This window comes from Xiphophorus couchianus, chromosome 18, assembly GCF_001444195.1.
Source record: "Xiphophorus couchianus chromosome 18, X_couchianus-1.0, whole genome shotgun sequence".
Lineage (NCBI taxonomy): Eukaryota > Metazoa > Chordata > Actinopteri > Cyprinodontiformes > Poeciliidae > Xiphophorus > Xiphophorus couchianus.
In genome coordinates, this window is record NC_040245.1 from 22268214 (window position 1) to 22340302 (window position 72089).

General features: G+C 39.1%; 1 protein-coding gene and 1 long non-coding RNA gene across 2 annotated transcripts; one reads left to right on the forward strand and one right to left on the reverse strand.

Moving 5' to 3' along the window:
- The first annotated feature begins 2340 nt into the window (after window positions 1–2340).
- Window positions 2341–3671, forward strand: LOC114161414 (uncharacterized). The gene is made up of 2 exons (XR_003599019.1): window positions 2341–3041; window positions 3156–3671. It is a non-coding gene; the product is annotated as an uncharacterized LOC114161414 (long non-coding RNA).
- A 19348-nt stretch (window positions 3672–23019) lies between these two features.
- Window positions 23020–33043, reverse strand: LOC114133568 (galaxin-like). The gene is made up of 11 exons (XM_027999585.1): window positions 32909–33043; window positions 31939–32061; window positions 30818–31000; window positions 30075–30114; window positions 29692–29783; window positions 27876–27964; window positions 27084–27310; window positions 25103–25259; window positions 24844–25012; window positions 24689–24742; window positions 23020–24067 (listed from the first exon to the last, which is right to left on the reverse strand). The coding sequence occupies exons 1-11, from the start codon at window positions 32982–32984 to the stop codon at window positions 23880–23882; spliced, it is 1398 nt and encodes a 465-aa protein (XP_027855386.1). The 5' UTR covers window positions 32985–33043; the 3' UTR covers window positions 23020–23879.
- Window positions 33044–72089: the final 39046 nt, after the last annotated feature.

Consider the following 72089-nt stretch of genomic DNA (forward strand, 5'->3'; position numbering starts at 1 on the left):
AGACAGAATATTATGAATTGCATGAAGTTTTGTTTTTGTGGTCAAAATATAGAGGAAGGCTGGCTCTGCAGTCTGGACTGCTGTGAAATACTTGGAGATTATTGTGCAAGAAAGGATATTTCAGTCCAGTTTTACTTTTCATAAACTAGTTTGAAATAGTTCATATAAACATGAAATTTAACACATAATTTGAAGGATAAAATATTTGCCAATGTTCCATTAAAATGGTTTATGTTTCAGAGGAGACCACAATGAAGATTAGTTAAAGTGAGATGCTTTAACTGAGCTTGTACGATAAGTTACTGAAACTGTATTGATCAGGAGGTCAACATGACATGGATTATTATCTTGATTTCCTGAACAATGATAAAATAGTAAACTTTTAGTTTGCATCAGAAGCTAAAAGCTTAGATCGTGGGTCTTCAAATCCAGCCCTGACAGGCTGGTGTTCTGCAACTTTTAGATGCCTCTCTGCTTCAACACACCCAAGTCAAATAATGAGGTCATGAGCAATAAATACTCTGTGGAACTTGATTGCAAATTCAGGAGGTAATCAAGCCTTTTGATACAGGTGTTCTGGGGGAGGAACACAACTAAAATTTGACTAACGTAGCAAAAAGTACAGTAACTACATCGCTATTACAGCAGCGTTTCCTCAGGACTGGAAATGAGAAACACAGATTTACAGTCATGTTTGAATAACCCGAAAAAGGAAGGAAAGACGATAGTGTTATAATATCCAAAGTGAGTGAAAATCAGAAGAAACAAGTGAAATTGAGCTTTTGACAAATGGGCATTTTATCATCTTGTTCCCTGCTTTTTAGCTTAAATAAGCAGAAAAAGCTGTAAGTTTTGTTTAGACTTGTGTCATCACATCAGTTTTATGACTAAGCCAGTAGGTGTTCAGTCAGATATGAACTCTTCTATTGGTAGCAACGACTTTAAGAGTAGATCTGGAGAGAGCTTATATCCTTTTTCTTACAGAAACAGCAGGGGGTTGTTTAGCTATACAATTTTGATACAATTAGCTCTTGTTGAAAATAAGTGGGATATAGTTTTGTGCATATTTTCTTTGCATTTTTTTCTGTTGCATATATTTGCAAACATTACACTGAACTCATCCTCTTGTGAACTTTATCCCTGTTGTCAGCTCATGTTAATTAAAAATTTTAAAAAATACCCAGTTGGTGCTGCAATAGGCTCCGGTGTTTATGCTGCATATCAAGTTGCTGCACATGGATGCCACTGGTGTTTCCTCAATTATCATTGATCCATCGACTTCCTAACTCAACCTTTGTTTAAAATTCTGCTTGAACATATTCAGATGATATGAAAAGAGGTTTATTTAGTACCAATTGAGCGCTCTAGTCTTCAAAGCATCATTGTAAAAATGTTGTTTTGTTGTAAATCTGGTTTCCAGGTGTCACAAAATTGGGACACTCTGTTTACACAACTGCAACTCCTTTGCTTTTTTTTTTTACCAGTCAAGCAGAGATTTTCACAGTCCATCAGAGGGCAGTAAAAGATAAGACACAAGTTTCAAAGGTTTATTCAGAGACTGTTTCCTTCCTTTTCTCAGACAAAATGTTTTACTTTATGTCTGTCGATATCTTTAACTACATGTCTATATATAGATATCATATAGCTATATCTATATATCTATATCTATATATACTGTACATATCTATATATACGGTATATATCTATATAAGGAAATATCTAAATATATATATACTGTATATACTGTATATATATATTGATTATCTATCTATCCATCTGTATATATGTATATATGTGTGTGGGCGTGTGTGACCGTGCACGCGCGTGTGTGTGTGTGTGTCTTTGAAGTTGCAAAACTAACATTAAAATCCAGAACCTTTTAATTCATGACCTCATGCCAATGAAAGTAACACAAGGTGCCATGCTGTTTGTCGCTCCTCTCTCTTGAAAAGGCAAATTAACCTATGGTACCAGTGAGGTTGCTGTCGATACACATAAGTAAGGCTATCATCACAAGATAATGACTTCTCAACTGAATTAACCCTTATCAGGGTAGTAATGAAAATTTAAAAAACTAGAACTGTCATAAATGAGGCTGGAAGAGGATCCATGTTTTACTTTGCCAGAGCAGGATAGTATGAGGTACAGAAATCTCAAAAATACACTGCCACTCTTACACACCTTTTGGCCTAAGCACATGCTAAATAAAATAAAATGATTATTTTTTAAGGATTTTAAAACATTTTCACAAGGTGTACAGATAACTGTGTCCACATATACATTACCTGTCACTTAACAGAAAGGCATAATCTTCCGTTCTCTCTATCTAATACCATCTTCTTCTCTGGTTTGATGGACAGTCAGGCCTTGAGCTTTCATTTCTTCTGGGCATGTCTGTGATAGCCAGAGCATCTTCTGATGGACTAGGTTTAAATCCTTGAATCCTGTTAGATCGTACTGTTGAGAATATTTTCTAAGAAGTCCCAAGATGGCTAATTTACAACATCAAGAACGGCCAATGTAGAACTAAGGCACCCAGACGTTACATTGAATGGTAGCAAACAGCCTCTCCCTTTATTTGAACATCTGGTAGACCTCCAAACCTCACCTAAATCCCTTTCACAGCTTTCTGTCAGAGTTGTAACCTTTTTACCCTTTATTGACCTTCCCGACCTCCTGTTTAGGTCTAAATGCTTCATCTGCTGTGTACTACCCAATCTGCTATGATGGCTGTTTTGACAAGACTGAAGCCATGGATCATGCATCGTGTAACATGCTCACGTTGCTGTTATTGCTTATTTTTTTTATATATTGATCCGATCAGCTCCCTCTGTCTGTGACTTTTGTTTTTATGTGAGGAAATAACTTCTAAATATGACCACTGGGAGACACACAAATCCCACTTTAAGAAAAAAAGATAAATGTTCTGCTGCTTCATCCCAAGCTCGAAGCTCCTCCTTTTCATTTACCAAAGGCGTTCCGCAAATGATGGATAAAATCAAACGAGAGGCTGCATTGACGCTAACCGCTTACGCAAAACGGTAACGTTCGTCTCGTCAGACATTAAAAGTTCATTTCACAAGTTATTTGTGAAGTGTAGCATTCACCTGTTCAGTTACTAGGTTTTCATTTTGGCTGGATTACTACTCTTTCAGTGCTGTGGAGAAGGGAGCTGTCTGCTGTAAAAACAGCCTGCACAAGGACAAGTGAGGATGGAGAGGAGTGTTTGACAAGCAGAGTGCCTTACACGCGCTTCAGAGAGAGTGTGTGTGCTTCTGAGTGGGATAAATCACTGGAAGGAATTCTACCAGCCCCACGAAACTATCTGCTTAAAAGGACAAAGGTGAACTATCAAGCTGCTTTTTGTGATAATCAATGGATCAGTATTTTTTGTAGGGTTCAGCACTGGAGTAGATTGTTTTCTGCAGACCAGGAATCTGGGTGTGGACCAACAAGTTTGGGGATAAAAGGGAAAAAACATTAACAGGAGTGGTGAGAAAAATTCCTTGGTGGACCATTTTCCACAATGTCTGGGAGCCAGGAGCCATTCTGGGTCTCTGTCTTGTTTTCATTACAACTTTATTTAAACATAAGCAGCTGCCTATGCATGTGAATTTTTTATCTGCGTCAATTTCTTAAATTCTTTCCATATTAAAACATGTTCATGTGCACGTCTTTGCCTGGTGTCTGTGCGGTTGGGTGTGTTGATTTCATAGATCAATGTCTCTTGGAGTTTTACACCCACAAAAGTGAATGAGGAACATATTCATGTGACATATTATTGTGAATTCCTAAATTAGTGAACCTTGACAAACCCATGTCCTTTGTTCAATTCCAAGGAAAATCTCACACAGATGACTTGGATAAGTTTCAAATTTGATCTGAAACACAGACGGTGGCAGAGAGAGAAAGAGGTTCACAGATGTATAGTTGTCAAACATTAAGTTACATGGGCATTTCTAGGATCGTTCCACAACGGTCAATTTTAGGACCCATGCTGCTTACCATTTATATTAACAAGTTGTGCCATGGTCTTACAAGTGCAGTTGTGGCAACAATTCAGTAATTGATTGTTGGCCAAAATCAGTTGCCCGTACTTTTGAGCATCTGCGGTTCTTTTTTGACAGCTTTCAGTCTCAACTATTACAACTACTGGATGCAAGTAAGACGAAGGGCATGTTGTTTTCCAATAAGAAGAAAGTGCCCGCATTTCTCCCTGCTGTCACTACCAGACAAGGTGTACTCCAGGGATTTTGTACCATCTTAAAAATATGCTGGAATCACGCTAGATGCCATCATAAGAGACACAAGAGTTGTTTCTTTGTCACTACTAGCACAGCCCTCACTCACAATTACACCTTATAATCTTTAAACACTTGCAGATTCTCACACTGGTACACTTTCATAAACTGCATCAATTTCATGCTACATTTAGTGCAAAAAAAAAAAAGTACCACAGTCTCCACTATCAGGACTTTATTATCTTCAGTGTTCCTCCAGTAGGAACTGAGCTTGGCAAAAAAAAAGCATTTTCCTTTTATGATCCCTCCACCTGGAACATGCTGGAGCAGGACCTGAAGATCTCCAATCTGGTCACACCTGGGGAATTCAACATTTTATTAAAGGTATTTGAAAATATGCCTGTAGCTTCTTGCATTTGCTGATACAAGGTTGATACAACAATAGCAGATCTTTAATCTGCTATTCAGTGATTCACTGCGTTCGGTGATTTATAAACCAACAACAGTATTTCAAAGTCTATTTTCTGAGCTAGACTTTAGTGTAGGGACTTTAAAACCGGGGTGATGTGCTCTAACTTCCTGGTGAGCAGCAGCGTTCTGGATCAGCTGCAGCTGGAGGACTGATTTTTTAGGCAGACCTGTGAAGACACTGTTGTAGTAATCAATGTGACTAAAGAGAAACGCATGGATGAGTTTCATCCATGCGTTGTAACTTGGGACATTAGTCCTTTAATCCTGGAAATGTTCTTCAGGTGATAGAAGGCCGACTTTGTAACTGTCTTTATGTGGCTCTGAAGGTTCAGGTCAGAGTTCATCAGTACACCCAGATTTCGGGCCTGATCGCTGGTTTCTTGTTGTAATAACTGAAGGTTTGCATTAACTTTAGATCTTTCCTCTTTAGGTCAAAGATGATAACTTTGGGCATGCCGTGGTGGCATAGGGGTTAGCGCAACCCATATTTGGAGGCCTTGAGTCCTCGATGCGGCCGTCGCGGATTCGACTCCCGGACCTGGCAATATTTGCCGCATGTCTTCCCCCCTGTCCTTCCCCGTTTCCTGTCAGCCCACTGTCATATAAGGGACAGTAGAGCCCACAAAAGACCCCCTGGAGGGGTAAAAAAAGATGATAACTTCAGTGTTGTTTCTGTTCAGCTGGAGAAAGTTTTGGCACATCCACACATTCATCTGTTCTAAGCATCTGCTCAGTGCCTGGTTGGGTTCGGAGTCACCTGGTGACATCGTGTTTTCTCTTTGTCCCATATTGATTCAGGATCATGGGTCGCTGGTGTCAACGGTGCACTGTGGACTGGTCACCAGTCCATCATAAGGCAACAGAGGGACACATGACAAACAACCGTACATACAGAGGCTCAGCTTGAAGAGCAATTAAAGGGACAATGTTATGTAAAATCCACTTATTGGAGCTTTACATCATGTTATAATTTTATTCTCTCATCAGAGGATGCGGGCGGTTTCTGGCAAAGTGGTTTTCCCAGGGCACCAACAGGCTAGGACCGCCTCTGGTATGTGAGCCACTCAAGAACTGGTGGGCACCATTTAATGTGTGCTCAGGAAGTTCACCAGCTGGATAGTCTGTGACTCCAGGCCCATTGGGAATACTTAGGAATGTATTCTTTGGCCTTTGGTTGTTTGACTCTCAGTAAATACCTGGGCTCCGTTTCATGTTTGTCTACATGCCCAATTAGTCAGTGTCAACCTCCACCCAACCATTACTGTCTGTCTTATAAAAATAACTAATGAGATCCTCCAGGCTTTAACTTTTTTGGCCTTGTGTTTAGATATCTGCCCAGACAACATTGACTGCGTATGACAGGATAAAACCAGTCATTTTATCTCCCCAAAATCCTGTAAAGCTGCATTATTCACAAACTCCACTCTTATAATTAATGCCAGTGTTTTGTCTGTTTCCAAAGTTCAGCAGTGGGTAAGCTTTTCTTCAACCTGAAACCAGCACATTTCAGTTAGAGCGCTGTGCAACATTTGTATTTCATTCATTGAATAAACTTTGAAAAGTTTACTTTTCAAATCAGATTTGAAAAGTAAACCTCAGTTCTAAAGATTTATCACTCATGAAACATTTAAAAAGTCCAAATTGAGTTTGTGAAAATTGAAACATTACGAATTCAAGAGCTGTTGGAGAAGTTGCTTTGCAGCAAGAAGGTCATGGGTTCAAATCACAACCTGGGGTCTTTCTGCATGAACTTTATACATTCACATAGTCACTTTCAACAAGTCTGTACTTGTTGAAAATGGACCCCTGAAGACCTCTGGAGATTGGAACAAGCCCCCTTTCACCCAGTGGGTATAGATGATGGATGGATTTTTCCAAAATGTGATGAAATGGCTCACACAGACGTGAAGAAGACAACATTGACTGTGTGTCAACTTCACAGTTGTCCAGTGGTCAAGACACTGAAAGTAGGGAAAGCTGCAAAATACCAAAAGAAAAAAATGTCAGGGCTTTCAGAATGCTGTATTCATGCACGTTGCTAGAAAGTTGAGTAGAAGGTAGAAATTTAGTAGTAAAAAAAAAGTGTAGCAACACAACAGCTAAGGGCAGTCTTGGGGGATTGAAGCAAAAGAGCCACCACCAGATATATCAATATCAATTCAGTTCTACTGAATTTTGTTTTCTGATCAGCAGCCAAGAGAAGCTATTGGCCCAATGAGAAGGGTCAAAGGTCATTGGAGTGACTGCTCAAGGAGAGGATGTGAGATGACATCAAGAAAGCTTAAACTCAGGAAGGAAGGAGGAAACCGGAACACTATGACACAATAATGTCATGTTCCGAGTTTTTCTGTGTATTTATTTATTATTTTCTGTGTCTCTGAGTCCCCATGCTGTCCTGTCCTCCCCTTGATTGTTCCCTGGTGTGTCTTGTTTCCTTGATTACCCTCTGTGTATTTAACTCCACCTGTGTTCCTTGCTCCTCGTCGGGTCCTCGTCTAATGTCCTCAGCCAGTAGCAGCAGTCCATTCGTTTGCTCCGTTGCTACCTGTGTTGAGCCATTGTTTCCGCCTCAGCAGTGCTGCCGGGCTTTTGGACTTTGGATTTCTGTTTGCTTATTCTCAAGATTAAAATCATCATTTTCATTTCTACCTGGGTCTACAGCGTCTGCCTCACCACCCTCCATGACAAATAATATTTCACTATTGGACTGCAGATTAATGAAAAATGACTCTACAAGATTTATAACTGTTGCTTGAGATCACTGAGCCACAGTATCTTTTTTCCAGACATTGTTTGGTCAAAACACATGTTTGTGCTGCACAGAATCATATATCTATAACACACACCCACAAACCAGGAAGACTGTTGTTGAATAAATAATTCCACATAAAAAAAAAGGAATGCATTGTTTAGAAACGCGGGGTTGTTCTCCAACTTTTCCTTATTGGCTCCAAAACGTGGGATTAATTGTAACCAGTCTGTTGTATGTAGCCATGGGCTAAATTGTTTGGTTGTGATGTGAGAGTGTGCTCTGTGGCAGCCATGTTGTGTTGCAGCTACAGAGAAAGGCTGCCTCAGAAGCAGATCTTTGTTAGTAACTTTATTAGTTGCTAAAATGACTGTAATTAAGATAATAACACGACTAATAAATTGTGTATGTGAATACTTGTCATGTTTGCTTGATATTTCATCATTGATAAATGTTAATGTTGGCATTTATGTGAGAACTTTTGTGCATGTTTTTTTTTCTTCTCAGGAAAGCTAAGATAATTGTGTAATTTGAAGCCAGGGTTCAAAAGCTACAGACCAAAAGTTTGGACACACCTTTTAATTCAATGAGTTTCCTTTATTTTCATGACTATTGACATTGTAGATTCACACTGTAGGCATCAAAACTATGAATAACACATGTGGAAATATGCACTAAACAAAAAAGTGTAAAACAACTGAAAATACTCCTTATATTCTAGTTTCTTCAAAGTAGCAACCTTTTGCTGTGATTACTGCTTTGCACACACTCTGCATTTTCTTGATGAGCTTCAAGAGGTCGTCACCTGAAATGGTTTTCACTTCATAGGTCAACCTGCCCTGTCAGGTTAATAAGTGGGATTTCTTGCCTTATAAATAGTCATGAAAATAAAGAAAACCCATTGAATTAGAAGGTGTGTCCAAACTTTTGGTCTGTACTGTATGTATATATATATATATATATATGTTTCTCTGCTACATTCAGCAGTCACCTGCTGAATGTCAGCGTTGTCAATGTTGGAACCTCTGGCAACACTTCCAAGCATTTCCCCTTTGAATACAGTAGCTGCTTTTTTTGGCTCTACACCCAATAGTGACAACATCTCTTTCCCACGCCACACGGCTCAGTATAAGACGTACAGTATATCGGTTGCTTAGTATTTCCATTTAATGTACAAGTCGTCCAGTAGGGGGAAGCAGTGAGCAGAGATCTCGTACCCTGCAGCCCCTCAGCCATATTCAACAACAGCATTGTTTCCCAATAGATGCATTAATTAGAGAAACGTTTCTAGGACCAGCAATGGGTAATCTATGTTGAATATTAACAATCCAAATCCCTCAAAATTATTTTATTTATATCATTTATTAAGTGTATCAAAATCCCACTCACATTTTTGTTAGCATTTGATCTTTTCCATTGACAAATAAGATTTGATCAACTAAAGTTCTTTGTTTTCAGGAATTACACAAATATCCTAGTAGATGACACAATTATTTATAGTTTCAAGAAAATAAAAGCACTGCACTAGTTGTTTTATTCTATTTTACCATGTCAGTAAAGGCATCTTTTAAATAGTTTTCCACCTTCATTAAAATTTCTATGTAAAGGTCAATCTAGAGCCAAGACCATCATTAATCAAATTTAGTTGTTTATTTCCCTGGAACAATATTTTCAACAGCCAAAAATATGTGGGTCTCCTTCTGGCATCACTTATGGTTAACACTAGAGGGAGTCTCTGCTGATGCAACTTAAGTAGTTTTAGAGAAACTGTAGACATATTTTCTTCTTTAAGAGAGGACGTCATTTCAAGTAACATTATATTGGACTTTGGGTTTGTCTGAGGTTCATCTGGAAGTGCTTCTGATTATTGGGGAAACACCACTGAACTTGCTGAAACATGAAATAAGATAAACCTCTTTGGCTGTTTCTTGTCTCCTTTGGGCTATGAAAGATAGGTGCTCACTCCAAGTCTGCTTCTGATGCAGTTTTTTTCCCACTAAAGTTGAGTTTTATTTTCATTGTCCCCACATGTTTGCTCAGGAGGAGAGCTTAAAGAGACTACCTCTAATGAAATGCTCAGTGAGAAAGTGATCACAGGAAGTGCAGGAAGCCCTAAAGCATTGTTTGGAGTCCACGAACTGGATTTCTCTTTGCCAACCAGATGGAGATGACATCACTCTCGTGACTGAGTTTGTGACCGACATGATAAACTTCTGTGTGGGCTTTTTTTTTTTTAGAGAAAAAAAAAGTTAAGTTTAAGACAAAAATTTGCTTTAAAACCTCAAAAATCTTTTGAATTATTTTGTGCATATTATTTTGTAAGAAAATCGGATTTATTAAAGAAAAAAACGTTCTTGACAATGTCATGATTTGAGGTTTTGTTAGTTCAGACTCAGAAGCAGAGAGATGAGGCAGCAGCTTAGTATGATGATTTAATGAAGAAAAAAAAACAACAACACAAACCCAGGCAGCACAGGTGAGCAGAGGCAAGAAGTCTCACACTGGTAGCGACTGGCTTGAGACTGACAACAGACACGACCTTCGACAAACAGAAGAGACAAGGACCCAACAAGGAGCAAGAGACTCAGGTGAGTTTCAATACACAGAGGGTCATCAGGGGAACGAGACACAGCTGAGAGCAATCAAGTGGTAGTGGAGACAACACTGAGACTGAACTGAACACAGAAACCTGAAATAAACACACAGAAAACTCAAATCCTCACAGAGAAGTGGAAAATTTGCTTGAAAAGAAATGAAGTTTTGTCAAAAAAGTTTTAAAAGTCCTAAAATTTTTTAAATTAGAATTTATTTTCAACATTTTTTTTAAGTGTCTGAATTCTTTCGAGCAAGAGCCAGACTGTCCAAATGTAGAAATTATTTTTCTTAAGAATTAGGGTTTATAGCAAGTTATTGACTTTTAAAACTTAGTTCAATGTTTAATAAAGTGATTTAAAGCTGAGAATTTCCTGGTTTATTTTTTGTGTATTACTTGGTTCAATAATTAAACATAATCTAAGACAACTAAACATAGTTTTCTTTTCCTCCATCCTCTCCCTATCTAGACCAGACCCCCTGTTCTGCAGGATAGTGTCCCAGTCCTGGACTGATTCCTTAAGTGGAAGGACACCAGACCTGAGCAGCTTTGCTGTTTGATCTACTCAACCAAGATCTGTGACATGGATGGTGTGCTACAACTGAGACCTTTCTTTTTTCTCTTTTATTTTTCTGCACTGACATTAAAATCAGCAAGACCAAGCAACTCTACCGATGCATGGTACAACAGCAGGAATAGATTAAACCATACCTCAAGAGCAAATAACACAGCTTTGGCAACAATACTGTCAAGGTTCTGGACAAAGACGTCCAGAAATAGCGGTGATGGATGCTTTGTCAAAAGAGAACGACAAACATTTAACCAAGTGGGAGGGTTGTGGTATTGACTTTGGTCTTTCTTCTGATAACTAACAGAAGATTGGCCATATCTGTAGGTCTATCAAGCATATATAACTCTGATTTGAAACTCATTCTATAGAAATTACTTTAGCAGTCGCATAATGATTCACTAAGCTCACAATCCACTCCAAACAAATGAGCCAGATGAGGGTCAAGCAGGTTGGTAAGCAGGTTGGCTCTAAGGCCCTCCCTATACATCTTATCATCTTCCAACTCCAAGTTGTTCACCTGCCAGCTTCCAGAAGTTGCAAACAATTCTGGACAGGTGTTGAAACGTCTTCGGGTAAAACTGGTCAAAAATCCAGTTGCCTTTGATTCAATCCTGTTGTATTAGACATGATTGATGACCAGTGTTGGGTAGTAACGGATTACATGTAACGATGTTACGTAATTTAATTACAAAAAAAGAGTAACTGTAATTCGTTACAGTTACAATGAGAAAATATGTAATTCAGTTACAGTTACTTCCGAAAATATTAAGAATTACAAATTTAGTTACATTTTAAAAAAAGTATGAACAAAAACCTTTGCGAAATATGTAATGATATTTTTATTGCTTTGCGCCCTATATCGCCGTTTCCCGCTACGGCTCCTTGTCTCTATCATATTTGCCAGCCGCGATGCCACTGATGCTCCATCCTGTGCTGGCGGAGCCTCCTGGAGGAACAGCGAGCGAGCGGACGGCTCCATTTCAGCTCAAGCAGCGCATCAAAAATGACAGCCTTCCAGCACTGAAAATATAAGGAGCATTTCATTTACATATGTGAAAATGGCTCAAATTTAACTGTGCAGTGCAAGAAGTGTTTGCCGGCTATCAAGAACTTGTCCACGTCGAAGCAATCTATGTCAAACCTGAGGAAACATTTAAAGTGCAACTCACTGATAGACGAAGCGTATTGTTTTACCAATATTTGACTGTTTGGTGTTGATGCACGACAAACGTCGGAATCTATTCTTTCCCATGAGACATTGTATGCAATGTGCTAGTGTTATGGTTTTCATGATGAACATAAAGTAAACTAGAAAATTCCTGAACAAATTTAACTGGGGCCCGCCAAAGTGTGCCCGTCGGTTTGGACCCAGGGTTCTGATGCTAAAAATTAGCATCAATGCTAAGCTTAGCTAAATAGTAGTCATTAGCTTGTGGAATTTTATAACTTGCTTCGCAAGTCAGTCACTACTCTCCTTATGCATTGCTATGGGCAGGTCCCAATTAATGCTACTTTGAACATATAATTATTAATTATAGTATATTTTTCTTCTATCTTTTTCTCTCTCTCTCTTTTCAGAGGAAGCATCCAGGCGTTCTTCTGAAAGGCACGTTTAGTCCATCTGATACTCGGGAAGATGACCTGGCAGGCAGTTCTACCCCAGCAGCTACTCAACCCCCCTTGAAGCAAGCAAGGATCACACCAGCGTTCAATGTGTCACAGGAACGTGTAAACAAGCTGGTATTCAATTTTGTGGTTGATGATGTGCAGTGCTTTTCAGTGGTGGAGCAGCCATCATTCCGCAAGCTGGTTCAAGGTCTCAGTGGTAGAAAAAAAACAATGTTTCGAAAGACTTTAATGCAGCGGATTGATGAAGAGTTTGCCATAATGAAGCAGTCTGTTATGTCTAAACTCATTGATGTGGAGAGTGTCTGCACCACAGCAGACATCTGGTCAGCCCAAAACCGTAGCTACTTTGGAGTTACATGTTACTGGATAGACAAACACACATTAGAGAGGTGTTCTGCTGCTTTGGCCTGCACCCGCCTTAAAGGTCGACACACATATGAATCATATGTGTGTCATCAGTTATTCACAGCTAGGGTAAGGAAAGATGGTTGATAGATATGTGCAGCAGAATAAATAAATTACCCCTAGGGAAATGCATGTATGTGCAGAGCCACTGTAGATAGGGCTATACAGATGCGAATTGAAGAGGAACACTGTACAAATGTTGGGATGGTACAGTAAGGTATGGATAGAGGGGAAGGAAAGACTGGTCTTTGGGAAGAGTTCAATAAGGTGACCGCTGTAGGAAAGAAGTGGTTTCTGAACCTGCTTGTGTTAGTCTGCAAACTGCGTAAATGGTAGAGCCTGGGGGAGGAGCAGAAAAGAGTATGGCCCGATGAGAGGAGTCTGAGAAAATCTTACATGCCTGGTGCTGGCATCTCTTCTTGTGGACCTCCTGTGATTGCCTGTCAGCAATTCCCTCTCAGCTTAGTGCTCTTTTAAGGTTCCCACTCAGTTCTCAAAAATGAAATGTTGAACATGGGTCAATACTCATTAAAACCTCAAAGTAATCAAAAGTAATTAGTTACATTACTTTTTAAAAGTAATCGAAAAAGTTACACTACAATTACATTTTAAACAAGGTAACTTGTAACTGTAACGGATTACATTTTTAAAGTAACTTACCCAACACTGTTGATGACATAAATGAATGAATAAACTGAATGGATAAAAAAGAACAAGCTGTAGCCATGAATCTTTTATGACTACACAATGTAAAATGTCCAAATGAGTTTTAAACTGATTAGGCAACTTTGTTTTGCACTTTCTCCAGGATATAACACAGGGGAACGTGATGCACGGCTTGCTGTATTTTGATAACTAACAGAAGAAAGACCAAATTTGGAGAGTCACAAAATTCTGAAATGAAAATTAAAATGAAAAATATTCAGCTCCTGTAAGAAAATATAGAATCCTGCACATTATGTGCTTTTCTGGAGAGTACAGAATCAGGGACAGCTGCAGAATCGACATGAAAAGATATGAAAATGAATTAATACTTGTCTTATTGTATTATTTCACAGTAAAGGAAAAATGTTTGCTATGTTAAAGACACATTATATCTCATCTGCTATGTGTAACTCAGCAGGGCGCAGGTTCATGTCAGCCAATTCAGGCACAGCTGTGGAACCAGAATCACATGAAAAATACAAAGTCAGCACTGATAAGGAATCGTTTGGCTCACACAGTGGTTATTTATTCTGATATTTGGAGTTCTGTAATGTATAACATTTTTGATTGTTGTGGAACCATATGTTGTTGATGGCTTTGAGCACTTCATCAAATCAGGCAATGAAACTCAACTGTATTGTTGTGATAATTCTTCGCATAAAATTCTTCCCATAAAATATGACTGGGTTTTGTGACTGTTTTCCACTGTAGACAAGCATTGAGCAAATGTACAGACCCATTCCACAAAACAGAATATGACTGAAAAGTTCAATTTTTAGTAATTCCATCACCAAGTGAACGATATTATGTAGATTGATTAGATGACTGATGTTTTACCATCTTTATGACTCTAAGTATGTTTAACACCTGCTAAAAGGTTATTATACTATTAATCATTGGAGCCTCATCAGGACTCGTATCCTAATTTATTGAATAAGACTGCGGGGCATTTACATTTAAGTTTAAGTTTAGATTTACGTAAGAAGGTCTTCCATTTGCATAACTGTGGATGCATCTGCTAACCCCATAAATACTGCTTTTCTCCTCCAACTTTCAACACAAAGATACACCCTGGCCTGCAAACTACGTGCAGAAACTCATGTGGCTCCAAGTGTTTCAGTGTGTGGCATGGAATTATTCCCAGTTGATGGGAAATTGGACTGGATCTGAGAAAACGGGAGTTCCTCTTTTGGCAGGGACAACTGTGGGGAAAGCATTGAAAATTCTTCTGATGCTGTTTTTTTGTTTGTTTTTGTTTTTTTTAACCCCTCCAGGGGGCCTTTTTGAGTCCCTTTTCATGAAGTGGACTGACGGGAAAAGGGGAAGGAGAGGGGAAGACATGCGGTAAACGTCGCCGGGTCCGGGAGTCGAACCCGCGACAGCCGCTTTGAGGACTTGAGGCCTCCAAATGTGGGTTGCGCTAACCACTACGCCACCACGGCACGCCCCGTGATGCTGTTTTTGAGTTTATTATTGTTGGATCAGAAAAACTGTCTTCTGTGGGGAAAGCGTGACCTCTGTGGGTGCTGTTCATCTGTTCTCCAGGTGTGGAGAGCTGACGGTGAGACGGGACCAACCTCCATCATTTCCGACCGTGACACCTGCCGCGCTCTGTTTGAGCGTTGAGCTAGGACTGCGGGAGGGTTTGATATCAATAACTTCATGTGCTCTTGAATTAAGTCAGGTCAGTGCACCAACTTTCAACACAAAGTTACACCCCTTGCCTGCAAGCTACGTGCAGAAACCCATGTAGCTCCAATTGTTTCAGTGTGTGTGGAATCAAATTCTTCACAGACGGCTGAAATTTGACAGGTTTAAGCCAAATGCCAGAGATAACAGGAGCTCCTCCTTTGACAAGACATCTGCTGCATCCTGTCTGAATGTTGAGCTAGAACTGTGGCAGGATTTGATATCAGTAACTGTATCTTATCTTGAATTAATTTAGATCACTGGATGACAAGTTGCAATTGAAAAGTTCCCTGTGTTTCTGTGGACACAGCAGAGCAGCAATGTAAGCACCAGAGTTTAAAATTACAACATAACTACAGAGTATCTATATCTGCTGTATGCTTGAAGAGCTAACAACGTAAGGAGGAAACACTTTGTTTTGTTCACATGTTTTTTCCTCTTTTAAACCTTTAAAAAATGAAGATAAGCATGAGAAATGCTTCTATTGCTCGCTGTTGCATCACTTTACTAACTTGGCACCCAGCTGTCCAAACACTGAAGTATTGAAAGATGAGACAAATCCTGTAGCTGAGCTGTTTTTCCATCCATTCTCTCATATTCAACCTTCAGCCTTCCTGTGTCTCATCTCCCACATTACCACAAAAGTCAAACTCCTCAGGGAACATATAATAACAGAAAACGAATAAAATTGTCTGGCCACTTTCCTTCTTTCCTTTGGCTGTTTGCCTTTATTGTTCTTTCTCCTGAGTTTTTGAGCAACTGATGAAAGCTGGTAAAAATAATGTTGCCTGTTAACTAAAAATACATTTAATCCTGAAAGATAAGAATCAGCTCCAGTTCATTTAAAGTTAACAGGTAGATTTAAAGTTAACAATTTTCCCTGTGGTTTGGTAGAGGAAACTTCTGGTCATGTTTTGGAGTCCAAATGCGGTCAAATGAAATCCTTAACTTAGTACTAACAGTCTATTTGTTGATGCTCAAACACTAGCTGGTCATTTTTATTACTTCACGGATAATAAAATGGCTGATTCAATGTACACATACATTTATTTCTACTCTCATCACAAATGTGCAAGAGTACAACTTTAATAAAGTCATTTAAACCAGCAGCATTCCTGTTTTAAGATACAGTGATAAAGTACAACATTTCCTCATGACGATTTGATCGTCTGGCTTCTTTTCAGTATTATTACTTGCTTTGATCTCTTAAAGATAACTAAAGTGGCCGCTTTCCCTCTTGGCTCATAGAAAAACTAGCATCAAGTTCCCATTTCTTCTTATTGCATTTTTGCCAACCTAAGATCCAACAGCGCAAACTGTAAATTCAGCCAATTTTTCAACTTAACATTTTGAGGTGTGTTTTAATGTACAGATGTAGTCTTATAATACACTTCATATATTTATACAACAAGCCATCACAGACCTCATTTACAAAAATAGGGTGTGTTATCAGCTTTGTCAAACACACAACAAATGTAGCAAATTTTTTCATCAACGATTTTTACCTATGGAGCAGTTCAAGAGTGTCGTTGCAGTTACAGCGTATTTACCTAGCAGACATGGACAGCATGAGGCCAGACTCCAGATTCAGGTCCTAATGTCCTTTCGGTGCTTCATTAAAGCCCCTCCATGGCTCCACAGCTTCTGAGGTTTGGTAGGAGAAGATTAAATCCTCCACATGGTGTCGATGACCACCCGCTTGTTGAAATGTTCCTTCGTGAGTTGCTTGAGAATGAAATGGGAGACAAAGTCGGCGAGCATTCCTTTCTTTTCTTGCTCTCAGCAATGCCAACTACTTTGCTGGTGTTGGTTTTCCACTCTTTCTGCACATATGGACATAAAACTGAAAAGGAAAAGCAACACTTTCTCAAAAGCAGGAGGAGATAGGCTTAGTCACCTGAGGCCAAGCCTTCCTCATCTGGTTTTCTTTGAGTCATTAGGAAATACCCAAAGAGACTTTATTTGTTATCTGCCAACCATATAGCAGAAAACTGGGAGGGAGCAACATAAGCAACCCACAACAGTAGCATCAAGAAGAATGACTGTAATTTACTCTCAGTTTCATTTCTGTGTGCTCTTGTCCAGGAAGAAATTAAAGAAAACTCACCATGAATTGCAATATAAAGTGATGCAATCATTAGTGTTCAAAGTTTGTTAGATGTGTGGATTATACTCATGTACCAGCTGTAGCTTGTTGTTTTATTCTGCCAGTTTCTGTCTGTATTTTCCAACATATAAAACCATGTGATCTGGTCGCAGGCCAACATACAGGATGATTCATTTGTTGTGAAGGGAAAGTCCTGTATCAAAACCAATGAAGGACATTCCTCTGACCTCATTGTTTGGCACAACTGGTGTCTCTTCATCATTTTTATGTTGACCCTTGTGTCTTCTAATAAGCACATGCACCGGCTTGTCGCAAACATTGTCACTTCCACCTCCTTCCTCTTGAGTTTATTTATTTTGCTTGTTAACGACCAGATAATAGATAGCTTTTTTCTGGGAAAGGGAAACATCATCACATACAACTTAGGCATTTACGTCTTTGTTTATCTTTTGTAAATATCTCCACCTATTACACCCACAGCCTTCCTGTCATTTTATATCCTGTCCAAAGGTTAATGTTCTGGAGTTTGTCTGGATGGATCAGTAACTCCTTAAGCTTATATCACAGAAGAGACTGAAAGTTCAGACTGAAGGTAAAGTGCTCTGATTTAACAGGATGACGTTACTTTTGTTTGTTTATTCAGTTAATATTTTTTTTATGAAATCGTTTTAACACTGGCTCTGAGCTTCGAGACTGGCTTCAATTTCTCCTCCAGATTAAGCCACAAAGGAAACATAGTGCTACTACTTACTCTGCGCTTTTTCTTAAAAATAGATAAATGTTTAAGAAAAACAACATTCTTAAACAGAGATAAAGATAAACGCATCCATGCGTTATTGGGACATTTGTCCTTTGATCTGAAACCTGAAATGTTCTTCAGGTGATAGAAGGCCGACTTTGTAACTGTCTTTATGTGGCTCTGAAGGTTCAGGTCAGAGTTCATCACTACACCCAGATTTCGGGCCTGATCGCTGGTTTCTTGTTGTAATAACTGAAGGTTTGCGTTAACTTTAGGTCTTCCCTCTTTAGGTCAAGGATGATACCTTCGGTTTTGTTTCTGTTCACCTGGAGAAGGTTTTGGCACATTCACACATTTATCTGTTCTAAGCATCTGTTCAGTGCTCGGATGGGTTCGGAGTCACCTGGTGACATCGTGTTTTCTCTTTGTCCCATAATGATTCAGGATCATGGGTCGCTGGTGTCAATGGTGCACTGTGGACTGGTCACCAGTCCACCATAAGGCAACTGAGGCACACATGACAAACAACCGTACATACAAAGGCTCAGCTGGAAGAGCAATTAAAGAGACAATGTTATGTAAAATCCACTTATTTGAAATTTACATCATGTTATAATGTTGTTCCCTCATTGAAAACATACGTTGAGTGTTGCTTTGATTCTTTCATGCACGTTTGAGAAATCCCTGAATTTCCTGTGGCAACCATTCAGCTGTGCGAAACGCCTGGGTGAACCCAGCTCCACCTCGGAGATGTAGTTTCCAAACTTTTGCTTCACAGAGCACCCCTCCTCTGCGACTCCCCCTGTCAGCTCCTGCAGACTAGCCAGCAGCAATTAGCAAACACCTGCTGGAACTGCTTATCTGCTGAGCTCATTATAGGAGCTACTTTTCAGTGTAACACTGGTAAAAAAAAAACATTGTTCAAATGTCAATAGAGGAGCAATATTGTGATGACTTTCTGGAGAAAGTTGGAAAGAGCAAGAGTGTCTTAAGGATACACAGGCCCAATTTCAAGGCTTCAAATTACTACGTCAAATTTTGCCTATGTTATATACAGTATATACCACTTTTATAACAACTGAAGTTACTTGCCTGTGCTATAAAATGGCACTTTGTGGCTGGAAAACAAGTAATACTGCCTGTTTAATAAAGCCTACTATTTAATAGACATAATTTTGGACTGTGGGAGAAAGAAAACCTGAGGAAGGAAGGAACCCAGACCATTAAACAAGAACAAAAGGAGTCAACAAGAGATACAGTATGTGAAGTGCCAAACAGCTATTTCAGGAAAAGATTTATTTCTCACAGCTCCCGCATGTGCCATTACATATTGGGATGATTCAATTCAATAAATAGAAAAATTGCAGCAATGGAAATTAATCAGCGCTCAGGAAACCATGAGCTCTGAAAGTTCCTGCTTCCTCTCGGTTGTTTAAGATCACAGCAAGAACGGCAGTATAGCTTTGTCCCAGATGGAGCTGGTTTAATTTGAGCTTGAAAACTAAATTAGAAAAAAATGACTGAGCAGGGCACTATCTGTCAACACATCTGATCTAGTGTATTGAGACTTGGTATTTAATTGTTTGGAACGACAAGACATTTTTCTCAGTTTGCCCTCATTTGGTAAACTGCAGCACAGGGCAATGGCAGTCGGTGTGCTGCTCTGATGAGTCAGGTTTACATCAAATGGATGACCAAGTCCCTACGAGACATATATGTGGGGAACCCTTGGCACCAAAATGCATTTTGGGATGCCAACATGCACATGTTTCAGGAGGAGGATTCATATAAATTATAGTTCCTGATGGCTTTGAACCCTTTGACAGGATAGTGCACCCTCCCACAAACGATTGACTTATGATTTTATGAGCATAAAAGTGAGCTTGAGGTGTTCACTTAATTTACAAATCCCTCAGATTTGGATTCAGATTTCTTTTGTTGTTCTTGTGGGGTCCACTGTGATTTGTTTCCTAATTGCTTTCTTTAGCCCAACCAACAGGAAAATAACACTCAGGATGTACCCTGTTTTTTCCATGGATTGACTCACCCATTCATAGAAAGACTATGAAAGGATGCATCAGAGTCTATAGTTACAGGTGAGCGACAGGTAACTGAAGACTAATCAGTTTAGTCCCTGATCTTAACTAATAAGTACATTTTACACATGAGCAACCATTTATAATTTTCTGTCTGAGAACAAGATGTTTGAACATCAGTGACCCATTCATTATTGTAGTAGTCTTCTTTACTAATAATAATAAAAAAAACTATTGGTGTCACCGATACTGACTTTTAAAAATACACCAGACAAAGACTGTCAAAAAACCTTTTCATGTGTGAAGCGCTACTTCAAATAATAAATGGCTTGCACTTATCAAGTCCAGAGGAACCCAAAGCACTTCACACTACATTCAGTCACTCACTCATTCATGCACATCCAGATGGTGGCAAGCTATCGGATAGCAGCCACAGCTGCCCTGGAGCGGTCTGACAGAAGTGAGGCTATCATGCACCAGGGCCACTGGGCCCTCTGACCACCACCAGCAGGCAAGGCTGGTGAAGTGTGTTGCCCAAGGACACAATTCTGCACTGAATCAAGTGCATAGATTTGCAGTGAACAATTGCAGCGTATTTTGCGGGTTTGTTCTCTTGAAGTGGTGTTTGAATTCGGCTCGACTGTTACTTGGATTGGTACTGAATGTAGAAAACCCACGCATGCAAAGGGAGAACATGCAAACTCTGTGCAGAAAGAAACATAAATTTAAGCTAACTGTGAAATGTGAGCCTCCGATTAAGTTACTTCACTCCTAGAGAAAATAAGACTTCCAGTTGGAAGAAACACCGGCACACTTTAAAGATTACTTTGCATCTAAAACTGTCAGGAATATGAATAATTTTGGGCTTAACCGTGTAGTATAGTTAACTTGGAACAATCTCAAATATGAAAGTAAAAAAATAAATGTTGATAAATAAATTATGCCTCATCAGCAGAAACTGGCATAAAACATAAAGTGTTTCTGTTCCTCCCTTTTGGAATCTCCAGACATAACAAACACTTCATTCTGAGGAGAAGTAATAGTCCAAATGTTAAAACCTCCTTGTCAATTTACATGAAGGATAATTTGTCTGCTAGACAGCAATTAAATGTTCATGTTTAGCTCACAGTGCATCTTTTTTTATTATTTGTCTAGCACATTTCAGCAGCAAGGCATTTCAAATTTCAATTCTATGGTACCTGTTAGTGTCTAGAATTTACAGGGTTTATGTTACGCGCAGTGACCCTCAGTCAGTCACTCATTTGTGAATTGGTCAGGCGACAAGCTGAGCACACTTAAAATTCACCCACATGCGCACTTCAGACCCAAACAGCTACTGGGAAACTGGCCAACATAGTGATACAGGGGAAGTTTGCAGGACGTTGGGTGAGCCATTAGACGGAGAGCAGGAAATTAGACTGATGGTGACTTATGAATACTACACGTGAGCTACAGATGTGAGAGCTGCAAAGTCTGGGAGATATCCTGCAGTCTGTATTTGTACAAGACAGACAATGATGGAAGTTTGTTAGTGGAAGCTGGCAGTGACTACCAGACAAAAAGTCAGCCAAGATATTACTGAAAGCCAAATGCTCCCTTAATACAGGACATTTCCTGATTCGCAATTCAGATTATTTTTATTGGAGATGTATCATCGAAGCAAACACCTTCCTGGCCCTATGAATATATGTTTCTGTTCATTCAGATCTGGTAAAGGTTATTTTTCAGGGCCCACCTTGAAGGTTTCTATTTTTATATGTAGTTGTGGTTTAAAGTCCAAGCTGAAATCCAGCTGAAAGTCTGTGGCAAGACCTGAAAACTGCTCTTTTGGAGATGCTCTCCATCCAATATGAGCTATTTTGCAACCAATAATGGGGTAAAGATTTCAGTTTCTAAGAGAGATGCTGCAGAAGACGTTTAGCTGTGATGACTGAGTAACCTGGCTCTGCAAATACTGATTTGAAGGTTATGAATAAACACTATATTGCCAAAAGTATTTGCCCACCCATCCAAATTATTGAAATCAGGTGTTCCAATCACTTCCATGGCTACAGGTGTATAAAGTGAAGCACCTAGACATGAAGACTGTTTTTGCAAACATTTGTGGAAGTATGGGTCACTCTCAGGAGCTCAGTGAATTTCAGGGTGGAACTGAGATAATGCAACAAAATCCTGTGCAACAAATCCAGTCATGAAATTTCCTCGCTCCTAAATATTCCACAGTCAACTTTCGGCTGTATTATAAAAAAAATTGAAGTCTTTGGGAATGACAGCAACTCGGCCACGTACACTGACAGAGTGGGGTCAGCGGACGCTAAAGCACATAGTGCAAAGAGGTCGCCGACTTTCTGCAGAGTCAGTCACGTGGGCGTAGCTATGACTCTCATAAGGTTACCAGGGGATAAGCTGCCATTAAGTACAGCTCCTGAGGGATTGGGAACACATGGCGTCACTAACCCTGGTGGGTCCGGCGAGAGTTCTTGGTCATGAAACTGGGTGGGCAACTGTCCCATAGGCTGAGGAGCAGTAGTTACATGGTTGTACCTCCTCGTGATCCCACTGGAAACAGCCTGCCGGCTAAATCAACCAGACCAAGGAAGGGTCAAGCTTGACCAGCTGGCCACAGACATGATGAAACTCCTCTCCGATATTTCCGGCCAGGGTCACCCTTCTGGCTTATCAAAACGGGTGCCAGTGCAGCTGGGGACGGAGCTGTTACTGCATGAGAGAAGCCGTCTCTCCGGCATGTTTGAGGCTGGACATGTTTGGCATTGGCAAACCAACCTCCCCAGAGGGCGCTGAGAAATTCTTGATAGATTTTTATATTCATACTACAAAATATAGCTTCACTGCTGCTTCTCACTGGTAGACTGCTAACAGTGTTAGCCTTGACTAGAACGTTTTGAATAGAAGTGACCGATTGATGAATGCTTGTGTGGTCAAAGTCTTTCATTGTTTCGATGAGAGAAACATCAGAAATAAAAACAAGGGTCCTGTTGACCAATTATTGCTGGACAAAAGTCTCTGCTCCCAATCAACCCTGCACAGATGAATCGGTTTAAAGTGATGGATGGAAAAACAGCGTTGATTTGAAGTTTTTATTTAAGATTTATTACAAAATGAAAAGCACCACCAGTACATTTATCTTTGTTTTCAACATGCAACACAAAAACAAATGTTAGTAATGATAAAAGTAGACAATCACTAAGCTTCTCTTAGTTTCAGCTTTGTCTGGTTGTTCACATTTAAACAGCAGAAAGAAATGAAATAGCAAAACAAATTTAAGGCGCTGCCATCTCTTCTCCTGAAGATCACATTTGTTTGAGATGCTACCAAAAATGACAATATAATTACTTGATGCAAACTGACATAAGTCGATTTTTCTTCGGATGGCTGAGGTAATTAGACAGGCCTGGGGCAGAATCACCACCCTTGATATTATTTATTAAAAATCTCTTTAGCTTTATTGAGTAAGTTAAAATAAATCTTTTAAATATTTCAACATTCAATTGTCAAGAGTGCGGTACAAATCCAATCAGTGCATAAAAAAGAGAAAAAATAGCATATATTCAAAATGGAAAAATATATTTCTAATAAACACATTAGCTGGCAGCAGTTTAGCTTATAAAAACAAGTTTTTAATGTTCTCTCAGAACACCTACTCTTTTTAAGCTAGCTTCTTTGTCTCCAAACCATTATGATGTTTGGATCGACCCTCTACTGTAGCCTTTGTCAGATTACGGTAATAAATGTAAAGAGGCACTTCACATTATGAGACTGTTAAAGTAAACTTACTTTCTGACATGGAAATATGAGCTTAAAGTAAAAGTTAGAGCTACAAGGTTTTGGGAAAAGGCGTAGGGCCAGACCAACCAGTGGTGACCTACTGGGAACATTTGGACAGAATGAAATGCAGAGACTGCAGGACGGACTCGTGGTTGAAATCAGTGAAGACGTCGGCGTGATTGAAGAAGTAGGTCTTTCCGGCAGTCAGTTTGAAGAACTTGCACTGATCCGGTGTTTCCAGGATGAAAACATCTGGTTCCACTGTGGCCTCCTTCCCTTTGATTTTCAGCACGTTGCTGAACACGGTGCTGCTCCGAGACACGCTTTCCACAACCCCAATGAAACACAGAGACACACACACACACAAAAAACGCATGAACTTAAGAACACACTTAGTGCCATGTTGTTAAGCATAGTTGCCCGCAAACACAATTAGGCAGTCGGCCAATCACACAGCAGACACTCAATGCCTTAGCTGTGGTGAAGACAACTTTAAAGCTGAAGTTTAAAGTGAAGAATTAATAAATTTATGTGATTTTGATGTGGTTGCTGGTGTCAAACAAGCTAATCTGCAATCAAGACATGCAGAATATCATTTGGATTAGAAGACTGGTTACGTAAAGGTGTGGGGGAAATATTTTCCCAATTAGTCAACCTTATTGCATCATGTTAAAGACATGGTTTAATGGTTCAGTGACACTGGGTTCACTGTACCCACTGAGAACAATGGCACAGTGAACCCATTGTCCTCAAAGAAGACAGTGGGTTCATTGTCCAGTGGGTCCAGTAACCTTTGGGATTTTGTGAAACAGGAGTTTCTAAGCATTGCAGCTGGCAAGCCTGCAGCAACTCTGCGAAATCATCACCTCACCATGAACCCGAACCTCTGAGGAATGTTTCCAACAACATGTTGAATCAAGGCCCTTAATAATTAGGGCAGTAAAAAGACATTTTAGCGTTGCCTTACCTTCACTGCAAAGCTGCGTTTTGTTCAGATTGTTCACCAGTTGAAGTTTGGATTCTGCAAAAAAAAGAGAAAAAAAAAGATTGCATCACTAAAATGCAGCAACTGGCTGGAGAAATTCCATTTCTCAGGCTCCATGTTCTCAGCAGAGCAGTGACCTTTCGGGGTGGGTCGTATATGGGTGATCTGATGGTGTACTGGACTGAGCTTGCCCATGCAGCATGACCACAGAGTAGAGTCGTAGTATTGGTGACCGCAGCACTGAAATCCATCCTTTGCTGGATAGAACAAGGACTGTTCCTCACCCGTGCAGCAAACTTCCTGGTTCTGAACAGCATTTATGAGGTTTTCAGAGAAGATGAATAACACACTTGTGTTTTCCAGATTTACGATTTTGATCGAGTAAATACACCCTACTGTTGGGTTCAGCAGCTTGGATCCACAGCACTCCAGGACATTTTCTTCCCCGTCAATCGTCAAGTTATGCAGAGTTCCTTCGCAGCACTTCTTTAGTGGGTCCGAAATGTTGTAGGCATGAATGCCGCAGCAGCGAATGTGTTCTCCTCGATCGTATCTATTTTGTCAAACAGAGAAAAATATACGAGAAAGTGAGAAAAGGATAAAATGCTAAACAAACATCACTGCAGAAACATGAGCAGGTGGAACCTTTCCCATCACCGCTAATCTCAGGTTGAGATCTAGGAAAAACTAATTGAACCAAAGAAGGTTAAACTGTTTCATCTTCCATCAAAATCCACTGGATTCGTCAAATGTACATTAATCATGCAGTTAGGCAATTATCTCTCTATGTTTGTCCATCTTAGAAGATGAGATACTCGAGGCAGCAGGTAAACACTTTGTTCTCAAAATGGATGTGTCAGAAGGTGGAAAAAAGCAACAATAATTTGAGTGATTTTAACAAAGACCTGGGTCTGAGCGTCCATGAAACTGCAGCTCTGGTTTGTTCCCGGTCTGCAGAGGTCAGTATTCATCAGAAACGATTCAGTGGAGGAACTGCAAAAAGGTCAAGGCTTGTTGATGCACGTGGGAAGTGAAGGAGGTCCAGTGTGGTCGGATCGGGTAGAACTAATGTAACTCAATCTGCTGAAGATCTCAATGCTAATTCTGATTTTAAAAAACAGGCTTCACAATAATAGTGCGCTGCTGCTTTATTAGCATTCAGACTAAGTCAGGTTCGACGAGAGCTTTCGCATTTCATCTGCTATTGTTGACATTAAAGGTTTTGTTGTTTTTTTTTTGTTGTTGTTGTTTTTTTATGGACGCAACTAGCACCAGATAAAACCAGTCCGCTCTGTGCTGGAGATCATTTGTTGAGAAAAAAAGTATGTAAATAAATTGCTATTCTGAAGAATGAAGCTGTGAAAACTGGGTCTATGAACCTATTTAATTTTTTCCTTATTTTAAACTTAGTTTTATGTTCATCTAAGCAGAAAAAATGTTGATGTTGTAATCGAAAAAACAATTAAATAAGTAGCATTTACATAAAAAGAATGTATGTAAGAACGTCACATTCATTTGCTGTGAGAAGTCTTGGTAGGCGTGTGAAGTTGTTACTGATTAAAGCAGACAGTGGAAAAAGGAAAGAGGTGGGATTTACTCACAGCCAGCAGACTCTTTCTCTCTGTGCAGTGTGTGTGTGTGTGTGTGTGTGTGTGTGTGTGTGTGTGTGTGTGTGTGTGTGTGTGTGTGTGTCCCACTCTCAGCTACTTCAGCTAAGTTTTTCAAAGTCTCCATCTAATGAGACTGTTTTTATTGAATAAAACAGCTTGTCTCAGTTATGTTGCCTCCCGTAATTTTTATTTGCATGAGGGCGATGCAGGATGTTGTGGGAGGTCTGGGAGCTGCAGTCATTGGGATTATACAAAGTTCCTCCTTGTTACTGCTACCTACTCCTCATATTGAGGAATAAATATTTCTCACATGGTGTGACTCATAGATCGGGTATGTCTAAATCATGTATCGACATGATGCCAGGACATCTGTCTGCAGCCATGCATGCAGACAGACTTTAACATGGAAAGAATTTCAAGCATCAATTCAGACTTGGATACAGCATTCTTGGCACAATAGTTAGTTGTGTTTAAACACGACAAGAAAAGGGGGGAGAAAAAAAAGAAGAGACGGAATGAGACTTGAAGCTGAAATGTCTGCCTTTTCTCAGACATTGTGGAATTTCCTCACCACTCCCGTCTGGAATTTTTAGCACTTTTTTTTTTTTTAGTCTAAAAAGCAACATTAACTTGTTCATGCACATCCAGATTCCTTGTTTGCAGCACACACACACAAAAAAAGACATCTGCACAACTCTTGGTGCATTCTCCCACCACAAAAAGAGGTGAGAGAATGCACTTCAATTCAGCATCACTTAATTATTCACCTTTGTCCTTTGCAGCAAACAGTTTTGTTGGGCTGGTAGAGTTCCTCCCCACAGCAGTGCCCTCCAGGTGACTTGTGCCGCTTCTGAGCACACACGGTCTCTGCAAAGGGTTTGTAAGGTACTCCGCTCTCCGAACACTCCTCTCCATCCTCTCTCTGATAGTACAGGCGGTTTTCACAGCAGAGGACTCCCCTCTGCGCTACACCGTATGGTGCGTCTCCACAACACTGAAGGAGTCAAAGGAAAAACTGTAAGCAAAGCTGTAAGTCTTTCACATTGTAGCCTTCTTCTTTATCAAATGTAAAGGTTTTAAAAGACTGGTAACAAAAAAGGCACAAATTGGTGGAAAAAAAAAAAAACAGGTCAAATGTCTGTCTAAAAAAAATAAAAAAATAAAAAAATAATAATAATAATAATAATAATAAAAAACAGGTCCAGCATGTGAACCACAATCCTCTTTGTCTTACCAGAGCGTTTTTACATTATCCTTTTACGGAGCCAGTTAGCGAGTATATGTCTTGGAAGGAAAACACCCAGTGTAAATTTGAAATGGGAGGAGCGAAGAGCTGCAAACTGCTGCAAACCAGTAGATCACAGTAACTGTTTTAAAGCTGGGCTAGCTGCATTGAACTATTCTGATTTGTTACTTGTCCACATAAATACTGCATGTGCCGAAGGCCTGATCTCAGTCGCAGGCCCAGGCGTTTGGTTGTGCCACTGAACTCTCACAGGAAGCTCAGCGAAACAAAATTATTCGATAAGCAACCAAAACCAGTGACATGAGGATATTACCTGATCCATCCAGGGCTTCAGCAGTGTCAAACAGCCGTCACAGCAGATGTGTGTCTTTGGGTCGTAAACAGTTGGTGAAGGTTTTACACCTAAACAAAAGGAGTGAGAGAATGCATAAAGGATGTCAAAGTTAAAGAGCTAATATTTATCTATTTTCAAGGCACATAGTGCCATTTTATACCACAATCAAGTATCTATGTTACCTTCAGTTATTATAAAAATGCTATGTGTACATGTGAAACACAACTTAAAATAGATTTGCAGTTTGACATCTTGAAATTAGGCCTCTGTCTCTTTAAGAAGCTCCTGCTCTTTCTGACACACCCTCTTCAAGAAGTCATCACCCCAACATTTATCCGTTAAGCCGCTCACAACGTTTCTAGGAAAACGTTTCTAGAAATAGTTTGTATAATAAGCTCCACAGATGTGCAGCTCCACCTGCCGCTAGTCTGAAGGAGCGGAGTGGGGGAGCAGCTGTGAGCCTGAAACTCGGCTGGAAAGTGCATCTGCAAGGAGGAGCTCTGTGGAACAGTGGTGGCAGGAAGCGTTTAGGCACCCATGAATGGTTGTCATGGGAGATTAAAGTATTTCTCAAACTTGCATGAAAGAATCAAAGCAACAACCCAGGCATGTTTTTGATGATGGGATAATATTATAACACGATGTAAAGCTGAAAAAAGTGGATTTTATTTTATTTTATTTATAAAGCAAGCAATTAAAGTTCTGATAGAAGCTTGTGAAAAGTATGGAGATGAGCTTTGAGGATTTGGAGGATTATCAGAAGCTGCAGCTTAAACTGAATATTATACAAACAATACCATCTGTAGTTTGCCCAAAGGCAGGGAGAGACTGGACCATTCAATGAGCCGTTTGTAATATGAGGGTGCTTTGTTTCCACACTGGCAGTACTTTTTAAAAGAAAGTCTCCAAAAATTATTTCTCAGACACTTTATGACAAATGTCTGACTGTAAAATAATCTGGCCTGCTTGTAATGCTGAGTCCTCTGGTGAACTTCTAAAATACATTCATTTTTCCAGTCTGGTGGACTGAAACTGGTGTCTGGGGACTTTTAAAAGTAAGAATGAGTGGGAGTGATTTCAGACAGGGGAATGGTCCGTCTGAATTTATTCAAGAGTACTTCAGCTGACCCAAACTTTTGGTTTACAGTCCAAACCAAAGGTTTGACAGTTTCCCTTTTTCACATTTGAGTCCAGCTTCAGAGGTCACTGCGCTATTTAAATGATGTAGGTGTGCATATTTGTTCTTCTTGCTTCCTCCCTTGCATCTGTTGCAGTGCAAAAACCTTTTGTTTCAGCTTTATTGACAAAAGACATACTGTTATAAACTACTCTTCTTTGGCTTTGGCCACCTTATTGGCAACTTCTACGTGTATATTTATACATACTGATATCACAAGCAAAAACTTTGAAAAAAGTTTGAAAAAACTTAAAATATATCAATGCTTTGCTGCAGCTGCGTAATCTAAAAAAAAAAGGACATACACTAAAAGTTAAGGGAGATTGGCTGACATTGCAGATCATTACTAAAAGATAGATGTGGAGGGGGAAATGAAGAAACACTTTCTTTGTTTTCGAATCTTTAAATCAAAGGTTTGTTCGGTTGCTCAGCCATCTTGGGACGGTCGACGATAAACAACCTTGGCTTTCCTCGTTGGTGTTTGAGATAAATGTTTATCACGATCTTGATGCCGTTCTAACACAGGATGCATTGTAGTTCTTCTCTGCTCATGTAAAGTCTGATAAGATGCCAACAGCTGTATGCATGGTGTAAAAACAAACACACTGGTCATTTTACCTGAGGAGCATCGAGTGTTTATGTCTTTGTGTTTCCTCTGGCAGCAGCGTTCGGTCTTTCGATTGTAAAGCGCTGACCCACAAAAATGTGACCTGTGGACAGTTGAAGATTAGAAGCATTTAAAAAAGTATCATCTACACATTATCCTTTAGAGTTATTGTATTTGTGTAGCTATAGTTTTTTTATTATTATTATTATTTTGTGTGTACTTCAGGAGTCGAGCTACAATATGTTGTTGCCAAATTCACTGTTGTGTCTTTGTGTAACGATAATGAAGAATGTCTAAGTCTATTAAACTACAATTATTTTAAAAAATATTTTAGTTCAAAACATTGTTTTGTCACTCAACATGTGCTAACGAAGCAAAATCAAGCATTAAATACCTCTGATGCTCTCGAACAAGACTGGCAGGGGGATTCATTTCTGTAAGGCAAACATCAGTCAAATAAATATGCAAGAAGGCCAAAGTTCAAGCCATTGACATAATAATATGATTCCTAACATATCAAAAGGTTTATGTGTTAAAATCCATAAACTCCAAGATATAGATATTATAAAAAAAACATGGCCAGCATGATAATAAAGGGATCTCTTATTCTTTATCAAGCAAATCAACGCCCTCCAAATGTTTAATCTAATCTCCCTTTAAGTTCTATGTCCCGTTTTGTTTTACATTTAAAACAATGAATTTCTCAAAAGATATTGTTCTAAATATAAGAATCTGGGTGTGGATTTTCAGACCTGCACTTTGGTTTGAGCCACTTGCAGCACCAGACTTCAGAGAAGCATGATGAGAGCACAAAATTCACAGTATTTTAGTGGGAATTTACAAATAAATATATGATAATGTGTGCTATCCATTCGCATAAAGCCACTCCCAGTTCACATTCATTGAATACTAAATATTGCAGGTTGCTTGCTAAAGTTATTCAACAAATCTCTGAGGCCTTCACAGAACAGCTGGATTTATAATAATATCCACACGTAATATTTACTAATTAGGTAACCTCTGAAGATGATTGGTGCCACTGGACTTTATCTAGTTGCATACATGAACACTCCAAACATGTCAAATTTTTATTTAGTGGTCTAAAAGCCACACAAGCTGTTAAAGAGACAAGCTAACCTGTCACAGTGGTGCTGTTCTCACCACAGCAGCCTGAGACCTTGCGTTCAATTTGACCTCTGCAGCAGCACTCTTCGTTGATGTTGAACTGACTCCCATAACAGCACTCATGGTCCGGAGAACTTCTGTCCAAGATCGTATAGTTTTTACCACAACACAGCTGAGTTTTGCTATTGAAGGCCGCTGCAGAAATAAATAATTGTAGGTCAGGAAATCTGGTCATGTGATTCCAACAAATGTTTTCTGGAAACAGGAGACACTTTATGCTTTGAGGTCAGCTGGCCCAAACACGACTCCGAATCGCAATCAACGACAACAAGATGGAGCATGAAATCTTAAGAAAACAATATCCAAAATATTGGGCATGGGGCAAATTCAAGCAGTGTTTGTGATCATTAGATCTCTCAGATCACAGATTGCTCCTTACACATTTTTAGACATATTGTGATCAGTGCTTCACAGTTTAATAGGTTTGAACCTTACTTGAATTCACTTGAATGAAGCTTTTAATCCTGTCATAGTCTGGACGATTGAAAGAGATAAAACGGACTTTCATCTCCATGGAAACTTTTTGATTCTTTGACTGATCACAAGGCTCATTAATCCCTGGTCGTATACTGTTTGCAAAGGATTGCCAATATAAGAGATTAAATCCCTTATTGTGGTCTCCTCTGAGGCTCTTTTTGATTTCTGTAATATTCAAAGGTCGAGATATAAAACAGCTGCTTTGGATGTCAGTCAAGCAATAATAAAATTGGGACGAGCGCAGGGTCTTTTTGGTGTCCCTCTTTTGTGTGTTGCTGTTATTGACGGAGTGAAATATTTACATGTAAACTATGCGGGTTTTCAGAAATAAGAGACACTAATGATGAAGTCAAACTTGACTAAAATGCAAAGACATAGCTTTGGGAGCACTTGCCTACTAGCATGTCCGAATTGTGTGCATGTCACTGGTGCTTGTTTCTGATAAGATAATTCAACATAAAGGTCAAGTAAAGGTCAGAACCCCATCGGTGGCAAGTTTCTTTCTTGCTTGCTTTATCTTTTCAAACACAACTTTGGCAGCATAAGCCAGCACTAACTCTCGCACAAATGTTTAACTCCATTGAATGTATGCCTACCTTTTCCACAGCACTCCGCCATGGGAAAAGGTTTAGGTAGGACAGTAAAGTCACAACACATTTCGTTGAGTGGGTTGTAAGCTTCGAGTCCGCAGCATTTTGACACCTTCTCACTCATTTTGCCTGTGAAAGCAGCAAAAGAAAAAAGGGTAATCAGCATAAGTGGCAATGCAATCGAAGGAAATGCTTTGTGTCGTCGTAGGTGCGATGTGTTGTTGAAGGGAAGCCCCAGAGTTAGGGGAGAGCCAAAGTTCAATAGTTTAATAACTCAAGTAGCAAACGCATCAGAGCTGCTGAAATATTTCTAGGATCCCCACTGGCCCCAGCATGAACAACATCTGGAGGTTCATTTTGAGGTTTTCCACTAGTTTCCTGTAAAGTTCAGAATTGCATCATCTCTCCTGCGCAAAGAGAACTTTGTGTGAACTCTGGGTGAAATGAAAGCACCGACTGTGTCATTTTCATGTGGCCATAAAAATATCAGGTTTGTACACACGCTCTTGTCAGAAACTTGGCACAAGTACGCTGCCAACTGAATAAATTAAAACAGTTCACTGCAGGGTACATCAATATGCTCCACAGAGGTTGAAGACATATTTTTACACTTTTTCCAGTTTGAGAAAAAGCATCCAGTTGAAATCCAGTGCAGTGAGTGAACATTATACCAACACATTCTGAGAAGTGTGGTGTGGCTTTGTATTCAGCCTGCGTGCAGCTTTAACTCTGCACAACAGGTTTTCTTTCAGAATTACCCCTTTGACCTTCAACCAATTTGACCACCTGCACAATTCCTGTGAAAGAAACGTTTCCCCACAGCAAGATGCTGCCACCACAAGAAAAGGCAAACTTTATAGAACTGTGAATCTATGAGACTCTATCAGAGCATCAGGTGTTTACAGATTGACACCAAGACAAATCTTTCAAGGAGAAAATAACAGGACATTCAACCCGGCTGATGGAAAGATATTACCTGTTTTTTCCTCTCCTTTATCTTTGCAACAAGTGTCTGTTTCTGGATCGTACGGCTCCCCAGCGCAACAGTGCATTCCGGGGCCCTCAGATTTGGCTCCTTTGCAGGGTTTTCTGCAATGCAAGGATTATGGTCACGGGTTTCGGTTAATTATAAATGTGTTCTACCAACACTAAAATGAAAGTACACAATAATAAAAATTTGAAAAAAAGATCAAAGGGAATGCTTTCTCTCTTTGAACCTTTAAAATACTCTTATCTTCTGTTTTACTGCCCCCTGATGGACGTAAGAGGAAACACTCATCAGTGTGAGCCATCCTGAACAGTAGCTAGAAGGAAACACCTGCTGTTTGTTTCTACTATTATTGTAACTCAGCAATAACAGTAGCTACGATAACAGCGAAGGTCTCCATGAAACATTGTTTGCATCCATTCATGATTTTCTTTTTTTTTTGTGTTGCATGTTTTCACACTTAGGTGTTCCAGAACATAAAACCAACTTAAATATAAGTCAAAGGCAATGCAAGTAAACACAAAGTACAATTTTTAACTAAAGTTGGTTATTACTGAGGAAAAGAAAACCTTCATGGCCCTGTGTAAAAATCTGATTTGATCTACACCTGAAATCATAGCTGTGGTTTATCACACCTGAGTTCATTGTCTCTGATTGCCTAAAAAAACAAAAACAATCAATCAAGACGGCTTCAGCCGATCCAGAACGCCTCTGGTCGTGTTCGCACTAAAACCAGGAAGAAAGAGGTTTTACGATGGCTCCCTGCAGCTCACAGAATAGACTTTAGAGTGCTGTTGTTGGTTTATAAATCACTGGATGGTTTATCACCACAATACATTAAAGATCTGCTGTTGTTGTATCAACCTTTCAGACCTCTCAAGTCTTGTGGTTCTGGTTCTGCTCTGCATCCCCAGAACCAGAACCATAACTATGAATGCACCTGCTCTGTGATAGTCTCAGGTTTGTGCTTAAAGCGCAGAGAGCATCATGAAGACCAAGGAACCCACCAGGCAGGTTCGTGATACCGTTGTGGAGACGTTTAAAGCCGGATTTGGATACAAAAAGATTTCCCAAGAGCATATTGAAATGGAAGGAGTATCAGACCACTGCAAATCTACCAAGGCGCGGCCGTCCCTCTAAACTTTCATCTCGGACAAGGAGAAGACTGATCAGAGATGCAGCCATGAGGCCCATGATCACTCTGGATGAACTGCAGAGATCTACAGCTGAGGTGGGAGAGTCTGTCCACAGGACAACAATCAGTCGTACACTGTACAAATCTGGCCTTTATGGAAGAGTGGCAAGAAGAAAACCATTTCTCAAAGACATCTGTAAAAAGTCTGGTTTAAAGTTTGCCACAAGCCACCTGGGAGAAGCACCAAACATGTGGAAGAAGGTGCTCTGGTCAGATGAAACCAAAATCAAACTATTTTGGCCACAATGCAAAATGATATGTTTGGCGTAAAAGCAACACAGCCCATCACCCTGAACACATCATCCCCACTGTCACACATGGTGGTGGCAGCATCATGGTTTGGGCCTGCTTTTCTTCAGCAGGGACAGGGAAGACGGTTAAAATTGATGGGAAGATGGATGGAGCCAAATACAAGACCGTTCTGAAAGAAAACCTGTTGGAGGATGCAAAAGACCTGAGACTGGGACGGAGATTTATCTTCCAAAGAGACAATGAACCCAAACATAAAGCAAAATCTAGAATGTAATGATTCACAAATAAATGTATCCAGGTGTTAGAATGGCCAAGTCAAAGTCCAGACCTGAATCCAATCGAGAATCGGAGGAAAGAGCTAAAAACTGCTGTTCACAAACGCTCTCCATCCAACCTCACTGAGCTCCTGCTGCTTTGCAAGGAAGAATGGGCAAGAATTTCAGTCTCTCGATGCGCAAAACGGATAGAGACAAACCCCAAGGGACTTGCAGCTGTAATAGCAGCAAAAGGTGGCGCTACAAAGTATTAACGCAAGGAGGCCGAATAATAATGCACGCCCCACTTTGCAGTTTTTTTATTTGTTAAAAAAGTTTCAAATTTCATTCCACCTCACGATTGTGTCCCACTTGTTGTTGAGTCTTCGCAAAAGAATAAAAACTTTAGATTCTCATGTTTGAAGCCTGAAAAGGGACAAAAGGGTGAAAAGTTCAAGGGGGCCGAATACTTTCGCAAGGCACTGTACATATACGTACGATATATGCCCTGCAGGAAGCTCGGTTACACAGTGGGTGGAAAGTAAAGACTAGTGTGGTTATGATGCAACAGTTAATATGCTTGTGCAAGCAGGCAGCCTCCTTCCTGCAATAAAAGGTCTGCCAAAGTAACCTAATTTGGTGCGAAGGGTTTATTATCACACCTGGAAGTCTATAGTCGTTCATTGTCCAAGCAACCTGTGCATAGATTTGTTATAAAGGCTTCACATTATATGAAAAATACGCTGATATCTGGTTTTTGGCGAGGGTTTCTTCCTCGTTTGTCCTGCGCAAGGAATACGTGAATCTCTGAAGAAGCCACCACGGTTTTGTCTGTTTTGCGTTCAAATAATCTTTGTGAAACTGTGAAAGGCAGACAGCGTTTCATACTTCATCGTTTCGTGCGTTTACTCCTGTGTAGTTTGTTCATTGAAACAGTTAACAAAGCAGTTTCTTCGTTAAGTCAAAACTGAACATGACGACAAAATGGCAATCCTTTCGTGGTGCTGCGCCCTTTTCCTTTCCGTGCAACGCCACAGAATCATACATCCAGAACACTTTTATATTTTCCTTATGATTTGTAACAAAGTGCGCTGTGAAGACTACACGGTTTGTCATCTTTGTATAGTTTCAAATGGAGATCCAACACGGAAAAAGTAAAGTGCTTTGTTCAGATTTTTCAGATGTCACACAAAGCACTTTAAAGAGGAACTCAAACCATAGAAGATTTTTCTAGAAATTATTGTGAGCATTAGGAGTGAATTCAACTTTTAAGTCAAAGAGATTTACACACGTCTGCAGTGTGCTGTTTTTCTGGAAGCAACACAAATAACTGGGAAGAGATCTCAAGTGTCTTGGCTGCATTTGTAGCTCAGAGTACTCCACAAAAATCTTGTGAAATATTTCCAACCTTTTATTAACAACAGTACTTTACAACTGGTGTAAATCTGCTAAGTGGAAGACAAATTATGTACAGTTTCTCCTTCTTTTTTTTTTTTTTTTTTTTTTACAAATAACACTCATGATGTCGGTCACTCAGTAGCCTAAAGCATCCGCCTGTGTTGTTGGATTCAAGTGAACAAGCAGCATCGTCAGGGCACAACCAACATGTCAGGGAGCTGAAGGGAAATCTGAATCAGTTAAACAATGTCTCAACCTTTGAACTTTTATCACAGGAGGCAACAGCTGCTGCTGCCGACACAGATATCCAAGTTGCTTCAGGAGAAATCTTGAAATGGAGCTGCATGACCTTGATGTATAGGAGTGTATTTGGAAAACGTGTTGAAAAGTCAATTCAAATCTAAAAATGTAATAGCTGTAAAGCATGAGAGGTGTTTCCACCATACTGACGGACTGTTATGACATCAGCTGTATACTGGTGCAGCGAGACTGTAGCCAAGCGGACCTTTGAATCAAACAGGCAAACATTAGCTTCTGGAATAGCGTGGCATTCCCTCCTGGCATTATCTGAACCTCTCTGATGATGTAAGGACTTCGCTGGCAAGCTGGACTGTAACAGGAAAACAGCCAGTGAAAGCGAGCCGGGGCATTTATGGTTGGAAGACTGGTGAAATATTGACTCACATCTGACTGTGATCAAAATCTAGCAATGATTTCAGCATAAACCATTCATTAGTGCTAATTACAGCTGTAAAAGCTTTTACCATTCATTATAATGAATGGTAAAAAAAAAAAAAAAGGAAGTTATTAGTGAATAGGGAGAAAAAAACTAAAACATGTTTTCTTGCGTCTTTAATAGCCAGAGGTGATCCTAGTCTATCTGGTGCCCTGGGCGAACCACCTTTCTGCCCCCCTCCAGCCCCGTGTATTTTTTGTTGGGGGCCGTTGGGTGTTTGCATTAGGCTCTATTTACATCTAGATCCTTCAGTTGTTGGAGGGGGCAGAGGACTGGAGGGGGTACTGCAGAGAGTGGGAGGGTCTGTCAGGCTGCCCCCCAACAAGATGCCGCCCTGGGCGGTTGCCCACGTCGCTCATGTCAGAAACCGCCACTGTTACATGGTTAATGTATGTATATGAGATTCTTCCTTCTCAAAAGTATTTTTTTTTACTACTTGCTTCTCTTCTATGACTTAAAATAGTTAAAACATCAGTAATTCATGAATTTACAAAAATGTCTGAAACTCACAAATCTTGGCAGAGTTTGGATCTTTCACATGGCATGACAGCCTCTCATGTGACATTAACAATAATATTTATTGTAGTCCACGTGAGAATATGAAGCAGTAATGTGCAAAATCACAAGTGACCAAATACCAAAACAAAATGTGGTCAAAACTGCAAAGTAAGTTTCTATTTCTGAGAAATTATCGATTTCACATGATTTCTAGAAACTGTACTTCCCATAATTTTTCCTGACTTGTGTTATTTATGAAAACATTCAACAACTGCTTCATGTCACCGAATGAATACCTAACTTGTTTGGGATACTATTCATAGGTCTTGCATGTCAGCAATATTCTCAAGAATGATGTCATTTATATTTATCAGGGGAGTTTGGAGTGTAGCAGTGGTGCCTTATGTTCAGCTGCCTTTATTCTGAATGTGACTTTAACCAATCACAGCAATTATTCTTCTTATCTTTCAACAGAGATCTGAAACTTTTATGCCATTAGAAAACTAGAGGCAGCACACACGAAGAAAACCTCTATTTCTCCTGAAAAAAAAACCAACAAAAAAAACAAAAAAACAGCTGCATTCAGAACAACCAGTGGATTGGAGAAGGACACAAATGAAGTCAGAAAATGCTTTACTTCGATGTGTTTTTGTTGGATTTTATGTTCAAGAGTAATACAAAGGGCTGCACAGTGGAGCAGTTGGTAGAGCTTTTACCTCGCAGCAAGAAGATCCTGTTCGATTCCCGGCCCGGGGTCTTTCTGCACGGAGTTTGCATGTTCTCCCTGTGCATGCGTGGGTTCTCTCCAGGTACTCCAGCTTCCTCCCACAGTCCAAAAACATGACTGCCAGGTTAATGTCACCTAGGGGTGCATGGTTGTTTCTCCTGTCTGTCTCTGTGTTGCCCTGCGACAGACTGGCGTCCTGTCCAGGTGACCCCGCCTCTCGCCTGAAACGTTCGCTGGAGATAGACACCATCACCCCTCCCGACTCCATTAGGGATGAGGGTGTACAGAAAATGCATAGACTAATACAAAATAATGCAAGTAAAAAAGAAAAAAAAAGAATATACCATTTTTAGGAATTTAAATCTGAAGTGTGGAATAGATTTGTGTTTATCCAGAACGACGCATAAAAAATAAAATCCAGTCCCACTGACATACACAGACAAAACAGTTGTTGTCACCTTAGTCTGACCTTTTAAAGAAGTTTCATTGTGAGAAATCTGTTGTGTGTTGGGTTGGGTTTTTTTTGTTTTGTTTTTACTGGTACACTTTCCTTCCCTCACCCATCTCTGTTCTGTACTAAAGTAAATGTGGTTTTTGCGACTGACCAAATCTACTCAGTGGCTCGCCACTGTTCACAAAATAAAGCTTTACAAAAAGCAGGAATAATGCGCTACGCCTGTTCAGCCTCTGTATTACAACAAAAAGATTGCTGGGCAGGGAACAAAAATACCAGAGTGAACAGAGTCCACCTGTGTGTAACTTGGCCTTGTTCGCGGAAGTCTTGTGGGTTTTGTCAAAGAACATTAGTTGAACAAGCAGAACAACAAAGATCAAGGCACATCTCAGAAATCTCAGGGATGAAGTTACAAAAAAAATTAAAGCTGCTAACATCTTACAGAGAAATATTGAATCCATCCTCTCATGATTTGAAATGAATTTGAGATGTACAGTAACTCTCCACCTATGATTTTAACAGTTCATCCAAAACGTCTGCACATCACTTCACTTTGTCCACATTTTATGCTGAAGGCTGATTTGTAATTCTATTAAATAATCTCTTTCCTCAAAATTATACATACAAATACCTTGTGAGTATGAGATTTGTTGTGCTTTCTTAAAATTATTTATTTATAGTGGGGAAAAAAAAGACATCACATCGACCCAAGTAATCAGAATTCCTTTTTTTGTCATTGTGCACAAAAGAAAGCACAACATTTACAAAATAACAACTGTTGAAGGAAAGTCATATACCGTAATTGAAAAAATAAAATAAAAATATAAGTGTATGTCAGTAAATATATAAATATAGCATAAACACACAGAAACAACTGGGATGTTAAGAATAAATAAATAAATGATGATCAGGTTTTAGATGAATTAGCTGCATTCAGGGCAACAATTGCTCTTGGGTAGGAATAATATTTTAGTCTATTTGTTCTTGCTCTTATTGCCCTGAAATGCCTCCCTGAGGGCAGGTATTTCTAAGAGGTGGTGACCGGGGTGTGGGGGGTCCTTGATGATGCTGCGGACTCGCTGGAGGCAGCGGATTCTGTAGGTCTCCTCCAGAGATGGTAGAGGGCAGCCAGTCCGTCTCTGGGCGCTGGAGCTGCTTCCTCTCTGCCGCAGGGCAGCTGGAGAAACACAGTGAGACTCTATGGCTCAACACCGACTCCCCAGAGAGGCGGTAGAAGGACATCAAGATCGCAATTCTCAGGTTTTTCTTCCTGAAAATCATCAGGAAGTGCAGTCTCTGCTGTGCCTCCTTCAAGACTGAAGTGGAGTTAGCATCCCAGGTCTTCTCTGATGTAGTTACTCAGGAACCTGAAATTTGGCAGCATCTCACCCTACCCCCATTTATAATGATGGGCTGAATGTCTGGTTTACACCTCCTATAGTCAACAATCAGGTCCTATGACTTGGAGTTGTTGTGTTCAGTACTGAAGACAGGTGGGATCCTACTCTGTCAGAAAATCCATGATCCAGCAGCAAATGCTGTCTGGGTTCCTCATCAGTCTGCTGATGGTGTTAAAAGCTGAGCTGAAGTCCACGGAGAGCAGTCTCGTCTTCTGCTCCTTTGCTGTTCCACGTGTGTCAATGTGGTGCGCAGAGTGGTAGCAATAGCATCCTCTGAAGACCAGTTGGGTCTGTGTACAAACTGGTGAGGGTTGAGTTTGGATGGCAGATGAGAAGTGATGTGACTCCGAACCAGTTTCTCAAAACAGTTCATGGTGATGGGGGTTGGTGCCACTGGCTGCTAGTCACTGGCACTGGTAATGTCGTTCTGTTTGGGCAGAGAAATGATGGAGAACTTTAAGCATCGAGGGATGGAGCCCTGGGGGAGGGACTGATTAAATACCCCAGATAGCTGGTCTGCACTGTCCCCGAGCACCAACCCTGTCACACTGTCAGGTCCGGCAGCTTTCCGGGGGTTCACTGACCTCAGCGTTCTCCATACTTCCTGTGCCTTTACAGTGATGGTCTGGCAGTGGAGGGATATCAGCTGCTGGTGATTCTGCCTCAAAACGGGTGAAGAAGTGACTGAGCTCCTCTACCAGTGAAGCATTTCCAGATATTACTGTGGAGTTCCTGGATCTGAAGTTGGTGATGTGCTGGGCCTCTTGTTGTTGGCTGAGTTGCCAACAACAGCTGGCAATTCAGCCAGCTGCTGAATTCCTCCTCAATTCTTGGCTTGTTGTTCACCTTGGCCTCTCTGACGCCTCTCTTCACAGAGGCTGGGGCGCAGTTGGTCAAGTCCTTGTTTCTGGATCTGATTTCTCTTCCTCAGCTGTTCCTTGACCTCTTTGTTAATCCAGAATCCCTGGGAAACACCCTGGTTTCCCAACCAGAACCAGGGCTTCTGGTTGGGAAACACCTGGATGTGCCTGTGCACTGTGACGGCACTAACACAGTGTTGGATGTAGCCAAGTACTGCACCAGATCCTGGTGCCAGAAAATGTCCTGGTCTATGGTTGCTAAACAGTCCTTACTTAGCAACAATTGCAGCCTCAAGTCTTTTTCAATATGTGTTTTGAACATGATAGCAGTATAAAATCACACACAAGAACAAGGAATGCAAAAGACACATATTTATTGTACAATAATAATCTTAACATGCTTGAAAAGGAGTAAGAAATTAAAATAACTCCTATCCCATGAACTCATACCATATTTTCAGATGGACCTTCATTATTAAATAAAATAAAATTTAAAAAAATAAATGTTGGTTAATTAATTTTCCATTTTATCTGGGTTTACATATGTCTAAATATATACATCCATACCCACACACTCATATTCATTCGCCTCAATTTACATATATACAGTAGTGTTATCTCTCACCCATATTTCTATATCTTGTGAAAATGACCTCCTTATATTTCCTTTTAAATTGTATTAAATTTTGACTTTGTTTTAACTCCTCACTTAACTTGTTCCATAATATCACACCATGAACTGAAACACAAAAGCTCTTTCTTGTCGTTCCTAAACTACGAATCCTTAAGTTTGAGTAACACCTTAAATTATTTCCTGCTTCTCTTTCAAAAACACATGTTCTGTATATGCTCAGGTAGCAGCTTATTAGATGCCTTAAACTTGAAACTTGAACTTAAATCTGAAGAATTTTAAATTCCAAATTCCAAATTTGAGAATTTGAGAATTCTAGATTTTAAGAATAACGGGTTTTTGCGCTCATAATAACCAACATTATGGATGATTCTAATGACTTGTTTCTGTAGGATACTTAGTGGATGTAAAGAGCTTTTGTAATTAATTCCCCACACTTCTGATCAATATGTTAAATATAGCAAAATCAGAGAGTTGTATAGAATATGAAGTGATCTATTATTCAGAATATGACTAGTTTTAACCAGGATTGATATACTTCTATAGTTTATTCTGTAAATGTTTAATATGAGGTTTTCAACTGATTTTGTCATCAATTATTACTCCGAGAAACTTATCATCATAAACCTTTTTCTAGAGTTACACCCTCTATCTGAACTTGAACTTGAGCTTCTAAAAACCATGATTTTAATCCAAATGTAGTGAAAATGTATTATTGTCAAACCATTTCTTTAATTTACTGATTTCTGAGGCGACTATGGAAAGAAGTTGTTGCAAGTTTTCACCAGAGACTAGAATATGTGTGTCGTCAGCAAATAACACAAATTTGTGTTATTTTGTGTGTTTCATGAGACAAGAAGCTCTTGGATCTGGATTTTGACCAATAGGAGAAAAGCTAACTCTAAACGCCAACCACCAGGTTTTCCTTCTGAATCCTTGCGAGACACAGATTGGAAAATGGGGAATGTGAGGGGAGGCAACTGCTGTTTCACTACATTGCTAGCATTATTCTGTCTATAGCATATACTGTAGCATATACTGCATATACTGTTAAGGCCAACAAAAAATGGTGGCTCTCACTTTTTAACCAGAAGTACTTCAACACAATTTTGTTTATACGACTGTAACGTAAGAAAATAAGAGAAAAGTGAAGTGTGTCAAAGATCAATTTTTCAAGAGGAGTTCTGCCCATGAAACTGAGTTGGAGTTCCCAATTTCCAACCAAACCTGATTGTCATTTTCTGTGTTTTCTGTGTATTTATTTAGAGTTTTCTGTGTCCCCGAGTCTTCGTGTTGTCCTGTCTTCCCCTTGATTGTTCCCAGGTGTGTCTCGTTCTGTGATTACCCGCTGTGTATTTAACTCCACCTGTGTTCCTTGTTCCTCGTCGGGTCCTTGTCAATTCAGTGTCTAATGTGCGTGCTGTCATTCGTGTCGAGTCGTGTTAACGGCTGCTACCGGCGTCGAGCCCTGGCTTCTGCTCGGCCGTGCTGCCCGTTGCTGGACGGTGTTCATCATTATTAAAATTCATTATTCGTCTTACCTGGGTCTACAGCGTCTGCCTCACCACCCCCACCACCGCACTTCGTGACACTGATTCCACATGAACACATCCAAACCAGAAACCACTTTGGTTTACGGTGGCCGTCTTGCTGGAGGTCAGACCTCCAGCCCTGAATTAAAGAATTGACTGTGAGTGTACCGTGGTACGTTTTTCTGGGAACAGGAACTTGTAAAAACAATATTTGCTCTTGACAAACATTCACCGGGTCAGCCTTTTCTGTAAGCACATTCAAAATGTGTCTGAGAATGTTTCAGACCACATGATGGTTGGGTTTACGTATGCAATTTTTTGGGGGGGTGGGTTGTTAAGAGCTATGCTAGCTGCATTTATGTAAATCGTTTTTCGATTGCGTCATAAGACGAATTATTTCAGTGATGTTTGGCCAAATAAACATGTTTATGGAGGAGGAGAAAACCTGTTTATCTTTATTGGAGGTTTTTTTTCACATTTATTTTTATTTGCTTTTGGAATAAGCAAACTGACATCAACGCAACAGAACTGACTCCTGTACTCTGACTATCCTTATTCTCAACAAGCTTGACTCGTTTTCTTTGGGTACTTCTATTAAGACACGAATCAGAACCCGGGACTAAACTAAACACAATGACAAACAATGATTGTAAGCAGAAAAACACCATAAAGCATACTTTCTTGTAGAAAAAAATAATTAAAAGAAAAAAAAAATCCTATTCGTTATTTTTAATATTTTAAGTGAGAGCAAAGCAGAACCAAAGTCAAATCTGTTGTTTGTGTGAAAGCTTGATGAATAAAGTTGATTCTGACAAAGTCCAATTTAAATTTTATGTGTGAATTTCTATCAGAAATGTCACTGTATCACTATGATTGATTCTACATGCATAATTTGTCTATAGACTATATTAAAGCAACAAAAAGCAGGTCAGAAATACCGTCCTTTTACACAACGGTATTTCCATCCTTTGAATCACTGTACACGCCATTACAGTTTCTCTTGATTGCTTTCATGCAGTTCAGACTCTACATTTTCAAAACATTTGGCACGTGTGGTCAGAATGACACATCTTGCTTGCTAAAGGCTCTAACCATGCCATAACTTTGAAAACATGAAGCAAAAGCAAATATTACCTTCAAACAGCACAACTTGCAATAAGTGTATAAACTCTTTCAGTCAGTCAGTCATTGCATAATGGTGGCATTATGCAATAAGCAGAGGTTATCTGCAAACTCTACCCTCGTCTTTGAGGTTGAGCTCCTGAAACGATGAGTTCTTACACTGAAAACTGTTCCAGAGTATTGTTTTTTGGGGGGTCTTTTGTGAGACCGAAGCAACTGTTAATAGCCACACAATGACAACAGCATCAACAGATCATCAAGATTTGGAGGAGTTGACTGCTAGCCATCTGCAAATTCAATTGGCGGGTTGCTGGTTCAATCCTCGTAACCTTTAGGCACCCGTGCTGGTCAGAGGGCTTGGTGGTGCTGGTGCATGGCAGCCTCACTTCTGTCAGACTGTACCTGTAGCTACTATCCAGTAGCTTGTCATTGTGAATGGGCCATGAATGCTGTGCTTTGGGGTCATCTTGACTTGATAAAGAGCTATACAAGAACAGCTCTTCACAAAGCCAAGCCAAAATCACAGCCAATGTTACCCTCAGACTTGTTCGAAAAGAAAGATGTTTATGTTGTTGCTGGTGGAAGCAAGTGCACTATATGTCAGATTTGTTCTGAGTGAATTTCAGCGACACCAGAAGTGGAATGCTACAAGAAGGAACTTTGTTGTAAAACATCTTGTGGTTCTAGTGGATGATATTGCACCCCGCAATGATTCGGCTACGGGATAAATTGTGGATACTGTTCAGGAATCTGTTCAGGTATAACAACTTGCAAATCAAACTGGAACCAGTTGTTTAGACTGGACAATAACTAAAATCTGCCTTCTGCAGGAAACAGACAAGCAGTGAAAACTCTTGGATTTGTTGCATGTGCACACAAATTTGAATGGTCGTGTTTTTACATTTTCATGGACTTTGATTGTACTTTGAAAGATGAATAGTTCAGTTTGTATTCCAATTTTCTTTCCATTCTTTATGGGTGATAATGGTAGTGAATTATTTCTTTGAAATAATTTAGAGCCAGATTGTAGGAGCCATATATTGCTTGTTTTTTTCTCTCTCTGAAAGCTTACCCATTTGTGCCATCATGTGTGTGTTCATGGTGGTTTGTGGGCGGCACTTTGTGTGTAAGGGTGGTATTAGTTTGAGTGTGTGCAGGTTCATCGAGAGGACCTGGATCTTGTGGTGGACAACTTTCTGTTGATCGTTTAATCAACCCTGATGGGAATACCATTGCACTGTGAGGTGAGATGCAAATATTAAAGTAAGTTAATGTCTTCTTAAACGTATGGAAATGGAGAAATTAAAGGACACACACAGCAATGATCTGAAGCGTATTCAGCATAATCCCTTATTTTAGCTTGCTGTGGGGTTTGGTGAGCCATGTAAATTATATACACAGCATTACTTTCATTTAAGAAAATGGACGCCAGTCCATTCTGAGTAATCCATGTGTAAACAGAAAGGTTAACCAAATTGAATATGGTAAGAGGAGAAACAGGATGTTCCTCAGAATGTTGAGCTTCATACAATGTCAGGAAAAAATGGAGCCATCGCAATTAGACCCAGAGGTTTTGCAAGCAAAACAGGAACTAAAGTGTCTGTGACACTAATTAGACTGTTTGTTGTCAAGCCATCTATTGTATATTAAAACAAAAATGTCCCAGCAAAGATGCAATCCGATTTATCTAATTTCCTACGCGTTATTGTTTTATTCTTCCTGTTCATGATTTTCACTATTGTAGCTCTTGTGCAGGTGGCTGCCAAATGGCTGACCTCCAGGGTTCTCCAGAGTTAGAACATGAATTACTTGGCAATACCAAATACCTCAAAGTCCGCTTTCATTCAGTCGTAGAAATCAAGTGACATGTGATAAGTAAACTTTTATAATCTTGCTTCAGATTACAGGAGTTGTTAACGCCCATTTCAATCTGGAGAGACTCAGACGGAGAAAGGGAAACAATTAGAAAAGTTTATTAACAGCATGAATTAAATTTTTTGGCGCTCGGGCCCCAGCTAAGGACATCTGTTATCGCAAACTTTGCGATGGGCTCGGAAGAGCGTTCCTGACGCTGAACGGAACGTCATCCCCCCGGGACCCGACACTGGTGGTGGAGGCGATGAGTGATGCGGCCGGATGGCCGAGCGAGTGGAGGTGATGGGGTGGAGGTGGGTTGAGCTTTGCTGGAAAGCGAGAGACGCCGTGGATGGTGGTCCTTTTCAGCTGGAACTATCTTTCTGTATTCTTTCACTCTGCGGTAGCAACAATAAAATTACTATTGCCGTACTTTACAGTTTTCCTTGCAGCATTGCATCATTAAATCAACCATCTGTTTATCATTTTTTATCTTCCCTTTTGACTACCCAGCTTGTTTTGCCTTTTTTCCCCCCACTCAGCAGCAGTAAGCAGCTCTGGACTGAAAGTTTTTATCATATGTTTGTTTCTTTATTCCAGCCAGGTCACCTCCCTACCATTACATTCATATCTAAGGAATCCCTCTACAGATATTTTCTTTTTTCCATTTTCCCCTAAAACTGGACTCCATGCCAGCTGTTAATGGGCTGCTGTGGGCTGGTACATCCTGGATGGGTTGCCAGTCCAAGTCAAACACTTTCAGCAGCCTCATGAAGGACCCTGCTGAAAGTGTGTGAATTCATTATTTGTTTCTCTGTAAGCCTCAGAGCATTAGTCACGAGTGTGACTAGCATTTTTTGGCAGCATTTTTCAGCTTTGCACTTGTGTGATTTATTTTGTATGACAGAGTATTAGGGCTAGAGCAATAATTTTTGTATGTTTCTACAATAAATTTATGACACAACAAGAATAAAGTCATAACATTGAGGAGGGAAAAGGGCATACCAGAATGAAATCATAATACTACAAGAATAAAGTTCTTGTCTAACAAGAATAAAATCATGAGGATTAAGTAGTGCAACAATAAAGTCTAAATAATATAAGAATAAAGTCATAATGGTACAACAGTAAAGTCAGTATAAAACCTAATAAAGTAATAATATTATGAGAATAAAATTGTAACAATGCAAAAATAAAGCTGTACATTAGGAGAGCGAGGTAGTAGTTTTTTTTTTTACCCCTCCAGGGGGTCTTTTGTGGGCTCTAGTATCCCTTATATGACAGTAGGCTGACAGGAAACGGGGAAGGAGAGAGGGGAAGACATGTGGCAAATGTCGTCGGGTCCGGGAGTCAAAGTTGAGGACTCAAGGCCTCCAAATATGGGTCACGCTAACCACTACGCCACCACGGCACGCCCCGAGGTAGTAGTTGTATGGGGAATTTTTTTATGGAGAATTCCTCCATAATAAATTGTGGCTGTGATGAACCTCACACTACTAAAGCAGCCAACAGTTCCAAGATGTCTTTTTTCCACCACTTGAAGACCTGCAACCAAAATGGCTGTTCATGCCAGTGTGCATGCCTTTAGGTCAGACTGCCTCATGTTTGTTCCAGTCCTGCCTTTCTATTCTCACCATTCCGAGAAAGTCTGCTTTGTTTTGTACTTCTGATCTGGGCATTCCTTTTGTGAGGCAATCCATAAGTGTGACTCAAAGGGCCTCATGCCAATATTTTCAAGCCTAAAGTAATATTATTAATACTGCAATTATAGTAAAATGAACTCTGATTTGTCAGACGTGTTTCATCAGTAACTACATACAAATATAGATTTGTTTGTCAGCAAATAATTGCACCATTTGCATCAATTATCCACCATGTTAGAACATGTTCAGTTTTAACATGTTCGCGCTCTGATTGGAAATAAATTAAAGGGCTTCAAATATATGACACTCTGAATCATTTTAAATGTACAATAATGGGTTGTTAAATGAGAAACAAAATATAATAATGAGAGCATTATACAACATAAGTAATCATCTGGCTGGAGCACAGTACTCTGTGTAGTGACACATGATTTAACGAAGCCTCGAGGCAGATTATTTTCCTCCTGGCATTTTAAAAATTGAGGTCCTTGAATCATTCGATGAAACGCTCCAGTCCTGCTGCCCTCCATCATTTGGATGCCTCCCTGCTCTAACAAACACTGTGACTGAATTACATCACCAGCAGGTTATCATGATGCATAAATCTCTGTGGTCCCAATTTTTTTACACCATGATCAATACTTACCCAGAAAACTTAGTGTATAGAATTTGAGACTTGTATTCTGCCATCTACTGGATGATCATTGCACTGCAGAGAGAGTTTTTTTCTCGCATGAGATTGGTCATACGCGTTCACCAGCAAAGTCTTTGCCAATTTTAGACACTTTTATTCACTTTTTTAAAGTAATGTTTTATGTTTTGAAATAATGCACAATTACTTAGAAATGTTTTTGTTATGTTACATTTAAATCGTGTTAAAATGGGTGAATCATATTTGATGATGCAGATCATCAAATATGATGATCAAATATGATGATCTGCATCATCATATGACTGAATATGTGCTTTATGACTGAACAGTAATGTAATATTTTTATAAAGTAATCGATGTCATACCAGCCACAATTCAGCCATAAGCTTTTGTTTACTCAATAATTATCATTAAATTTCATTTCAAAATTATTTACGTTTATTTTTTTCCACAATAATAGTTATTCTAAAACCATAATCTTTATGGTGTATCGACTACTTATTTGTGTATATTTCCGATTTTTTAAAAAAAGAGCAGAGGAAGAAGAGAGAGAAAGAAAATACTTTCTAATAATGTGTGACAATTCAAGCTACAGTATATAGAGCAGTAAGGAGAAGATGATGAGGATTATGATGAGGACTGGACTTACAGTCCTCATGTAAGTCCAGGACTGATGCAATCTTCATCATGCATCATCCATGCATGATGAAGGATATTCAGATACTAACTGTGATGAAGACTATGATGATCAACCCAGACCATTTTGGCAATTGAGGTCCAAGCAATCACCCTGGACACAGTCAGAAATGAATCAGTGAAGACTAATGTGAAAAACAATTAATACGAATGCAGAAAATATATGTCAAGTTCCATTGATTATCACTGCCAGGGTTGAGAAAGGCTCAAAGAACAGGTGTTACAAAACTCCAAAAATATATTCAAGCACTTTGTCACTGATGAGATGCTCCAGGGGATTGCAGAACGTTTTCCACTGGTTCAATGCCAACAAATGAAGAAACAGGTTCACTACCTGTCATAGTAGATCACAGTTAGGTTGTTGTCATGGTTCACTCTGCCTCTCACGCCCTCTTCCACTCTTCAATTTATTTCCATGCCTCATTAAGCAGTTTTCCATCCACTCCAAAACTCATAAAATGCTTCTCAAGCCAGCCATTGTTGGATCACATGAGTTCATGGGAGGTGTTTCTCTTCTTGGTATATTATCAGCATTTTTGAAGTTCGGCTTTAGATCCCGGAGATGGTGCACGTACATCTAGTGGCACACTGTTACATTAACCATCACCAATGCTTGAAACCTCTACAGAAGAGATTAACTGAAGCTACAACCTAAAATGCTTTGGTTGGCACTTCTCCTACAAGTGCAGGAAAGGTCAAAATCAAATATGGTAGACCACTTTCCTCTCCTGAAGCGACTTCAACGGCACCCTGTAGAAGAATAAGCTCAGTGTGCCTCTGGGTGTGAGAAAGGATGGCATTGATCATTTTCCAACATGATGCAAGCGCTGCTCTGGAAATCACTTTGCACACATCTACTGTAAAAAGTGTAAGGTACGACTTTGCCTGAACAAGGACAGAAACTCTATTTGGTTCCTACCACGTTGTGAAATAAATGGCTGTAAAACGTTGTTGGTGGAAAAAGAAACTAAAAGAAAAGTTTCCTAAAGTGTTCCATATTTTCTAAATATTATAGGCAACATTTGTTTTTGCATCTAAAACTCACATTGTTGTGAGCCAAAAGTTCTAAGAAAAACACGCCGTATCAAATGTGATACAAAAGATATATCATAAAATAAATGACATGGCAAAAAAAAAAATATATATATATATATATAAATATATATATATATATATAGATTTTGCTTCAACGCTTCATGAAGATCCTAGTTCTAAAGAAATGTAATTTTCTCACTATTTTTTGATGTGTCAGGCTTTAAATGGCTAAGAGGCCTAGTAAAGAGTCATTGCCTTAAGCAAGATGTCTCAAACCTGGGATGCTTTTAAAAGTTGCTGCTTCCTTGAAGACCCCCGCGTCAAATACCAAGTGTGGATGAAAACGAACACCGCACCTCACCCTGAACATACCACACACCCTGAACATGGAAGTGGCATCGTCATGCTTTCAGGACGATTATTTTGAACAGAAATGTTAAGCTGTCAGATTAATGGCTTAGCGAAAACAAAACGGAGGACTAAACATCAGAGAACAACTAGGTCTGCAGAGAGAACCATCTGGGCTGACCTTTTTCCAGAACAGGAAATATACAGTCAAAGGTTTCTGAGAAGGGCTGCTAACCTCACACACCCTGGACACAAACTGTTAAGACTTTCACCTTCAGTTCCAGCTACAAAGTATATTTTGTAAACACGAGCTGCCACAAAATCAGTTTCTTCCCCCGGGCTGATGAGCTCAATAAACACGTTACAGCCTGAGCAATAGGAATATTGCAACCTGCCTTGTTTTGTTAAGATTTGGTTGGAGCTATTAGACTTTATTAAACAACATAGAAACAGTCGGTGGAAAGACTGTCGGTATTTAGCAATACCGGTCGAATACATACATGTGTCCATTTTAATCTTTTTTTTTATTTTTTATGGCCTCTGAAGTTGATATATCGATGTCTGTAAGGTATGAAAATACAAAACGAAGTCAAATTTTTTGTTTGTGCACACAAACAAGGCTGGTAAAGCTGGACTCTAGTGATAATAATCACTTGTTCATCATAAATGCAGTGTGTTCTAGCTCTATACATTTTCAACGGATCCAGTTCATAGAGTTGTAAAAAAAACCAATATTACTTTCATGTGCAGAAGGTTTTTTTGCAACCCCGCAGTGTGAAATATGATTTTTCTTCCCCTCATCTAACCTCATGTCATCACTCTTGTGTAACAAAAGGGTGGTAATTTCCAGGGCTGCAGCCTCAGGCACCTGACTACTTATGTCCGTTTGCGTTTGTTTGTTCTTTTATTTTTTGGACGGGCTGTACTGAAATGTAAATTTCCCCTCTGGTTATTAATATAGAATATCCATTCATTCATTCATTCAAATCAATGCAACGTGTCTCGCTCTGAATCCTGCAGTCTTATATTTAGAGATATCATCCTTGTGCAAAGACAACAATTTAGCTCCTCATAGCTGACATAAATTTTTTTCACCCAAGAAAACCGATCCCAAAACAGAACAGTACCTGTCTTGTTCATTTGACCAGAAGAAATGAAGAAAGAAACTTGTACGTCAATGTTTCACGTAGAAAACCTTGCTCCAACTTGTTGTCGGACCCTGCCAACAACTGCACTGGATATGAAGAAATGAACAAGTCTTTAAAACTACAGGTGAGTCACTTCCAATTGCTGGAGGTGTCTCTTCCACCACATTTTCTCGCGAAAGAAAATGCTAGCCACATCACTTGCTGTCTCTCTGGTAATGGCTTTCCAGTAAATGTTTTTGAGGTTACGCCATGTGTGATCATTATGATTAGTGAATTTTTGTTTTTGTGCTTTGTCAAAGTCTTTTTTTTTTTTTTTTGCCGTCTCTAATCCAGTTGCTGAGAGAAAGGTAGACAAAGCAAAAATCCTTCAGTCAATCAATGTGTTAAAAACATTGTCGGTGCCAGATTGCTGCTGGTTGAATCACTCTGACGGTAACGTTTTAAAAGATATCAAATCCACGTGCTTGAAACCTTTTCATCACCCCCTCAAATAGATAACGGACAAGAACAAATATTTTGACATGTTGCCTTTTGACGTCAATTGCCCCATTGTGCGGCTTAACAAAAATTCAACCACCCAATCTAAAAAGTACAGGGAAGCTCATAGTCCTTGTCATTGCATGAGTAATGAACATTGCCTTTCAACAATATTTGCACCTCTTACACCATTTCATATTTTCTCACACTCATCTGCAAACTCACTCACTGTGTGTTTTACTTATATTTTGAGGACACAGCAAACATGCAGAAGACTGAGCAAGAATCTGTAGCCAGTCTGAAAAGCTGATGATGCATCCAAAAGATTGACTGAGTTCATTTCCTTTTTTTTTTTTGCTTGTTTTTTCTAAATATAGTAAGATTTTCATTCCTCTTCACAATTACAATGTACAAAAGTATGGCAAGAACCTCTATTTGTCTCCGGGAGAAGGAAAAGCTGCTTCGACTACATCACTCAGTTTATACAAGAAATGGTCATGTAAATAGGTAGTATATACACTGCTCAAAAAAATAAAGGGAACACTCAAATAACACATCCTAGATCTGAATGAAAGAAATATTCTCATTGAATACTTTGTTCTGTACAAAGTTGAATGTGCTGACAACAAAATCACACAAAAATCATCAATGGAAATCAAATTTATTAACCAATGGAGGCCTGGATTTGGAGCCACACACAAAATTAAAGTGAAATAACACTACACACTGATCCAACTTTAATGTAATGTCCTTAAAACAAGTCAAAATGAGGCTCAGTATTGTGTGTGGCCTCCACGTGCCTGTATGACCTCCTTACAACGCCTGGGCATGCTCCTGATGAGGTGGCGGATGGTCTCCTGAGGGATCTCCTCCCAGACCTGGACTAAAGCATCCGCCAACTCCTGGACAGTCTGTGGTGCAACGTGACGTTGGTGGATGGAGCGAGACATGATGTCCCAGATGTGCTCAATCGGATTCAGGTCTGGGGAACGGGCTGGCCAGTCCATAGCTTCAATGCCTTCATCTTGCAGGAACTGCTGACACACTCCAGCCACATGAGGTCTAGCATTGTCCTGCATTAGGAGGAACCCAGGGCCAACCGCACCAGCATATGGTCTCACAAGGGGTCTGAGGATCTCATCTCGGTACCTAATGGCAGTCAGGCTACCTCTGGTGAGCACATGGAGGGCTGTGCGGCCCTCCAAAGAAATGCCACCTCACACCATTTACTGACCCACTGCCAAACCGGTCATGCTGAAGGATGTTGCAGGCAGCAGACCGCTCTCCACGGCGTCTCCAGACTCTGTCACGTCTGTCACATGTGCTCAGTGTGAACCTGCTTTCATCTGTGAAGAGCACAAGGCACCAGTGGCGAATTTGCCAATCCTGGTGTTCTCTGGCAAATGCCAAGCGTCCTGCACGGTGTTGGGCTGTGAGCACAACCCCCATCTGTGGACGTCGGGCCCTCATACCATCCTCATGGAGTCGGTTTCTAACCGTTTGTGCAGACACATGCACATTTGTGGCCTGCTAGAGGTCATTTTGCAGGGCTCTGGCAGTGCTCCTCCTGTTCCTTCTTGCACAAAGGCGGAGGTAGCGGTCCTGCTGCTGGGTTGTTGCCCTCCTACGGCCTCCTTCACGCCTCCTGTTGTACTGGCCTGTCTCCTGGTAGCGCCTCCAGCCTCTGGACACTACGCTGACAGACACAGCAAACCTTCTTGCCACAGCTCGCATTGATGTGCCATCCTGGATGAGCTGCACTACCTGAGCCACTTGTGTGGGTTGTGGAGTCTGTCTCATGCTACCATGAGTGTGAAAGCACCACCAACATTCAAAACTGACCAAAACATCAGCCAGACAGCATAGGTACTGAGAAATGATCTGTGGTCCCAACTGCAGAACCACTCCTTTATTGAGTGTGTCTTGCTAATTGCTAATAATTTCCACCTGTTGTCTATTCCATTTGCACAACAGCAGGTGAAATTGATTGTCAATCAGTGTTGCTTCCTAAGTGGACAGTTTGATTTCACAGAAGTTTGATTTACTTGGAGTTATATTGTGTTGTTTAAGTGTTCCCTTTATTTTTTTGAGCAGTGTATATGAATTTTAAAAAATCATAAAACAATTGTCTCAGAAGCATTTACCATTTTACCACACATTCCTCTGAGCCACAACCAGTCCTTCAAAGACGAGCTGTCTTCCAGCTCGCCTCGTTGCCTTGGGTCATTAAGACGTTTAATAGACAATGGGAGAAACTCATTTTTACATCAGTTGTATTTATGCACATTGTGAACCACTGCCAGTTTATTGGTCTCTCTTAAGCTTTTTTTCTTTTTTTAGAAACGGTAGAGTACTCACTATTTAGATCAATATTAGATTATTTTTTAGGTTATTATGCAGAGAAACTCCTATTATTCCAGAAAAGGAATTAGAACAAACTTAGAACCCAGAAATAATTTTTCCAGAACAGGAACATTTAGTTTTTATTATTACTTAGAAACTGTGGAGTACTCTTTACTTTTACAAATTTAGAGCACTCTTAGAAAGTCCAGAGAATACTTGTACTTATCTAGAATCCCAGAGGATACTTACTTACTTAAACTTATTTAGCAACCCAGAACAGGGATTAGAACATAGAATCCAGAAAAACTACCTTAGCAATACTTTTTAGACTCATATTCTCCAAACCAGAAAAGGAATTAGACCAGAGGATACTAACTTATACAACCCTGAATATCTGGTTTATTTACCTTGGATCAACATTATTAGCTTTTTCTTCTTTTGCTCTTTCTTTTGGTTTGTTATTTTGTTTGTATTTCCTTTTAATTCACGTAAAGCTTGTTGCTGAAAATGTGCTATATAAATAAAATTACCTTTACCTTTAACCACTGAACCATCTTCATAATTGAAAAGGAATGTACTCAGGGTTGAACACGTGTGGGATCCAGCATCTTCTTCTTCTTCTTCTTCTTGTTTTTGTTTTTAATGGCGGTTGGCAAGCAACTAGGATCCAGCATCTGTCAGGATCTGTGTTTTTCTGTGTCCTTAAGTCTTTTCGTTATCCTGTCCTCCCCTTGATTGTTCCCAGGTGTGTCTCGTTCTGTCTTCTTCTTCTTCTTTTTGTTTTTAATGGCGGTTGGCAAGCAACTTAATGGTGTGCATTACCGCCACCTACTGGTATGGAGTGTGGATCAGGACGCAACTTAAAAAAAACAACAAAAAAACATTAAATCCTTGCTATTAGTTTAGTTTTCTTAAGAAATTTTATGAAATAACATAAATATTCAGAGGAAGAGGAATATCCCAAAATATCTGGTATTTTAAACTGTAACTTATTCTTTAGAAGCCTATGTTCTAATTTCCTTCTCTCCTCGGAGTACTTTGGACATAACAATAAAACATGTTCTACTGTCTCTTCTTGAAGACAAAGATCACAATTACCTGATGGATGTTTCCCCATTTTAAATAGTGTACTGTTTAAACCTGTATGACCAAAACGTAATCTGGATATAATGTTTTCTTCTTTTCTACTTCTTTCTGTTGCCCTCATTGCACCAACTGTCCTTTGAATACGATAAAGCCATCTACCAGTTCTTTCTTCTTCCCACTGCTTCTGCCATCTTTCCTTAACCTTTTGTTTTATAATAGATTTTATTTCCTCTTTACTAAAAGGAATCATTATCTCAATGGAACTGTTTTTTGAAGCTTGTTTTGCATATTTGTCTGCCAACTCATTTCCTTTTATTCCTATATGCGATGGAACCCATGTAAAAATGACAATTAATCCCATGGCCTGAATTCTATAAAGTATTAACTGAATCTCAAATAAAAGGTCTGGCCTACTATTAGACTGATTATGCTTAATTGAACATAATGATGAACTTGAATCAGAACAAATTAAACTTCTCAGAGGACGAACCTCTTCAATCCATCCTAATGCCAGAATTATTCCCATCATTTCCCCTGTAAACACTGAGACGCCATCAGAAATCCTCTTACATTTTTTAATACTAAATCCTGGAACGATAAACGACACCCCATTGTTGCTACTTAAACTTTTAGATGCATCTGTATACACTTGAACATAATCAAAATATTTATTTTCTATATATGATTGCACTGAGTATGATTCTAAAATATTTCCTTTTTTCCTCTTCTCCAACAAAGATAAATCCACAATGATTTCATGAAACAGAGATGGATGGACCGGTGATAATGGAACTGTTTCACTCATTTTTATAGATGATAAATCAAAATCTTTCACGTCCCTCTCTATCTCCCAACCAAAGGATTTTAAAGTCTTTTTCCCCTTTTCCCAGCTAGGTTTTAAAATTTCTTGACATGGATGATTTTCATACTGACCCTTTAAATAACTCCAGTAAGATAATCTTAACTGTAATCTTCTGAGGTAAAGTGGTATTTCCCCCATTTCAACTAACAAAGCTGAGATCGGAGTTGTTCTGATGGCTCCTGTACACAACCTCAAGGCTTGATACTGAATAATGTCTAATTTTTTAAGAAGTGTTTCTGATGCTGATCCAAAGGCCAGACTACCATAGTCTAATACAGATCTTATTAAACCCGTATATATTATTTTCAATGCTTTTCTCTCAGCACCCCACTCTCTTCCCACCAAACACCTCATAATATTTAAAACTCTCTTACATTTATCCACTACTTTTTGAATATGTCTACTCCAAGTAAGTTTTTCATCCATCCACAAACCCAAAAATTTAAACTCATTTACTCTTTCTAAATCATGTTTATACAAATACAATTTTAAATCATTAGATACTTTCTTTCTAGTGAAAAATAAGGTCTTTGTTTTATCTATTGAAATTTTAAAACCCCAATTATATGACCACTCTTCTATACTATATATTGCTTCTTGTAATTTCTTAACTATAAATTTCAAGTTCTTACCCCTCTTCCAAATTGCTCCATCATCAGCAAATAATGAACAACCCATACCACTCTCCAAATTGTCAAACATATCATTAATCATAATAGAGAAAAACAAAGGACTCACAATACTTCCTTGAGGAGTTCCATTTTCAACAAAACATTTTTCTGACAACTGTTGACCTATTCTTACTTGTATAGATCTATTATGTAAAAAATCTTTTATCCAATTAAACATTGACCCTCTAACCCCCATTTTCCTTAATTTAATTAAAAACCCTTCTTTCCACATCATATCATAAGCTTTCTCTATGTCAAAGAAAACCGCCACCACACTCTCCTTATTAACTTGCCCTTTTCTGATTTCATGTTCTAAACACAAAATAGGATCCATAGTACTTCTACCTTTCCTAAATCCACTTTGAAATTTTTTCAAATACCCCTTCTTCTCCACAAAATAACTCAATCTTTCATTTATCATTCTTTCCATTATTTTGCATATATGTGAAGTTAACGCAATAGGTCTATAACTTGTAGGATTTGACTTCTCTTTCCCTGGCTTTAAGATTGGAACTATAATTGCTTCCTTCCATGCCACAGGTAAATAACCCCCGTCCCATATCTTATTAAAGAAATCTAATAATATCTTTTTGGATGAAATACTAAGTTTTTTAATCATAATATAAGAAATATTGTCTTTTCCTGGAGAAGAATTTTTTGCTTTCCTTAAAGCGTTGTTTAATTCAAATAATGAAAAGGAATTATTCAATAGATCATTATATTCTGTATCTACTTCTAACAGGTTAATATTTTCCTTAATAATAGAAACTCTTTTCCTTATTTCTTCTGTATTTAAATTATTGCTAATATGAATTTCAACAAATTTCCTAGCCATCATATTTGCCTTCTCCTCCTCATTTAAAGCCATTTCATCTCCATTCTTAAGAATTGGATATCCATTTTCACTTCTAATTCCATTCATTCGTTTAATCATTCCCCAAATTTTTGAAATCTTTGTTTCCCTTCCTACTGTATTACAGAAATTTCCCCAATAAACCTTTTTAGCACTTTTTACCGTTCTTTTAACCAAAGCCTGTGACTTTTTATATCCCAGCAAATTCTCAAAATTCTGATTTCTCTTTAACAACCTAAAGGCTTTATTTCTGGATTTAATTGCCAAATCACATTCCTTTGTCCACCATGGTACTATTTTTTTCTTATACTTTCCTTTTTTCCTTTGAATTGTTCCATGTGCTGCTCCTGAAATAGCTTCACAAATAGAAGAGTTTACACTATCTATATCCAAATCAAAATTAACCTTTAGCAGTTTTTCATCACTTATTATTTTATATTTTTCCCAATCAACATTTCTAAATATCCATCTTTCTATATTTCTATTATCATCTTTCCCTATTTCTAAACCGATTTCAATCACAATAGGATAATGATCACTTCCTAATGTAGATTCCTTTAAAACTTTCCAATTACTAATCCCGGCAAAATTCACTGATACTAGAGTTAGATCTAGTGCTGAGTCATTTCCATTTCTAATATCAATTCTTGTCCCTTCTCCATCATTAATACAAACCAATTGCTTCTTATCCATTAATTGTTCTACCACTTCTCCGTTTGCATCATTTTTATGACCCCACACAGTGCTATAAGCATTAAAATCTCCACAACAAATTAGATTTCTACCTAGACTTTTAAACATATCCTCCATTTGATCTAAATTCAGTTTTTTACATGGGTTATAAAAATTTAATATCTTAATATTTTCCTTATTAATCCAGATTTCCACAGCTATCCATTCTAAAGATGATCCTTTATGTACAAACCTATACTGAATCCCTTGCCTAACAAATATTACACAACCTCCTCCACTTTCTTGCTCCCTATCCCGTCTAATGCTATCATATCCTGCTATCACAAAATCTAGCTCTGGTTTAAGCCATGTTTCCTGAACACAAATAATATCTGGTTTAATTTCCAAACAGTTTATATAACCTTTAAATTCTTGACCATTTGCTATTAGACTTCTTGCATTCCATTGTAAGATAATCATTACATTCTTCCTCCACCTTGTTTTCCATCCATTTCAAGCCTTTTATTTATTAGTTCCCAAGATAAATCCTTCACGGCTAAAACTTTTTCTGCACCTTTCACTATAATTTTAATCTTTTCTGTTTTCTGTTTTACTTGATCAGTACAGTTGATTACATATGCCATGAATAATATTAATTTATCCATTGTGATTTCCATTCCAGATTGTGAAATCTTACTGTGCTCAGCCCTAATGCTAGACATTACTTGTTGATTTTCCTGAACCGCTCTTTTCTCTTGAATACTTTTTGTTGCCTCTGCATAAGTGATGTTTTTAATTGTTCTCAGCTGTTGAATTTCTGCTGCCTTTTTCCTTGCCTCACAACCTCCATACGCTACATTATGCTGACCACCACAATTACAGCATTTCACTTGTACATCCACTCCACATTCATCATATCGATGATCTCCTCCACATTTGGCACATCTTTGTTTCCCTTTACACACTGCTGCAATATGACCATACCTTTGGCATTTAAAACAGCGCAAAGGGGGAGGGACATATGGTCTCACAGGAAAACTCATGAATCCAATTTTAACCTTATCAGGAAGGACTTCTCCTTGAAACTCCAAAAGAATCGATAGGCTCTCCATTTTTTCTCCATTCACATGTTTCAACAATCTTTTCAATCTCCGAACTTCTCCCCCCTGTATGTTCTTTTTGAGTCTGTCTAAATCCTCCTCCAGCGGTATGCCAGTGATAACACCACGTGATACTCTATTTTCTCCAACAATTACTTTCTCACCAACTACTTTTTTGCAAATGTTGTCAATCTTCAAGCATTTATTCTTTTGGTCTTCAGATTTGCATTTTATCAACATGTTTCCATCTCGTAATGTTTTAACAAACTCTACCTCACCTATTTTCTTTTTCATTTCTCTTGAAACTTGTATCGGACTTAAGTTAATATTCATATCTTCCTTCCTGAATTTAAGAATTACCTTAAATTCTTCGTTTGTTACTTTCTTCCTAACCACTCTATTTTCCTCATCTGAGCTGCATTCTTCCAAAGTTCGCTTACTATTCTGGCTACCAATTACTCTATCCTCTTTCAAAACTTTATCTTTACCTCTACCTCTTCCTCTTCCTACCGGAGTCCAGTCGTCAAAATCCATATCATCATCCTCACCACCTCCATCTGCCTTAGTTGTCATCCTAATCCAGTCACAAACCAGTTTATGCCCGGAATCCGCCGTTTGAGCTTCTCCACCTCAGGTTGGTTCTACAAGGGACTCTCGTTCTGTCTTCTTCTTCTTTTTGTTTTATGGCGGTTGGCAAACAACTTTCAGGTGCATTACCGCCACCTTCTGGACTGGAGTATGAACCAGATGTCTAATCCCTATAATCTCCCTATTAGACCTGTTTTTCTAAGAAACCTAAACACGGAATTAAAAACCACATCTCCAGATGATTTTTGTAGCAGATCTCTAATATTTAATTTAACTTTATTCCTATTTAACTCTTCTACTAATTCCTCTCTTTCTAGATTATATTTATTACATTCCATAAAAATATGTATAACTGTTTCCAACTTTCCACAAAAATTACATAACCCCGTACTATGTTTATTTATTATTTTCAAAGTACTATTTAACCTTAGATGTCCAAATCTTAACCTAGATATAATATCTTCCTCTTGTTTATTCCTATTTTCCTTTCTACACTCCCCCACTTTTTTTTGAATACTATAATAAAACCTTGCCTTCTTTTCACCCTCCCATTGTTCCTGCCACTTCTTCTTGTAATATATTTTACTTATACTCCTTATCTCGTTTTTACTATACTTAACTTCCAATTCAATTTCACTTCTCTTACTCGCACTCTTTGCAAATGTATCTGCTAATTCATTTCCAACTATTCCGGTATGAGCCGGAATCCAAATAAATTTAACAGTAGATCCATTTATTCCCATTTTATGTATTGATTTATTTATATCTATCAGAATGTCTTGTCTTGCTTCCGACTCTTGTTCCATAATACTTTTTAATGCACTACTCGAATCAGAACAAATTAACACTTTCTTTTCACTTAATTCTTCACTCCATTTTAACGCCATTGAAATAGCCAGTAACTCTCCTGTGTATACATTCAAACTATCCGTTAATCTTTTATTTTCCATGATGTTTAAATCTGGAATTATAAATGCTATCCCTACTCTATCATTTACCATTTTTGATGCATCTGTGTATATTTGTAAGTATTCTCCATATACCCTTCTTATGTATCTTTCCACCTGTCCTTCTACTGTCTGTCTTCCTTCCTCCAACAATGTTAAATCAACTTTCATCTCTTTTTGTATCCAAGGCGGATTACATGAAAAATCCACCACCGGGCTAATTAAACATTGATTTAATCCTATTTCCTTTATTTCTTTATTTATTATCCATCCAAAACTATTTACATTTACATTCTTAACACTTTCTTGGCATGGTTGTAATATATTATTTATAGGATAACTTTTTTTATGCCCTTTTACATTTGCCCAAAACCCTACTCCTAATTGTTTCCTTCTTAACTCCAATGGCATTTCCCCCATTTCTACCTGTAGTGCTGACACTGGTGTTGTCTTCATTGCCCCACAGCAAATTCTTAACGCTTGATACTGTATTTTATCTATTTCTTTTAATAAGTTACTTGAGGCAGAATTATATACCACACATCCATAATCTATTACCGATCTAATAAGTCCAATATATAATATTTTCAAAGTTTTCCTACCAGCTCCCCATTCTTTACCTCTTAAACACCTCATGATATTTAATATTTTTTTACTTCTCTCTATTATTTTACTAATATGTATTTTCCATGTAAGCTTTTTATCAAACCATAAACCTAAATATTTGAATTTATCTACCCTTTCTACTTCTTTATCATACATTTTTAATTTTATATTAGTGCCTACCTTCCTATTAGTAAAGTTAACAAATTTAGATTTTGAACTTGAAATTCGAAATCCCCATTCTAGCGCCCAATCTTCTACTTTACCTAACGCTTCTTGCATTTTATCATTTATAAATTTTATATTTCTTCCCCGTTTCCAAATAAGACCATCATCCGCAAATAAAGTCATTCCAAACTTACCTTCGATTTTACTAAAAATATCATTAATCATTATTATAAATAACATTGGACTTATAATACTACCTTGAGGAGTGCCATTTTCAGTTAAATAGTCTCGTTCTGTCATTACCCTCCCATGTATTTAACTCCACCTGTGTTCCTTGTTCCTCGTCGGGTCCTCGTCTATTCGTCGTCAGTGTTTCCATGTGCCTGCTGCTCGTTGTTTGGACTGTGCTTCGTCATTAAATTCACCATTTACCTTACCTGGGTCTGCTGCGTCTGCCTCACCACCAACACCGCACCGTAATTCATGACAGAAGGACCCGACCAGACCGAACGGTGAGGCTGCGCAAAATGGACCCAACTGGAGTGAGGTTCCCTCCCAAAAGGCAGAGCGGACCGAGGCGGAGATCCGGCAGGGAGGAGAGGGAGCTGGCTGAAGCCCTCGCCGACCTGCAGCGGGAGCTATTCCGGGGGACAAGACTGGTGTTGGCACCCCCCGGATTCGGCCCCCGTCGATTCCTCCGTCCGGGAAGTCAGCGACGTGAGCCGCCGGTGGACCCGGCTCCTCGTCGCTTTCCGGAGTCGCCACCTCCAGCGCCGCGGACGGCCGCTGGACCGCCTCCGTGGTTCCCGCCTCTGTGGTTCCCGCCTCCAGCGCCGTGGACGACCGCCAGACCACCTCCGTGGTTCCCGCCTCCGCCCACCCTGTGGGTAGTTTTTTGTTGTTTTTGGACTCTTGGCCCTTCCTGTGTTTCCGCCCACAATGGTGGGTTGTTTTTTCTGAACTCTGGCCCCCCGTCCAGCGCCCCTCCGCCCACCCTTGTTGTGTTTTTGTTTTGTGGGCGTCTGGTAGCCGCCCTTGAGGGGGAGGGGGGTACTGTCAGGATCTGTGTTTTTCTGTGTCCTTAAGTCTCTTCGTTGTCCTGTCCTCCCCTTGATTGTTCCCAGTTGTGTCTCGTTCTGTCATTACCCTCCCATGTATTTAACTCCACCTTGTTCCTCGTCTATGTCTAGTCTATTCGTCGTCAGTGTGTCCATGTGCCTGCTGCTCGTTGTTTGGACTGTGCTTCGTCATTAAATTCACCATTTACCTTACCTGGGTCTGCTGCGTCTGCCTCACCAACACCGCACCGTAATTCATGACAGCATCATGTTATCTGCTTGCCAAGCAGTTTCGTGAGAAAAATTGTTGACGTAACTAAGCATATCATATTGAAGAATATGATATGCTTCTATTGCTGCTTTGTAAACAATCGACATGACGTCTTCGGAGACAGTCCACACAGTGGAGGTCTAGTGATGTAAAAACTCTGAGCTACTTGTGTGAATCATGTATGGCAACAGGAGTCCAGTCACCATTTCCTCTGTCTTTCTTTGTGTTCTTGTGCAGCTGATAAGCAGCAATAAAACTATTTCTAAAATATTTGGAATCTGCCACTTCAATACGTTTCTTTACACTTGGGTTTTCACTTGATGATCGTAAACTGTGGGTGCTGCAATCGCTTGTCCTGTTGCGCTGCCTGTGGAGGAATGTGACATAATGTCTGGAGTATTTTTAGAGCAAATCATCTGACATTCCTATCTCTTCCTGTTTGGTCTGCTGAGAAGCAGACGGTGGTCACAAACAGAGAATGCATTCCTCTGTCAAAGCCCTAACATGTTTTTGCCCCATATGCTGTTTTTTTTTGTTTTTTTTTTCCTCATCTCCTCTGCACCTACTTTAATTGATCATTTTTAGAGGAACGACCTCTCTAAGCAGGTGAACCTGCGTACATCCAGTCTTATGGATGGAGATGCAGTTGCAAACAGCTTAACGTGTTTTAGTCCAAGTTCAGCTGGTTGTCAGAAGCTCCTTAACGTGTGCTTGTTGTATGGTGAACAAGATGGTGTTAACTGCAACCCATTAAAAAGTGTGACCTTGATTTGACACAATAAAGAGGACAGAAGTAGAGCATTCTCTAACCTCAAATTGTCTCTGGCATCTGATGCCGGAGTCAAATAAAGTAAAACATGTCCAGACAGACCATCTGTCTGTCTCATAGACATTTACCGTCAGACTTGTACGTTATATGCTCAAGCTACATGCTGTAGCTTGGAAATGTGGATTTTGTTTTGATGACGTTAGAACAACTTGCTCTACAACTGAACTTGTTGTCGATCATGTTGTACCTCACAGCGTAGAGCGCACTAGAGTGCAATTATAAAAAAAAGCAAGCGCAAGGTTTATGTGCGTAAAAACAATTACAAACTTGCATCAGCAAAATTAACTGAATAGCAGGAGAAGTCATTTATTGTCTGCCTTCATACATGCAGAGCATGTGCTACCCAACAAAAAAAGTGCAATATACTGGAAGGAGGACGTATTGACTGACCACCCACAATGCAATTTATTAAACCTGAGCCAGATTGTGGGTTCTGATTATTTGGGTCTGTATGTAGAACATTTAAAGGCAGGTGCAAACCCAAAATATGTATGCACAGGCCATAAGGAAACATATAGGTATAATGACAGAAAATAATCAAAATCATGAGAAATAATCCCCTGCTAGGCCAATTTTGAGTTTATAGAACCTAATGATACCCAATAATAAAGCCTAATAATTCCAGCACACCATCAGTTTGTGGTACAACTCCATCACGTCTGATATGTCCAGCAGAGTTTCAGAGCATGCACCTGGTCTGAGGGTCCTGTTAGCGGAGTTATACGGCTATTTGTGGTTCTAAACTTCATCTTTCCTCTTTAGAAATTGCCTGAAACATTCCTACCAACTGGACATGCAGTTGTTTATTTTGTTTTGTTTTTTGGGGGAGGTTTTGAACAAGTATTGTCATGTTCGGTGTTTTTCTGTGTGTTTATTTTGAGTGTCCTGTGTCTCCGTGTTGTCCTGTCTCCCCTTGATTAATTCCCAGGTGTGTCTCATTCCCTGATTACCTCCTGTGTATTTGGTGTCACCTTTGTCTCTACGTCTTTGTCGGGTCCTTGTCAATGCTTCTAGTCAGTGGCGTTTGTCCATTCGTTGCCTCCAGTTGCTACCGGTGCTGAGCCCTGGCTTTCTGCTCTGCCGTGCTGCCTGGTTGTTGGACTTTTTCGTGGACTATTTTCATCATTAAACCATTCATCTCTCACTGCTACCTGGGTCTGCTGCGATTCCCTCACCGCTACCACATCACTTTATGACAAGTACTTTAGTACGCCTCACTTGGAGTCTGACATACAACTATTCATCTCTGTTTAATGGCTGCTCTGCTCGCCTGCACTCACAAAGAGTGTAGGCGGTCCGTATCAGTTTTGTACCAGTATGTAATCGTGTGGACAATCTTTGCAAATCACCCATAATTGCCCTCTAATTAAATGGGCAATTTTATTTATTTGTTTTGGGGTTTTTTCCCACTAGTAATCTAGAGCTAAATTTTTGTGGAAACGTTTAAGATTAGGACTGAGGACTTCAAAAGAACCGGGATGAACCAGTGCCAGTGATCCGTTTGCTAATTTCATCTTTTTGCTGGTCGGTTTAAAAGCGCTGGTGGTTATTTGTCTAAAGAGTCGTCCTGTTACTGACTGACACTGGATGTAGTGCTCTTTGAAAATATTGGTTTTGGCACTGACTGGCTCTGAAAAGGTTAGAAGTCGTTTTATGTTTATCTTTTCTTGTTCTAATATTTAGCATTGTCTGATCTTTTATGTAATTTTGTTTGGACTTTGAGTCTGCAGTAGGATGCATCTACTGTATGTCTCACTGCAAGATTGTCAGCATTGAAATGTGATTTGTTTTATTTTTTGCAGATTTCTGTCTTCATAAAATGTTTTTAGAGACAAAATATTTGGAAGATCTCCACATTGTCCACAGTTTATGCTTACTGATATGCATTATGTGAATGTGCTTGGACATTTTTAAATGATTTGAAATTTTGAACAGAAAGTGTCTCTCTTTGTGAACATATTCAGTCTTGTGTAGATCCTAAGCTAAAGGGAAAAAAAAAAAAAAAAACAGTTCCTGAAACATAACCTTTACAAAAATAGTTTGGTGTCATCATATACTGGAAGAGGGCTGGATTTCACACTGGCTCCAGTTCCTCTTTGTCATTTTTTACTGTCAAGATTTTTGCTTTCTGCTATTGTCTGTAAACCCACAAATATTTTTGACAAGCTCGTGTCTTTTTGGTCTGCACGTGTGATAGATGAAGCAACACTGCTCCTTTACGAGCAGAAATCCAGGAGGAGGAGGTTCAGCATTCTAAAACTAGGTGCTTCAGTTTCCCTTGATATGACAATATACTGTATTAGTCATTTATAATCGTCATATGAATCTGTCAGCCATAATAAAAATTAAACCTTTGAAATATGTTCAGAAAGCAGGAAAATTACATGTTAACGCCTTATTAAAAAACTCTCTAACCCCATGGAAGGAAAATAGTTTTGTTTGCTTTTTAATGGAGATGGTGTCAAATTTTGCACATATAAGCTTTAAGAAAAAAAAAAACATGTCACTGAACACAGGAAAACTTGTTTACTGAGTAGCTGCAATTAAAAATATGAATGCAAAATAAGCCATTTAAAATGACCAGCACAATCAGGCACTTAAGTGCATTGAATTTATATCTGCTTGAACAATGGGGGAAAAAAATCAACTTTTACAAGAAATCAGTCAGTTCAAAAACAAATATCTACCTGCTCACGTTATCACAAGTAGTAAGATTAGCTACTATAAATACACAGATGATACACAGCTCTACGTTACGATGTCACCAGGTGACTCCAAACCCATCCGCTCTCTGCTTAGAACAAATCAACGAAACAAATCTGAAGTTATAACCTCTGGACCTAAGGAGATTTAGAGTGGTGCACACCTTCACTTATTAGAACTAGAAACTAGAGGTACAAGATCTTTGTGCAGTGATGGACTCTGACCTGAACATTCAGAGCCACATAAAGACAATTAGCAAATCGGCCTTCTATCACCTGAAGAACATTTCCAGATTTAGAGGACTTCTGTCTCGGCAAGATCTAGAGAAACTCATCCATGCAGACCTTGAAGAGACTGCAACGGTCTCTTCAAGGTCTGCCTAAAAAGCCAATCAGAACGCTGCAGCTCGACTTCTCAATGAAATGAGGAAGTTAGAGCACATCACTAATTCACTCCAATTCTAAAGCCATTTCACTGGCTCCCTGTAGCTCACAGGATAGACTTTAAAATACTTCTGTTATTTCAGAAATCACTGAACGGCTCAGGGCCACAGCACATTAACAACCTGTTGTCATTGTCTCAACCTTCCAGACCCGTCGGGTCTTCTGGTTCAAGTTCCCCAGAACCAGAACCAAACATGGAGAAGCAGCAGGTTTTACGCTACTCTCATCTGAAACAAACTTCTAGGAAACTGGAAAACTGCTGAAACACTGAGTTTCTTTAAATCAAGGATAATGGCATTTGTCAAAACTGTCATGTTTATTTCTTGTTTCACAATTGGTTACTGTAACATGTTTTTACAATGTAAAGCACTTTAAACTGGATTAAACAAACAAACTTGACTTAAAGTGTCTTTTTGTCCATGTACATAATTCACTTTAGATACATTCAGTTTAGCTATTTTACACCAATTTCCAACAAATGAAATCTAAAACAACAATTCACAATTTACAAAACAATAATTCAAGTCCATCACATATTCCAGTTTCATCCTACTCATAGAACAGTCATGTTCAGTTTATTTTCCAAGGTTTTCTATCCAAGGAGACACAGCTGAATGCGTCCAGTAACTGACTCTGCAGCAATCGCTGCTTTTGGCATGCAGGCATTTACATTGTCTTGTAATCTTGGCAGAAATTCCTCTGAGCAACTTTATGGTGAAGGTGATAAGTACCCACTGAGTCAGTCAGTCGGGGAAAGGGATGTGGTTCATAAATGAACACTTCAGTCTTAAATTATCCTGTAATTCCCTATGTAAACATTTTAAACAGAGCAACCTTTGGTTTGGTTTTGGTGACAACGCAGGTCTGACGCACAACTGTTTCTGCATGAGTCGTAAAAGAGACTAAGTAGCTGGAATAAAGAACTGTTTTTAAATTATAGTGCAGCCCTCCTTCCTATGATTGGCTTTAACAAAGACTTCAGTAAAAGTTTAACAGATCACTGAGTTTTTTTCCGTTTGTGGTTTTTTGAGGTGCACGTGCTGCAAGAAAAACAAACCTTAGTAGCGCAGATCTTGATTACTGGTGTGCTGAGTATCTCAACAGTGCCTGCACCAGCATTAGCTAAACACTTGTTGAGCTAAGTGTTTAGCTTTATTTATTCCGGACCCTCATCCTACTGTGTGTGTTTTTATCTCAGCATGCCTGTCTCGATCTCTGTATGCGAGTGCAAAGAAAAGTTTTTTCCAAAGCAACAGTGGGCCACCGCACCTGAACCATATTGCCTCATCAACCTGTATTTTGCTAACTCTACTCCTTTGCCCATTCCTTATCAGAGGGGCTTTTCAGAACTGCTGATATCACCATAAAAACATCCCAAGATGATAATCTAGGGTTTTGCAATGAAGGTTTCTGTCTTCCAACCATATCTCAACTGTTACTCTTTGTGGTGGTTTCATATCATTTTTTAAAATCCAAATAAAAAGTACTCCTCTATCATCTAGTGAAAGTTTACTATAAAGAACCATCTAATGGTAGAAGAGATACACATTTTTTCTTCACTGATTGCTGTTAAATCAAATGAAACTTCTCTTATTTAAGGTTAGTTGAATTATTTCTATTTGCTAAATGGCAGAAAACGTAGCAAAAACGTTTTTTAGACATTGTAAATTACTTCATATTCAGAAGTTCACAAACATTTGATTAGCATCAGGGTTAATTGTAGAGTGTAAGCTGTATAATTTGGGTCAAACATTTTGGGTTTCCTCCCTCAAGATTCTCAAAATTGTTGGCTGGAGTTTTGACACATTCCTCTCGATCCATTTCTCCAGAACTGGAATAGCTCAGTCATGTTTGCAGGCAACGTCACCGTCACATTTTCACATCTTCCCACAACTTCTTCACTGGGCTGAATTCTGGGCTTTGTGATGGCAACGCCAACACATTGACTTTGCAGTTCTTTTGATGGAGTGCAGAGGCTCACTATTGTCCTCCTCTTTCCTCCGCCATTTGGCTGCCAACATCAAATGATTTGACATTATTTGATGGCACCAAACGATGTCTCCAAAAACGAAAGCCTTTATTGAATGCTTGGAAGGGGTGTTGTATCTTACCCTGTACATCAGGAAAAAAATAGAAAGTTGGACGCAAGCAACTTTTTACTCTTCTGTAAGCGTAAAAAGGGGGCATTACGTGGCCTTGAGTGATGTAATATACTGTATGTCCTCACTTGTAATGGAAAAATGAAATGCAGCAAGAATAGGAATTGTCTCAAAAGAAATCATAGTCCGAGTCATTTATTCTTAGTCATCCCAACAGTAGTGTCAATGTTTCATCCTCAATTAGAGATATCATCATGTACATAATCTGTGGATTCTTTAATTTTCAAAAAAGTACATAAACTCCATGATTAAAAGTCGTTGTCAACAACAAGCTATATCATGATAAGACAGTTTTTACTGCATTAATCACACTACTGCTACTCATCGTGTTGACATTAGTCTGTCGTACCATCTGCAGGCCATGCTGGTATATGTACGTGAAGCACTACAGAATAAAGTAGGCGTAATCAAAATAGGGGTATGACTTAAATACTTTTTCTTTTTTTTTTTTAAATATCCATAATGAGGTAATGGGTAAAGATCATATTTGAGACAAGCAGGAATTTAAGGAGTCAACTAGACCAAGTCTAAAAACAAATATCTACAATTATAATTTAACATAAAATATTAAAGAGAATATTTATTCTCTTTAAATATTTTAATGTCATTGAAGTAGTTATTACTACATGTAAGGATTTGGTTTTCTCTGTGTTGATTTGAGTTTCTCTGTGTGTTTATTTTGGGTTTCCGTCTCCGTGTTGTCCTGTCCACCCCTTGATTGTTCCCAGGTGTGTCTCGTTACCTTCTGTGTATTTAATGCCACCTGTGTTTGTTTCTGTCTGTTGTCTTCAAGTCGAGTCCAGTTACTACCAGTGTGAGTCATTGCCTGTGCTCAACTGTGCTGTCTGGATTGTTGAGACTTTCATCATTAAATCACCACTTCAACCTGGGTCTCCCACGTTTATCCTCACCATCTTAAATTTAAATTTAAATTTGATTTAAAGTGCCTTTAAATTACAGGGTAATTTAAATTACATTGTAATTTAACAGTGTAAATTACAACTTCTCGGTAAATTACACTGTAATTTAAAGATTAATTTGTTATTCTATGAATGTCCTGTTTCCAGTCAAGCCATTAAAAAATAAAAACTAGCGATAAGATTTTATTTAAAACTGTGCTTACAAGAGCCAATGTTCAGTAAAAAAATAAATAGAAAAAGTCTCAGCAGTCTGAAAATATAAGATTTTGATCTACACTGTAAACCCCAATGGTGCTTCTTACTAAAAAGAAGTTTGTTATTTGTACTCACTTCATCTAAATTGTAAAAGTAACATTTATAAATTGAGCAGAGTAGATCGAAAACGAACAGCTTGATGTACTAAATCCTTTACAACATGAATCATTTAGTTTGGTCTGAGCCAGTGATCACAACAATTCAAAGCAACAACACTCAAAGAAATAAAACCTCTTTCTGACATCACTGAGCTTGCCACACGATGCTGAGGTGTTTTGCCCCGACTTGCCGGCTATTAGAGGAAAGTTTCAACACAGAAGAGGTTTATAAGCTGCCGTGTGAAAATTACATTGTAAGTGTTTTGTCTTCGATCGTTCTGTTTATACAGAACTTCCAAGTGAAATTGTGCAACTATTTTGCTGATATGCAAAAAAATGGAGCATGCTCATGGAGCTTGCTGGCACAGCTCCCACTTAGCATTGTTTGAAGTCAACTTGCATAAATTTAAAATGTATCGGTTGGCGGCTTATTTGGTTGAAATAGTTAAGTAACTTAGTAATTCAAATCTATGCAGCACACAACTTCTCGGTAAAATACAGTTTAATCTTTTTAATTACAGTTTTTCTAGTCCAAATGTATAAACAGAATGTGTCAAAATAGTACTTTTTTTTTTATGAGGAACTGCCAATTTGCACTGCTTGTATCTCTGTTGCCCCATGGTCTGAACGTTAAGGAGTGCGTTTACTCTGCCTCCGCACGGTTGACGCCGTGCCGTCCACATCCTTAATCCCTATCAAATAAAATTAGGATGGAGCAAGAACGCTGAAATTAATGATTTTGTAAGACCAAAGCTTAATTGTTATGTTTTTGAAAATGTTTGCTGTTCAACTTTAGCATTTTTGGGTGCAATAATTTGAGTAAAAGTACAATAGACGTTCTTTACATCTGCATTTGATGCAATGTTTTGTTTTTTTTTCTCTCATGTTCTCCTTTTTTTTTGCTAATTCTCATGAGCTCCACTGCGACATTCACTGGATTACTAATTAGTATGGATGTACAGTATATTCTCCTCAGCTGATTGGACTTTTCACAAAGAAGAAAAGTGGAGGAGTTGGTGAAATGATGGACCGGCTTTATGAGAAGCAGGTACTTAAAAACACTTCTACTGGACTGCATTACAATTCCCATTGTCATGATTTTTTATATCCTTTAAGGACAAAAACATCTAAAATGATTTGCTTCTAAAAGATTGAAATAATTTAGATTTTGTACAGTATTCTAATTTATTGATGAACACCCAAGTCAATGGTTCAAAAGCATTCAGCAATCTGAATAGAAATACAAATATCTAAGTATCTTTAAGGTGCCAGCTTTAAAAGACCAATTTTTGATATTTGACAATGGCGTCTGTAGTCATGATTTATGTTTGAAGCTACAGTTTTGAGTTAATGAAAACTGATTTATAAAAGTTTGTTGTGTTAACATTACTCATACAGTTTTGTGCAATCTGTTTCCCCATTTCGATTGCACAACTCCAGTAGAGATCTAAGTTGTTTAAGTAAGAACCATTCGAATTAACTTGACTTGATTTTGAACATGTAATACATTTAAATAAGTACAACTAAATAGAGCAGTTTAGTCATGTTTTATGGTTAAGTTGCAAAATACTAAATAAATGAGCTAAACGTATGCATTTGAGTTACCTCATTATAATAAAATCTAATCA

What these genes read in the sequence shown, in the direction of transcription:
- LOC114133568 (XM_027999585.1), bottom strand. Translation starts at nt 32,984, where the DNA reads ATGCACTGTTGCGCTGGGGAGCCGTACGATCCAGAAACAGACACTTGT. An exon ending in CTTGTTCGAGAGCATCAGAG is followed by an intron (nt 29,784 to 30,074) that starts GTATTTAATGCT and finishes AACTGTCCACAG; the next exon opens with GTCACATTTTTGTGGGTCAG. An exon ending in GTTTGCTGCAAAGGACAAAG is followed by an intron (nt 25,260 to 27,083) that starts GTGAATAATTAA and finishes TTGACAAAATAG; the next exon opens with ATACGATCGAGGAGAACACA.